The 57,792-nt window shown below is 38.9% G+C and overlaps 1 protein-coding gene across 1 annotated transcript; it reads left to right on the forward strand.

Moving 5' to 3' along the window:
- Positions 1-8,344: 8,344 nt before the first annotated feature.
- Positions 8,345-37,139, forward strand: ptch2.L (patched 2 L homeolog). The gene is made up of 24 exons (NM_001136166.1): positions 8,345-8,555; positions 10,446-10,638; positions 20,476-20,665; positions 21,176-21,245; positions 21,789-21,880; positions 25,689-25,884; positions 26,218-26,339; positions 26,563-26,710; positions 27,742-27,873; positions 28,092-28,247; positions 28,407-28,499; positions 28,607-28,732; positions 29,261-29,379; positions 29,524-29,929; positions 30,024-30,336; positions 30,975-31,117; positions 31,597-31,777; positions 32,028-32,308; positions 32,555-32,692; positions 32,824-32,966; positions 34,538-34,637; positions 34,972-35,238; positions 35,727-36,239; positions 36,950-37,139. Exons 1-23 carry the CDS (start codon positions 8,409-8,411, stop codon positions 36,237-36,239), a joined length of 4,269 nt encoding a protein of 1,422 aa, NP_001129638.1. The 5' UTR covers positions 8,345-8,408; the 3' UTR covers positions 36,950-37,139.
- Positions 37,140-57,792: the final 20,653 nt, after the last annotated feature.

Consider the following 57,792-nt stretch of genomic DNA (forward strand, 5'->3'; position numbering starts at 1 on the left):
GGCAACAAAGTTAATCATATTATCCAAGCTTGACTGGTCAATGATTTAAGCCTCATTATGTACATTACATGTGTAGGCGATGGAAAGATGTTTCTTTTGACCCTTACCTTCATTATCTGTTTCTGTTGTCTTTGCATATTGGAATATTTTATAGGGATCTCTTCTTTTTTAGGTTGTAAGCGCTAAGGAGCAAGGGCTCTTTTTACCTTCTGTACTGTATCTGTCTATATTTGTAAATAATCTGTGGTTTTATATGTACACCATTCTATTGTACAGCACTGTGAAATAAAATAATAATAATATAAAATGAGGCAGAACTACTAGCATCCTCAGAGTTCTGCTGTGTACTTTATTGAGTTAATCACAGCAGACACTGCAGGAATTCTAGCTCCACATACTGAACTGCTTTGAAGATCCTTTACCCAAAACTAGTATATGTGCCCTTTTCTGTACATGGGACAATATTTATCAAACTTGCATTTGTAAGCATAGTTGTGACTTAAAGGAGAACTAAAGCTTAACTAAAGAAGTAGGCTAGAAATGTTGTTCATTATGTTTTGGGTTTCTGTACCAGCCCAAGGCAACCACAGCTCTTTAGCAGTAAAGATATGTACCTCCAAAGATGCCCCAGTAGCTCCTCATCTTCTTTTCTGCTGATACACTGCTCGTGCTCTGTGCTGCTGTCACTTACTGAACTTAGGGATAGACTCAAAATATAAAGTAGACATAGAATATAAATGTCACAACATAAGGCTGATTAGTAATTAATACAGATAATTACTACATGTCAGCAGAGAAACCAGTGCAACTAGCATCATAATTTAATAATCATCTTATATTACAGGCCAACCTCATTTTCTGCTTGATAATTTGCGACAACCCCTAAGCTTAGCTTCTCAACAGCTGCTCAAAGCCCAATGAGCATGTGAGTGTCACAGACACTTTCCAAGATGGTGACCCCCTGTGACAAGTTTGAAGTCCTGGATCATTGCTGCTATTGAGAAGCTGAAACGTTAGGCTGGTGCAATAAGTGCAGTATATATAATATGGCATTTGTAACCATATTCATTTTTAGGGTTTAGTTCTCCTTTAAAGGGTAAACTATTTATAATGTGTTGAAGTTTTTTATCCTGCGGAAGGGTAATTTTATTAAAGTTAAAACTGGTCCTTGCATTCAAGCAAGGGCAATCTGCTTCGATCCACACAACCTTACATTTTTGCCCATAAATTAGCTCTGTTTGAGCACTGAAGGCAAGGAGCCCTGTCTAAAGGTGGACCATCCAACCCAAACCTGTGCTGGTGGTAAATGCTTGTGAGTTTCAGTTTGGACCCACATCCCTATATTTTTCACTATGCTGACCCTATCTGCTGCTCTTTAGTACAGTTCACGTCACTACCCTATCTTCATCAAAACTCTTAGCTTCTTCAGTGAAGTCATATAGATTGGATCATTCTGAAAGCACCGGGCTCTTCTCTTACCTTGGGTTCTTCAGCCTCCACTGTCACTCCCAGCATATACATTAGGTTGAGTTTTACCATTGTTTTAAGTGGGAGGAAGAGACAGACGAAAAAGTTTTATTTGAGGGAACTATTGCTGTCAAAATGCCACGTACGCTATAGCCCTAAAATATATGAAAGGTCAAAAAATATATGAAAGGTCAAAAAAGTATATGTCTTGTCAAGGTTTCACTATAAGGATGGTGCAGGTGACAAGACATCCCTTAAGGTTTAGGTTTTGCCTTCATTATTCTAAGAAGGGTTTCATTTCTGATGGGCAGTTAGGTCATGGAACTCTCTACCGAGAGTGCAGTGGGGTAACAAAAATTCACCACCCCCCTCCACAAAAAATCTTTGGAGGGGCCCGGTGCGCAAATAAACTTCTACCAGGCCCTCCTGCCACTTTTCCCAGTCAGTTTCAGTCAGTATTATCTGTTGCCAGGATAACTCCCACGCATGCAGGTAAGTCCTTAGTCCTTTTATTGTATCAGAACTAAGGGGCACTACAAAAAAAATCCACAAATGAAAAAGCTCACATATTTTTTTTTTTCATTTTATTTATCTTAGAAAAAAGTAGAGGCCATAGAACAAAGCACCCAATACCAGCAGTTAGTTTTACAGTTCGAAAGATATTTCAGTTTTCTAGAGCAAAAACACTAAGGGGTAAATTTATCAAAGAGTGAAGTTCCGCCACTAGAGTGAAATTCCACAGCTCTCCATTAATTTCTATGGGTGGGTGAAAGTGAAATTTCACCCTTTGATAAATACGCCTTTAAAAACCCCATAGAAATGAATGGGATGTGGCGGAATTTCACTGTAGTGGTAGAACTTCACTATTAACTTCACTCTTTGATAAATATACCCGTAAATGCTTCCACAGTTAAAGTATTAGTACAAGTTCCTAAATTTGTCAAGCGTGTGTCCAATATTTTCTTAAAGGTGTTTAAATTTAAATTTGTTTGCATGTGTCCAGCACCTAGCTTTCATATATTCCATATGTTTGTCTAGTCAAACAGAAAAAGTGTACGGCAGCGCTTTGTTCAACCCTAGTGCAACAAATAGGACTTGTTCTTAAAGCACTTTTTGACTTTTGTTTTAGTCATGAGAAATCTAGTTTTCCTTGTTATATCTTGAGCTAAACCAAGCAAACGGGTAAATTGAAGCCACTCAAAGTTTAGTTTTTGTGAAGATAGATAATTGATTGACAGAACACAATTAATGCATAATGGACTTCTATTTAGCTGTAAGGCAAAACAGTCACACCAAAGAGTGACAGGGTGGTTCAGGTACAGAACTTTTTTTGTTAAGCTATCTTATTCTCAACTAATAATGTTAAGATGTGAAAGCACACTACAACTTCAACTCATATGGTTTTCAATACCACCTCTATGCTGACGATACTCAGATCTATTTCTCCTCTCCCAATCTCAACCCAGAGTTCTTAACTTACTGCCTCACTGCTATGTCTCCTTGGCTGTCCCAATGCTACTCGCTAAGACATAATTGTTCTCTTTCCCCCATCCAACACCCATAACATCCCAGAAATATCTATCACTAGTAACAGACCCCGTGCTCTGTGGTTATCTTCAATTCTGCCGTCTCCTTCACTTCTCATCCAACATATGGCCATTTATAACCCAAGATGCAGCCAAACTTCTTATTCACTCTCTCATCATGTCTAGACTCTAAAACTCTATTAATTGGCCTTCCCTGCCAGAGGCTGTCACCTCTCCAACCCATAATGAACACTGCCACCATGATTTAATTTATCATAAATTCAGTGTTCTGCTAAATGCAATACCCTATGTTACATCTTGCCCATTCCCACACCTTGTGTCTCAACGTCTCCTTTAAGATTGTAAGCTCCTTTGTATCTGTTTTTGGTTGCTTTGTATGTAATTCTGTAATGTTCCATTTATTGTCCAGTATTGCAGAATATGTTGGTGCTTTATAAACATTTGATAATAATTCTCAATTCTACTTTTTTATGTTTAAAAATGTGTAAACTGCACCTTTAAATGGCAATTAAAATGGTAATTAGTTTGAAGGGCATGATCATTTTATTTTTTTTTACTTTAATTTTCAATTGGTGCATATGTTTCTAGCAGAGATGTTTTTTTCCTCTGGTTTCCCCATATTGCTATTAAGGTTTATCTGCTCCTTGCCTTTTATTGCAAATGGATATTTAGAGGCATTGCAGAGATCACTCTGGAAGGCTATTATTCTCATAGGAGAACAAGAACAACCTAAAGCCTAACTTCTCAAGTCACTTGCTGAGCACGATCAGAGTTGTTTAGCGACACAAGGAAGCTTGCAGTATGGCCAGCATTAACAAGTAAAAGGTTTGCCAAATAAGAGGAGTGAAAAATATGAAATACTTTACAAGCAGAGGATTTGTTGGCAGACAAGTACAATGATTCAGAGAATCGTTAAATATAGTTTTGGACAGGAAAATGGGATATTTTGTCTTTCTCTGTAATGCCTACAAAAAAACCCATATTTTTTTTATTATTTGAACACAATGAACATGTTACTTTTCATGTTGATCAATCTGACATAAACAGCATTCATAGGGTCTTTAGTTGCCAGCATCTAAGAACATTTTACCTGGGGAACTTTGCCGTTGTGTGGTTATGTAAATATACAGTACAAAAATTACACCATGTCTGACCATACATATTTGTAAATCATTTTAGCCAATATTCATATTTGATCATATGTATGCTTCTCAGTTCAGTTGGTTGGTCCACTTGGCATGATCCAGTTATTCCAGTGAATAATGAGCAAGCTGGTAAAAGTTTCTATATTGACCAGTTTGATCTTGTATCAAAATTATCCAAACTAGCCAATGATCTTGCTGACTGTAAACAACCTGGTTGATTGAGAGCATATACTCTCCATTCTGGCTATGTCAGTGCTGAAAACACTTCTGCTACTACTCATTATCGTCTTTATTTAAAGGAACAGTAATGCTAAAAAATGAATGACAATACAGTGTACTCTTGCCTTCTGCTAGTAAAATTGTTGTGTTTGCTATAGAAATACAACAACAGTTTCTATGTACAAGCTGCTGTGTATCCATGGGGGCAGCCATTCAAGCACAGAATACACAGTAGTTTGCAGATAAGTTCGGAAGAATCCCATTGTATACTACAGAGCTTTATCTGTTATCTGCTGTGTATACTATGCCTATTGTCCCTTTTCAGTTTTGAATGGCTGCCCCCATGGCTACACAGCTGCTTGTTCATATAAACTATAGTAGAGTTTCTGAAGCAAACATACTAATTGTACCAGCTCAGCACAAAAGTACAATATATTTTCATTACTTTAAAACACTTTCATTGTTAGTTGTTACTGTTACTTTAAATTGGGACCTTTCTATGGACAAAAATTTCCAGGTACCTTTGTCAAAATGGGGCTTTTGGTGATAATTTGAGGCAGAGGTAGAAATGATGCAGCCACTGGGCAATGCAGGAATTCTGAGCCCTCAATCTTGAGAAAAATCAATGTGTTATACTTGCCAAACTGCAAACTTCCAGCTGCAGCAGGTCCATGTGCCCAGCATCCATAATCTATATCAAAAATATGTAACAAATGTTATTGCTACTTTTGCAAATCCTTTTCTTCGTGGAGCTCTCCTGATGCTGGGGTACTGGGCAGATTCACTCTCTCCCAGCTGAAGCTATAGTATTAAAAACAGACAAACAGAGGTGCTTTAAAAAAAACAAAAATACACTGCTTTACAGAACAGGTAGGCACATGGAGAAACCTTACAATAAATGCAGTAGGAACAGTTAATGAATTAACAAACAAATAAGGCAATTATATAGAGAAATAAATAAACAAATACATGAAATATGCATATGAATAGGTAGATAGAATGCCTAATTAGTTCTTTTCTGTTGTCAATTTCTATGTTTAGGTGTGTGTGTTTCCTTTTGCGTGATGAATTTAATTTACAAAAAAAAGGAAGCATGAATCATCTGTCCAGGGGGTTATTAGAATCCGCTTCATTCTTTTGTGCATTAAATTGATACACTTTGTCTTGTATTTCATTCAGAGAACCCTGGGGATTTCACAGCAAGCTCTGTAATGGACCCTATAGTTGAGAGCACATGGGCAGAGCTGCTGCAGGGCTCCCTCTGCTGTTTATAACCAGGTACACCTCCTGTCACAATGTCATGGCTGTTCACAAGCAAAAGGTGAACCCACATTTTTCACAACAGATGTTCGCTAGACCGCAGAAAATCCTTATTTATAGTCTAGCTGAGCTAGACAGAAGAACTGCATGAAGAAATAAACCCACCATTAAAAGGTTATTGTAAGAATCCAGCTAATATTTTAAGCTAACAAGAGACAGTAAAAAGAAGGGGCAGATGCAATAAGCTTGCTGCACTGCTAGTAATATAGATGTGTTTAAAGGGGAACTATCTTGAAAATTAAAATTTAAAATAAGCTTCAGCATACTGAAATAAGAGGTTTTCAAAATATAATCAATTAAAAATTCTGTACTGTTTCTGAAATAATCAAGTTTATCTTCACTATTCCTCTCTCAGCATCTGCTTCTCTTCATTCTGTCTTCATGCAGGAGTTGGGTGTCAGATAATCATTGACAGTTAGATCCAATATATCTTATAGGGGGGCTCCTTTTGCCTAGAAGATGTATTAGAGCTCACTCTATTAAAATCACCAGACCTCATGTCTTTCTACATGCAGGATTTGTACAAAAGGCAGTTATTGTTAGATTTTGTTTGTACTGGAATCAGTTATTTGAGTGAGCTCCAAATCATTTGCTAGGAAAGGAAGCCCCCCTATAAGATATATTGGATCTGTCAATGAATATCTGACACCAAACTCCTGCATGAAGACAGAATGAAGAGAAACAGGTGCTGAGAGATGGATAGTGAACATAAACTTGATTATTTCAGAAACAATACAGGATATTTAATAGATTGTATTTAGAAGGTTTCTTATTTCAGTACGATGAAGCTTATATTAAATGTTCATTTTCATGATAGTTCCCCTTTAAATCTGTTTAAACATTCTTTATTCCTTACTGTTCACAACTGGTCACGTGATGCTGATGGTCTATACTACTAATGTTGTTGGCTACAATTTCTAAGGCCTTGGGCCTCACCCCATTAAAACAACAAACATCTTAATGCTTCAGGCCCATTTCTGATTAATACTTATTACTAAAAATGCTACTTAGTTTTACAGAATGTGAATGTAAATATGTGTTTAATAAAAGTGTGTGGTGGACACTCTACATATAAATTATAAACCTATTAATCGAAAGCATGATTACAGTTAGGCTGACAGCACCGACACATTGGTGACCTGCATACACTGAGATGAGGAAACTGTGACAGAGGCTGCCATTTTGAGGCCTGTGACTGTCCCATAGGGGTACCACGTGCACAATAAGCTTTCACATACCATGTTGCTATAATAGTTTTACAACACTGTCCTCCAATATGCCTTCATTCTAAAGGTCATTGCAATGTAAAGAATTAGAAGTGAGGCCTTGTCACAGGATCTTACCATCCAAGCTATACAATGCAATTAAATAAATCAATCATTCCCTCTCTAAATTGCTGCAAGCTGGGGGAAAAATGGAGAAGTTGCAAATTGTACTTTCTGACACATTGTTTGTGCATGAATGTGATGTGTGTGAAATGAAGCATTTAGTGGGTGGGAAAGCAGGGGAGGGCAAGAGGGGCCCAGCTTTTACAGAAATACACACATCCCTAACATAAATAATCCATTTCAACTTTGCAATCGTGTTCTATAAACAGATGTCTGAAAAAAAATCAACCAAAAAAAAAGGGGGTTTAACTCAGTAATGTTCTGGGTTTTTCTAAATTAAAAAGAAAACAACAAAACTTTTCATCCCTAATGATAAACATGTTCAATATGTACTTCTGCATTTGTTTGTATAAAGCCATTTGTTCAGAACAAGAGCCAGTTCCAGGGGATTCTCTCTGTGGTATTGTTGGCCTTTTTAAAATATAGGAAGGAAGCGCTGCTGCTGACCTTGGAATATATATATCTTATATATAAGAAAAGCCCCCTATGGAAATGTGGGGGTGCCCTTATCCCCAATGCTTTGATTTGCCCTGAATGTTCATGTAGGGGTTGTGTGTTTTTGTGGTGCCTTACAAAGGCCTGCTTTGCAGCTGTCTGTGCAGTCTGTCCCATTGCTCTGCTAAATAAGAGGTGAGGGGTATGTGGAAGGATTGGGTGGGGGCTGTTTGGACAGAGCAGGGTGGTAAGAAATTTGTAGCATTTGGAGGTCTGTGGAGCAGAATTCCTGTAAAAGTTGTGCGGCTTCTCTGTTAAGCTCCCCCCTCATTGATTTGAGAGAGAGAGAGAGCGCAGCCTGGGTGGTCTCCCTCTCCCTCCTCACTTTGGTGAGCTGTTGCTTAGCAGCTAATAATAGGAGCTGTTTGCAGAGTAATTTGCCTCTTCCTTAGCCAATGGGAAGCCCAGCACATTTCCATGCAGCCCCCCTCCCTCTCCTTCCCTTTCTCTCTTTTCAGGGGCTGTAAGGAGTCGCCTTTAGTACAGATGCTCACACGGGCCAGAGCTGTCCCATCACTGATCCACTCGGGGATTTGTCGCCTTCTCACTTGGGGACTTGCCTTGTATTTGCAGCGCTGCTTCGCTTCCCATTGATCGTTTGTGGAGAGCATGAAGAGAACGGAAGGATCTAAGGATTTACCGACCTAAATGGAACCCCCCTCACCCATGGCGGCGCTTTCTCTGGTCGGCGGACGCTGCTGATCTGTATGGATTATTATAGCTTGGTGACCCGCCTGCGCCGCTTCTAGTTGTCCCTGAGTTCGGGATCCCTCGGCTTGTGCTGCTGCCCCAGGTGTACCCCCTCTCCTGCCTGCTGTAGGATACCGATGGCCTCTGTTCCCCCCTGTGCGGGGGAGAGGGGCTTTACACATCTCCCCCCGGGTTACAAAAGCAAACAGCCTGCTCCCAGCTCGGATCTACTGAGGAGACCCAGCTATTGCCATGCCGCCTTTGCACTCAAGCAGATCGCTAAGGTGAGTACCTGGGTTTGCACTTGTGGGTCAGGGCAGGTCACCTACAGTCAGCGTGACCTCAAATCATCATCATGTGGGTGTCACTGAGCAAATCTCCCTTTCCACTCCCCAAGCTGGGAGTCTAGCACTGCCCGTGGAAGCAGCTCCAGAGATGTGCACATTTGGTGCATTTCCATTGCATATCAGTCACTACACTCCACTGAACAAGATTATGCTCTGATTTATATCACTGTCTGTAAGTACTGAATATTACAATGTTTCCTTTAAATATGACTCCAGTCCTCCGGCCATTGCAGGGCATCCCAAAGCAGGTGAAGGGAGTTGCACTAAAGAGCAACTTGGAGGGTCGCAGGTCAGACACTGATCCAGGGAGATTAAATGGGAATGGTAGTTGCACATGGTTCACTCAGCGTAGCATTATGTTAACATCATGACACTGTCCTCCGGTCACATTAACTCAATTTTGCTGGAAATTATTGAGAGAGCAATGTGTTGGTTGTTAGATGTCACTTATGGGATCATATATATATATATGTGTCTTCAGGAACCTGTCATAAACGTTCTATGCCTGTGTCATGCTTCCCAATAATATAGATTTTATAATTAGTGTAGTTGAAGCATTACTCCCCTGATTGGTGTTACTGGAATTGTTCTTGTTTTCAGTATGTTTCAGTCAGTTATGCCATTCACCTCACACTTTGTTCTGTGTCCCAATAAAGTGAATTAGCTTGTGTCACTGTCACCCAATTATAGCTACCAAATCTCACTTCACTCTTGGAAATGTGTGACAAACTTTCCTTTGATAGAATATTAGTATTTACACTCATAACACTATATCTTGTATGACTGCAGATTCTTGCTAGAACACTCTCTCTCAAGTGGAGTTTGTTTGTCTGCTTGTCAGTAAGAAGGCCCAGACATCAGTCTTGTTAGTAGCCAGAGGCAGGAAATATTGCGGCAATGGCAGAGACAGGGCCACCTGGGCAGCAGAAATTCTCCCTTTTTTGTTGGATGCCAGCTGCCCCCTTTGGTTCCTTTGTGGCTGGCGCAAGTTCAGTTTTCCAGCCACAGGTGACTGGCAGACTATGTCTCTGGCCACAAATATTTGGGAGAAAACAGCTTCCTTCTCCTTTTCCATATCCTGTTGTGTTTTCGTTTTTACCCATTCTAGTACGTTATTATACATTCCACAATTCCAATAATTTTAATGCCAGTCCCTCATCCTTTCTCTCTTCCTTTCTCTTCTTAAAGAGATAATAACCTCATTTTAATCAATAATTTACCTGACTAAAAACCTGTCAAGGCTGTAGGTTAGGGCAGATTTTGCAGAGAACAAAGTGAATGAGGGTGGGCTATTTAGTCCTTAATAAGTTGCCTGACCTAATATTTGAAGTCTGGGTTTTCACATCATAAGAGGAGACTTTTATGGTCTTGAAAGCTCATGTACAACATCAATAAAGAGCTGTCCCATAAAACCTACAGCAACCTGCAAAGAATTAGTGGTCATCGGATGACACATGGTCTAAAAAGCTCCCGTACAGAAACATCTGTGAGTAATCTCCCCACTGGCACAACCTGCTAGATGGAATCTTAGTCACAATCCTTGGCCAGTTTTCTGCCTCATGGTTGAGTTGAAGGGTAGGCAACTCAGTTTTGTGGGTAAGACTGGATTTTAAAGAATTCCCACCAAGAGCATAGTACATCATTCAAAATTACTGGGATCTGCTTGGGCTCGTGGTGGGACAGGTCTAGAACACGATCTGTTATCATCATAAGAGACTGAAATTGGCCCCCATAGATTTTTCCATTTGTTGTAGATGGACTATTTTCTTGTGAGGTCATGGTAGGTGCATGGCTTTGTGTTTGATAGTATGCTTTATCTGTTTTTAGGGTAAGGCTGTTGGCCAAAAGGCTCCTCTCTGGCTACGAGCTCAGTTCCAAGCCTTGCTCTTCATCCTGGGCTGCTCCATCCAGAGACACTGCGGGAAGGTCTTGTTCATTGGATTGCTGGTGTTTGGGGCTCTTGCTGTGGGCCTTCGTGTGGCTTCCATTGAGACTGATATCGAAAGGTTGTGGGTGGAAGGTAAGTGTTTTGATGTGGTGTCATGTATGTCTAATCAATATTTAAATGCATAAGTTGTCATTTTAATGCTAAGGCTCTTGTTATAACAGCTTTAGAACTGTAACTGAAAAATGAATTAGCTCCACGTTATTTGTGTTAGTCACTTGTATTTTCTCCTCATTAAGAAATTACATCTAAAGCTCCACATGGTGTTTGGCTTATTTATAATAATGTGATATTCAAAAATGAAATTCTGAAATTAGGTTAAGAGGTGATGACAGACATGCAGGGATTTTCCAAATTGTGTCAGTCCAGCTGGCCTCATACTACAGTTCCCAGAATAATCAAAGGATTCTGGGAATTAATGTTCAGCAGTATGTGAAGGCAAACATTTCTTTAATCTCCATGTTATTCTGTGGAGCCTCTTTTTTGACTAAATTATATTTCAGTCAGAAAACGTAGGCCCCATATAAAAATGCAGAGTAGGACAACTTTGCCAGTGTGTAGTATATCTCTCTTCTGGAGTTTTATTTACTGGAAAAAGATGGCCTGTTATGAGGAGATCTCTTTATGACTTTGCGTACGTGATCCATAAAACCATGAAATGTTCCAAACAGGAGTGCTTGTGTTAAGGGTAAGTGCTGTTTAACAGAGAGAGTGTTATAAGCAGCACACAGAGTGTCAGTTGTATGTGCAGCTTTCTGTGTCACACTGTAGTAAATATATGCAGAACCATGTCCAAAATGCAAAGTTCTGTGTACAGATATTTATCCCATGTGTAAAGGAAGAGGGCCTTGGCAAGCAGAATGGATGGTGTTTTCATTAGAATTATTAACTTTATTGGACAGCCTCTGCTTGGCTAGCCTGGATAGCAAATAGAATTTCAGGCTTTAGACATCAGGACATTTGTTGCCTTCACAGTCCTGCTGTAAATACAAGTTTTACTCAAACCCCCAGCATTCCACTTGGTCATACTGACTTGTCAATGCCACACTGTAGTAACATTGATAGAATGCATGTCAACCTCTGGTCATGGTTCGATAGCAGTTCTATGGTGCCAAAGGTGTTAGTGTGAAGTGATTTAAAAATTTGATGCTGTACCATGTTTCTACCAATGACTTGATTTTGCTCAATCCATTGTAAGGCATTTGTTCGGTTTCAAGCAGGATGCCCCTTTCCATTGACTAAAATGACTCTACTTTATTTTCAGCGTATCTTGTTTAATTTATTTTCTCAAAAGGTAGAACTCTAGCTTTCAAAATTTTTTCTAGATCTGTTCTGGAGATAGAGTGTAAGCAATAATAGTTGCTTTTGAGGTCAAACCAGAGGGTACAATTCAGATCAATATGTATTTTATTTCTTTTACTGACATAAAGACATTACAATTTATATATTAGCATTCGCAGAATTTGAAAATACTCTTTCTGTATAATTCTTCAACTACAGAGAACAGTTTAAATACCTAACGTGAAGGGTTCAAGGAGACAGGGTCCGCATAAGAAAGGCATGCTTTTAAGAGGTAGGGAGGTCAGGAAATCAAACATCGCTGAAGAAAACATTCCATATACAGAGACAGAGAAAACAAACCAAGGATTGCTGTATGCGCCTGCTTATAGGTCCCTTTTTGTAAGCAGGAAAAGGAGGAGGAGGGGTGAGGGGGGAGTGCTGGGTTCTTGGGTGGTCACCATAGGTAGTGGGTGGTCTAGGACCTAATAGGAGGGCCACAAAGGGGTTCTTGGTGGAGCTGCAGGGATGGTAAGCAGCTGTGTTCTATAAAAAAAAGGGGGAAGGGAGACTGTTAAACATAGACCGAGATATATATGTGTGTGTATATATGTATATATCACAAATCATTTGTCTACTGATTTTTAATCAAATAAATCTAGAGATAACTAGATATATGGGTATAATGTTGTTTTAATTTTTTAACGTGTACATCAAAGTAACTTTATATATTTAAAAAGATAAAAATTTCTTTATTTTTTATTTTTTTTAAACCACATCTTGTGCTTGATATACCAGAAACTCAGATCTTTGCAGGCTGTATAGCAGTCATAAGTTTAATACAGATTTTGTTTCATTTTTGGAGACAAGCGTGTTAAGATAGCTTTTATTTTCCCACTCGGGTTGACAGGATTAGGAGAGCGTGAATCTAATCCTCCTTGCCTATGTGCACAGATATTTTCAAGTAAATCTAAAATATGCAAGATTTCATTTCTAAGGGAATTATATTTTAATATAGGAACAGATTTGTAGATTAGGGTTGGGCAAAGTTTTTAAACATCTGTCTGGAGCGAAAACATTGAAAAGTATGAGGTGATGGTAACCTGTTTTATTGGCAAGTGATATGAAAGCTTGTTTCCTTCTTCCCCCCGACGCTGTAGTCTCACTGAAAATTTTTATGCAGCAAGAGTTATAGACATGGGGGCCCCTGACAAGAAAGGAAAGTATTAAGGTGATAAAGAGAAAAAATCATGCCACTGTTGTTGTACTATAACAATCCTTCAGCAGTTGAAGAGCAACAAGTTGACATTAGGCTACGAATAGCGATCTGTAGATTCTGGTAAATGCCAGAGGGGCTGATGTACGATGCCATACACAGTCACTATTAATTAGAACTGTGTGGGGCTGCTTGGGTACTTGTCAATCTCAGTCTGGACCTGGTTGACATCTTTGATATAAATACATTAAAGAACAATTGTCACACATTGTCACTTGTGCATTTGGTAGCCCAGGCAAAATTACCTACACTGTACTTGAAAATCAGCCACTCTGAAACACCTTGTTGAGCTCAAAGTTGAAATAAAAATAGTTGCTGGTGTGGGTCAGTTCATAAACTAAAGGCATAGTTATGATTATATACAGTATATTTACTGAGAATGTAGTCATTCTCCTAAGAGAGAGACCAGGCAAGAAGAAAAGCAAGCATGATAGAGCCCTACAATTTAAAAGTGGTTAGGACTGTCGAGATTAGTGGAGTAAGGCTTGAATTAGCAGCAGTGGATAACATTACTAGGTGTACCAATACTTATTGGCACTTCATGGCTTCAGAGCATTTTATGTTGGTGTGTTAGGTATCATTTTAAGTTTAGATGTGTCTGTTTAGGCATTGGTTTTTGTTTTTTATTTTTACTGAATGTGATGTTGCACACCAAAAGCAATCTGGCTACTGTGAAGGTGAAGTTTTAATTAGTAATCACAATGAGCACACAGACTGGCCAGGCAGAGATGATGGATCTCTACTATCAGTTCGTTAAGTGGTATCAAGTCTTCAGGATGACAGAGCTGTCAGTCACTGTAACTCTGCTTCATGATATGGATTATGTTCTGTTTTCCAAGAGGGTCTGCAGTAGATAAAGACTTCACTGAATTGACCTCTGGGGATGCATAAATGGCCTCCTGTGGTTCCCCAAATCTAATATGAGGGAATTAGTACAGCCACTCTTGTCACAGATATTGCCCCATCTGGGTGTGAAAGGAATTCCTCTGTCTTCCCAACAGGATCTTTCACATGCGTTAACATGTAGGAAGGTTGGCAAACTAATTGTTATTTCATTGCCAGCAACTTGGGCCTTGCTATTTAGCCCTCACTTGTCATTCCAGTGTATGCCAATGAGAGGTGCATGAACTTATATTCTAAGATAAAGCCTTTTCACCATGAACACCTATTTAATATTTTTTAATTAAACTGGAGGTATTTCAATTTTTTTATAGATATTTTCTTGCAAGGTCAAATCTCAGTAAGTATAGCTCAATATTCATTTGATTGTTGCTATAGTAATGATTTTAGGCATTCAGCATATTAACTGATGTTTCAAAAGTTATGTTTATTTATATTAATCCGTATATAAAGCAAATCTTACAAAATGTTGTTGGTTTATTTCAGTTTAGAAAAGGTTAATAAAGGGGAATATTGTACAAATGCATTAGGGAGTTAGGAATCAGGAATCTTTTCCCCCTTTCTCTCCATCCCCTTCTGTCCTGTTTGTGCTGGAACAATCTAGCAGGACATTCATGGGTGCAGACAAAAGCCCCAGTCTGAGTGGGTAAAGTCCTTTTGAGGCTTGGGGAGGATTGTGCATCTGCTCTTGGTATTTATGGTTTTTGAGTGCTTGACTGGAACTTGAGTGCTGTTGCAGCATTATATGGGGTGTGGGAAAAAAAGTTGAGTCTGTGGTTAAACTATGGGTCTAGGATAAGTTGTTGCCAATAGTCTGAAGTTCTTAGTCTCCTGAATAGAATTTTAAAGCTCGCTACAGTAGAGTAAACAATGCAGTTATATTTTAGCAGGGGCAACCACTGACTTGTGGCTTCTCAGCTTTTGTTTAAGTACAACTTCCTGGAATGGTTGGCAGAGGATGCTGGGAACTGAAACTTGCCATGTGCTGGCTTGCTGAGCATTATGCTGTTTGTTTGGCAGCATACTACTTTTAATAAGTGATCCATTTGTAGGTGTGCTCACATTAAAGGTATACTTTTTGCTTGAGATTTATAATTGAAGTGGAAAGATTAGTGGCAGATATACTGTGAAAAAGTTAACAAGTTAACTGGTGTGAGCCAAACAGGTTAACTGGTGTGAGCCAAAATTAGATGAGGACTGATCCCTGCTTGACAAAACAGAACCATTCTTATTTAATCATTTGAACACTACACCCTGCTGAGATTTGGCAGGTTTCTCAACTATTTTACTTTCGAAGTATCTAGAACTAAGTATCTAGAACTAAACAATTCTTTGGTTTTTGGTACCTCATGTCTCAGCTTCTACTTTTTGTGAAAATTCCCGGTTTTGTGTTTGGTCATAAATTCTGTCTCCATAGAGATAAAAGGACAACTGGAAATCTGGGATTACATCTCACTTTCATAAAGACACAAACTGTGTCAGTGACATGAACACTTCCTGAAGTCTTGTGGTGTCTTTTATTGTACTGATTTTACTTGGCCTTCCGCCTACTTATCCTGGAGCACTTGCTAACTGTATATTATGATTAGATTTTGTCTCTGAGTTATGTGAAATGTCTCTTTGAAAGCCAATTCAAACCTAGAAATTGCTGTAGAAAAATAAATTTCGGTTGGCATTAGTCTGTTTTGCTAAATCTGCATAAAGTGAGAGATGAGTTATTTAATTTATTGCCAAACAAAGTAATCCTTGGTAAAAAAAAATAAAAAAAATATTCCCCCTAAATAATTGGATATAAAGTCCTCGGCCTTCTGTTGTTCTGGGACACAAAACTGAGCCGATAACTGGCTGACAGTGCTGGAAGTTTGTATTGCAGCTCAAAGGCATGTGCTTTGACATCAATGCATTTGAAAAGCCATCTAAAATTGTACCAACTGAGTAAATACAAGTTTCAATATCATACAAACCAGTGTGGTTTGGAACCTTGTGTTCTTTCTGACTGGACTCTTCCTACTTTACCAGTGCATCTCCGGCTCTGTTTCATCTGAAACCTACTGTAATACAACAGTGTATCAGCATGCAGAGTTCTGCCTCGGCACTCATACCGTGGGTGGGCGGCAATTGGTTCACTGCCGATAGATTTGGAATCTAAATAAGACCCAAACTTCTCCTGGACTGCAGAACAGATGGACAACCATTTTCCACGTTGCTATCAGAGCCACTTCCCATAGACATTTTTTTTTTGTTTTGTTTTTTTCTGTCAGGCCTGACAGATCTAATCAGGTATTCTGATGATTTAAACAGTAATTTCATGTTATTATATGATAGATGTGTTGGAGACAGGGTGGATTCATTAACATGGTAGATTGTATTGTTAATGAATTTGGCAATTCAAACTGGAACTCCATGAACATGTCTCCAGAATGTTTGTTTTTGCTTCTAAGAAAACTGTACACTAGGCAAATGTGTTCTTCTAATCATTTTACGATGTGCTGTTGTTGACCTGTAACACCCCTTAAGGCATATAATTACAGGCTTTTCTGTTGAGCGCTAGATAATCAGGAATGGAAGGTTACAACCTCCCAGACTGACTATAATACATATCAAAATATGTGTTATAAACCAACTTTGTGCAAACAAACCAAAGTTTGAAAGTATTATAGTGCTTTTTTAGGCCTAAGCATCACTCGCACTGTCGCACACATTGCATGTAAATGCACATGAACACATGAAAGGATTGATAATCCAGCAGCTATATTCACATTTCAAACTAGATCTTCTATTTTGATTATTGTGGTGTGCAAAACCTCACAATATAAAACAATTTAGTGGTTTAGATTGAAAAAATACAAAAAGTATTTATGTAAAAGCTTTTAATCAGATATATGGGTGTAGTTTTCTTTCAAAGTGACAACTTTATGACGTTTGAGAGAATTGTCTTGCTTTACACTAGCCTTATACCAGGAGGCAAGAAGAGCAACTTCATATTCTGCTGAACAGGAACTCATTTGTTAAAAAAGAACGACAGTGCCCTGTCATAACTAACAATACAACTTTAAACACCCTAAAGATTAATTTTGCCACCAAATCCTTGTTTATGGACTGCATTTATAATTTTAATCCACTTTTTAACCAGATGGGCCTTGGCAAAATATGCTGTGAAGTTCAGTTTGTCAGTTTGATCTTCCTGCTGCTAGTTTTTGTGGACAGTTACTACTTTATGGGTTACCCTAATTGGTATAGTACTTTGGATTTATTTAACAGCTCGATGCACTAATAAAATAAGCATGTTAAACTTAATGGTATGCGCAGAATTAACTTTATCAAAGGTAATATACCATATTACTGGGTTGCATGTATTATATATAGGGTGATATAGTGCTCTGGCACCTAATTGCCTTAATAGTTACTACTGGGGAAATGCAACACTAGTAGCCTTTTTCTTAGCAATAATGTTGAGAAGGAAAAATTCCTAGTACTGCAAGTAAATGGAGTTAATAAAATCAAGCATCAATAATGTGGTTCAGTCACTGGGCATAACAGTGGTTGTGTACAATATAAATATTGAATATTTTATTAGATACTACGGATCAAACCTCAGCCCAAGCTCCATCTCCCCATGACTTCCATTGTTTGTGTGTAACTATATGTGTGGTTGAATGTTACAGAACAAAGGGTGGGTCATTGCATTGTGGCTTTGTGTTTGGATGGGAGCCCTGGGACAGATTGCTACTCTGATTGGTATGCTACTTTTTTATTTTGAACATGCTGCCAAGAAGGTGTGTATGCTCTGGCAGCAGCTTTAAGGCCTGTGGAAAGTGTATGTGTGTGGGGGGTTACTGTTAAGTACTTGTTATCACATCTGCTGCTGAAGGAAAAGTTAACCATAGGGTGGGAATATTTCCTGTTTAAACATGACTGGGTGCAAGAAGACTAGCAAAATGCTTTAACCCATTATTACTTCTCCCCCCTTAAGAAACGCACAGACAGAGGAATGTGTCTGTTTGTTTTTCGGCAGAGCTGGGATTGACAGATTTAATGCAGCAGTGAGTTCTAGTCTAAGCAGAGGTGCAGGGGGATACTTAGAGACACACTATTCTGTTATGCACGGCAGCCCTGTGGTGATGCCCCATGTTACTTTTAAACCGATTATTATTTAAAAAAATGCTTTTGGCCTGTGAATGGATACAATATTAAGCAGCCTCCTAGTAAAATTTCCAAACACACGTGTGCTGTTTGTGTGGGGGCCTAATTCCTGGCTCAGGAAATGACAGCAATTCCAAGGCTTCACTCAACCAGGTTGAGCTACACAGAGGTTACGCCTGATTCACACAGTGGCTGCTTAGAAAGAGTCCTGAAACAACTGTGCAGCTGCACTCCCCAAAATAGGTAATGCATTGTTTTATTGCTTCACCCCAGTGTCAGCGTTTAAAGCAGCAAATCACAACTCAAGTGCTAGTTATGTCATTTAAGAGTTAGTATTTGCATTTGCTTATTTAAATAAGCTTTAGCAGTCCCCAAAAGTAGGTGGTCTGTGGTCTTATACCTTTTACAGATTAATAGATTACTGAGAAATGTGCGGCTTTTCTAGTACCCAACATAAATAAAGAGATGTCACGTAATGAAATGAAATCTCCCGACAACTGGGTAACGTTATGTGGGCAGCAAACCACATTTTTCTGCTAAGCTTAGATGTTCTGGTCTTCTAATCCCAACTTGTTCTTTCTTTTAAATGTAGCCCTGGATATAAAATAAAAAGGCAATGTAGAAAAATATAAAGCTTTTAGAAGCATATAATTTATCAAAATCACTGCAAAATACTGTAAGTGAGCCTCTTTATGAAGAAACAGCTTCATTAACTGGCAATTTGAGTTTGCAAACTGTTTATCGTAAAAAGAGTTGTGTTGTTTATATATTTATTTTATGTGGGTAGAGTCTCATGTGATGCTCTTCAAGTGCTAAAAGGGCAATTTGCCTTGAGAGTAATGTATAGGGTTAAAAACATATTTTCCTTTGTGCACTCTGACCTGCGAGGATGGCAGAGAAATTAGAATGAAAAGCACTGATATCTGTTTGGCTTTGTAAAAGCATTCAGTATTCTCTGTCCAAACAAGAAATAAGGTTAAATGTTATTCCAGCGGTTTTATTGGACATTCCTCTGGGTATTGACTTTACAGACCTTTTAGGTCTGCAGATTTGGACAATTAAAACTCTTCCAACTCCCAGTGTGCATCGTGCTCCATTCGCTTGGAAGGGCTTGCGTGGGAGTTTGTGTCTGCTGCTAGTGAATGAGTATAACACCAGGCTGGATCACATGCTGGCCAGATGAGAGATGAGCCACCAGTTTGGGTGGTCCAGATGGGTGAAAAAAGGCAAGCAGAGGAAGATATATAGCCTGGGCCTCTTACAATTAGGGAACTCTTCTACTCCATGCAATTGCTCTCTTTCTCTTAGAACCTCCATAGAAGAGCTGCAAAGGATAACACAATATTGGCAGCATCTTTCCAGAACAGAGCATTTCTATGATGCTTGAAATGTAACTCCTTCTTTCTCTCTCTCACAATGCACAAACACACACACACCATCACAGCTTCTTCTAATGGTCCTTCCTACACAGCAGCTGTCAGCAAAACCTTCACACTCATTAAGTTAGCCTGATATTACCAGGCTTGGAAATCATCTGCATGGTCATGCAGCCACTGCAGAGCTATGCAGGTTCAACTGGCTTAACAGGTGTTTTTCAGAACAAATTGGTTTTAGTGCCAATTTTGACCATGGCCTTGTTTTGGAGGAGTTTTCACCTCTCGTTCCCATTCCTCCTCCTCCTCTCTCTCTCTCTCCCCCAGCTTTACAGCAGCTTCCCATTTGAAGTTTGTCTTTTCAGTCTTGCTGCCTCCTCTTTTCATGTCTGTTCCCTGGGTTAATTAGGGAGTTGAAATTCCTCAGCCTCTCTCAATGGGCTTTGAAGCCCAGATGGACCCGCGATGCTTCAAATTAGCGCTAATGACGAGAAACTTTCTTTCTTCCTCTCAGAGTTCGCAAGCGGCGTGGTGAATACCTTGGGAACGCCATTCCCATAGACTAAAACCTCGTTATGACATGTATTTTTAGCCTACTTTTCATAAAGAAGGTTTTTTTTTTTAATATCCACCAGCTTTAAGAAAGGGGGGGAATTAGCATCAAAGTCAAGATCAACTTTTTTCGTATACAGCATACATTTCTGGACGATTCATATGAAAAGGTTATGGCACATTGAATGTCTGACAATGATTTCTTATGTCCAGTAACTACAATTATAAGATTTTATTATTGTCAAAAAGTAGTCCATGATGGCTGATCATACAATGTATTATCATTAACTGTGTAGACAAGGGAGAGTAACATTGCCAGCACTAATTGTCAGGTGGAGACTTTTCTTAATGAAGTATACCTCAATTGACCAGCATGTTTTCCACCTACAGCTGGAAGCAGAGTGAGCCATGAGCTTCGCTACACTAAGGAGAAATTGGGAGAAGAATCTGTATATACCTCACAAATGCTGATCCAGACACCTAAAAGGGAAGGAGGAAATATACTGACCAATGAAGCCTTGCTTCTTCATCTGAGAGCAGCTCTTGCTGCAAGTAAAGTTCAAGTGTCTATGTATGGAAAGTAAGTGCAGACAATCATACTACACTATTGCACTCTAATGGCAAAGCTTTGTAGATACATATGCCCCTAAAATAAGGAATGATGTCCAAAGGAATAAAATGGACCTTGGAAAAACATGTCTGTTCATATAATGTCCATTTTTCATTTTAAGAGATTTGTAAAAACAACAATGGGCTTTCCAATCAGCTGGGAATTGTAGTTCCACTAGAGCGTAGTAGCTTTGTACCTCTCAAGGTCTCATGTAAGAGAAGAAACTCCCATTTCATTCAAATATGACAAGACCTCTTAGTTTTCTTACTTAATCTCATCAGATAGGAGGTTTGTTAAGTAAGTTATTCCCTTGTTCTTCCTGGGATTTTCATCCTCATATTATTTTACTCTTGGCATGAATTTTGACTCTGCAAATGTGTCCCTACTTTATTTTTTGCACAGACGTGAATGATGTATAATGTGCTCAACTTCCTGCATGGTGCCGTTGATGTTTTATCAACAACCTTAATTCTCTTACAGATCTTGGGACCTGAATAAAATCTGTTATAAATCTGGAGTTCCAATTATTGAAAATGGCATGATTGAGAGGGTGAGTTTTATTGTATTGTGCTGACACATTACACAATCACATTACAGCGAATTGATGCCCTTTGCAGTTAATTATATTAACTGACAATTGAAAAATTGTTGCTCAGAATAAAGTATAGAAGAATAAAGTACAACTGGCACATTGCCAAAGTATGTAATTGTAGACCATAGTTGGCAAGTGAAAAAAATGAAATAAAAAGTGACCGTGAATGATTTTCAAGTATTGCCAACAATGGTTGTCTAGTGTGACTATGAAGATTTTCTTTCATCCAGGTCATGGTATATCTAGTATAGTGGTATCTTGTGTAGCTGCTAGGGTTGCCACCTTTTCTGGAAAAATATACCGGCCTTCCTATATATTTATCTTTTTTCCCTATTAATAACATTGGGATCAACCATCATTTTTACCAGCCAGGTGGCAACCTAGTAGCTGCTGCTGAACTTTCAGAATCGGGAAATGCATGGCCAGTTGACCAAAGTCTTTGAAAATGTAATATCTAAATTAGGCTTTACCAGATGCTTATTAATTTTTTCTACCTTACAGATGATTGAGAAACTTTTCCCTTGTGTAATAATTACACCTCTGGACTGTTTTTGGGAAGGATCCCAGCTTCAAGGTGGCTCTGCATATCTACCGTAAGTAGACTTTCGTGAAAAAAATCTGCTAAATAAAATGAACGGTCAGGGATATCATTGTTTCTTTCACTATTTGTGTATGTAAAAAAGTAAATGTTACGTGGTAGGACTTGCTCTCGACTCAGCATCCTTTTGAACAGATGGAGCAGGCTTAGTAGACTTAGCTGGTCAGGGAATGTATTTGGGGATATTTTATGTTTGTTTCTGTATATCTTTGAGCAAAAATACTTTTCCACTTAAATGAAGAGCCTAGTAAGAGCTAAAGAGCAATGAGTACTGGAAATATACAACCACACCCCCTGTCTTCTGGTGGGAGTTGTAGTTGCAAACAAATGAGGGTAAAGCACTCACGTATTCTTTCTTTTAGTTTCCTTTCACCAAAAAGAAAAAAATCCCGCCCTCTAAGTCTTAAAACTTCAGTTTGTGGTAACCTTGAATTAGCCAATGTCACTGTGGCCATTCTGGACTTCTTCATATACCTTCCCAACTCACCCTCCCTCTCTGCCTGCCTCATGCAATTATGTTTCTATTAAGGCCAAGGGAGTGGGGATTGTGCTCGGAAGGGGAAAGCAGTGAAGGGTTTTTGGGAGGGGAGGGCAAGAGTGGGGAGTTGGGGGTGGAGAGGGAATAGAGGATGGAAACACAGACAATAGTGCCCATTCTTTCTGTTTACAAGTGTGTTTATCTATATGGGGCCCAAGCTGAGTTCCTGCTTTGTCAGCAAATGGTAACAGAGCACATTCTCATGCTAATGATCCTGTAAATGGCATGAGTTGCTAAACAAATTGAAATGCTGGCATTATTCAGACCGCTGGTGGAATAAAGAACTATAAAACAGAGAGGGGGGTAGGTTGGAAAGGGAGAATCAGAATTAAAAAAAAGTGAAGCGAGAAAGCAAGCAACTTAGAGCAAAGGCTTCATGTAGCACCATTGGTATTTTTTTTGGTAAATGCTTTAAATTGTCTCAGTTGTTGTAAATCCTTCAGTTTTGCATTCCAATATATTTATATATTTTTTAGAAATAATTTGTTTCAATCTTTTATAGGATAATTTTGTTGGATAATTAAACCAGTTAAATAAAATAAATTATGAATGGAACGAGATTTAAACCTGCAACTTGATGGTGTGCAGAAACCAAAGCATTGTTAAAGAAATAGGCAAATATTTTTTCAAGTATGAATGTCAGAATTTTTTTTCTAAAATTAGCTGTATTAATGCAGTTGGTTGCCCCTGCTGGAGATGGATTCCTTATCAGTAATATGGTGCTGGCCCGTAGGTATAATACTGTGAGTTGAGTCTTACAGGCTATTCCCCCTTCAGCTTTGGGGATCTCTCCCTTTTTTAACGCAAAGAGAGGCAGAGGGAGACGCTGTACAACAAAGGGGCAGCAATGTGTGGAAAAAACAAAAGCCTTGAGTTGGCTCAGTGAAGCAAGAAAAGGCAGATAAAGAGACTTCACTGTGGAAGCAACTGCCAGCCGCTTGGTATGTGGGAATCTGGAAGAATCAGCCTCCTTTCTAGCCAGATTTAATGAATTATTGCACTGCCCCTATGTAAGCCTAGTCCCCCCCTCACCGGCGAAACAGTTTTTGCATGTGTGTGTCCCTTTTATCTATTTGTCCCTTCAAACTTTGTTGAGAGGGGATTGTGGAAATTGTATCTTTTTGTTGAGGTAAAAATCTAATTGAGTCTCCTTCTACTTGGGTTAATGAGTAGTGTCGCCATTTTTTGCAAGGTTCTGTTCCCCCCTCAGAAGTCCTCTGCTTGGGGCTGTTTTGGATGATGGGTATGCAGTAAAAAGAGCCCCCTCCAGCTCTCACCTCTTTTTCCTTTCTTTTCTACCTCCTCCCATCCTCTCTCTCCTCCCCAATAGCTCCCCCCTCTTTCACCTTCCTTTATCAGGGAGCTTGAGAAAACACAGAACTTGTTATATGGGGTCATCACATCCTTTGCAGGACTAGAAATGTGAGTTTCCCAGCTACTCAAAGGGGAAGCAGGGACCCCTACCTCTATAAACTGTTTTTGGGGCCCATACATAAGAATGGTTGGAACTCTTAAGGAAAGAATTTCCTTTGAGCTGATGAATAACACTTGCTGCTAAAACAGATTTGTCTCATCAATCTAGAACCTAAATTTCCAATATTGTTGGTCATTCTGATGTGGTTGTTTTGCATTTGCCAGGTAGCCATTAAAGCAGATAATTTACTGACAATTAGAGATCCCTGCCAGGCTTCCTCTCAGTAGTTGACACCTTTTATTGGCATCTCCTTCACTATTAATTGCTGAAAGAAGTAGTATATTCATATCTCACTTGGCTGGGACTCTGGATGGAACTATATCTCTCTAAGCTGTATATAAATAGAATTATGCCATAGTCCTGTAACATTTTCTGCTTCTTTGTCTGCTCAGAACTTCTGATGGCAATTTTGACTCTTGGCCCTTCTTAATGTTACTTGAGTGGCCCACACAAAGTAACTCTCCCATTAAACCCCCTTTCATTTCACATGAAGTTGAACTCCTTATGTTATGGCCACTGCTTATATTATGTTTTCTAAAAGTACATATTTCCAAGCATTGTCTATAGCCTACTACTACTATTTTGTACTAAGTTCTCCCTGTCCATAACTAAAATATTTTTTTGTATTCTTTAAATGTATGTAGTATATTTGCTATGTGCTCTAGAAGTTGTTATTCGTGTGAAGTCATTTCATTGCCATTAAGCAAAGTAACCTAATGGTGTCTTCTCATGTGGCATTTCCATGTTTGAGGATGTTATGTTTTCCACTTGATGTTCTTTCTCATTTTCTGTAATCCATGTTAATGTGTTAGTGCCCAGCAGCAAAATACTTTTTTTCCCCTTCTTTTTATCTTGGGCAAAAAGAAAGATGTCTTATCTATGTTGTAACTACAGATATAGAAAAGTTCTTTGAAGTGAAACGATCTTAATTAGGACAAAGTAAATAAAAAATCAGGGTTTCAAAACAAATAAATAAATAAATAAACCAAGTGCTAAAGAGCTTTTCCCATTGTTAAGCTTTGATCCTTTGCTAACTTGCAGCCCTTAGCCCAATCCCCTGCCTTCCTTGCACAACTCCCTGGTCTATCAAGATGTTACTGAGTTGCTGTTAATTGCCCTGACTTGCGCTGCGCACTGAAGAAATGGGAGCAGACGGCTTTGTTCCCCTGTGTAACAGGATAATACATGCTCTTTTTCTCAGCATCTGGCACGCCTCACTAGTAAAGGGGGGATGCAGCCCCCAGGAACAACATAGATCTTGGGAGGTAAAGAGAAAAATTGTGACAGTCAGAAATAAAACCACAATGCCATTAACTGTCTCTCCTTCCTGGCAGCCATTTGGTTATAAAGAAACAACTAGATGATTTCACGTGGATTTTTACATTTTAAATACAGTAGAACCCCCATTTTACATTTTTTCAGGGGACCAGAAAAAATAGTGTAAAATCCAAGAAAATGTAAAATCAGGGAAATGTATTATGCATAATATATAGGTGGGATCACAAAACATAAAGACAACAATGTAAATTGAGGAAAACCTTAATATCAGGGGATATAAAATTGAGGTTCCACTGTATCTGATTTGTCAAATAAACAATTCTTTTTTTCTATGAGAATGAATGTGATTGGTTTCAAAACATCAAATTCTGTTCTAGTTCACATAATTCATCATAGACGTAATTATTTTGTGCATTAGTGAATTGGCAATGTATTTGTAAATATCAATTTATGGAGGCAACTTTATGCCAAATACAACCTCTTTAGATAACATGAACTCCTTTACTTTTACAGAGGAAGAGCTGACATTCAATGGACCAACCTAGATCCCATCAAGTTAATGGAAGAGCTTGGTCAGTTCACCAGTCTTGATGGCTTCAAGGAAATGCTGGACAAGGCTGAAGTAGGACAGGGATATATGGAACGACCTTGTCTGGACCCTACAGACAGTGATTGCCCGGAAAGTTCTCCTAACAAGAAGACAAAGAAGGTAAAGATTACAAAAGTTATACAAACAGATCTCTATCAGGCTAGCAGTGTGAGAATTAGATATTTTTTGTCTCTGAGGGTTCAGTGATTATTTTGCATTTTATTATAAAGAAACAGCCACAAGTATTCTCTAGTAAGCTGCTCTGCCACATTAAATAGTTATATATTCATATTATGAAATAGTTTTCAGTGATCATTAGGATTTCTGGTAGTAGAGTAGTATATTTGTTTGATGGACCATGGCAACTTTAATTGTTCATCTTAAAATTTTAGAGCAAAAAAAAGATTCAATGGACATTATTTCTTACATTCCTCATTGTTTAATTCTCTACAGAAGCCTGATATTGTTTCCACACTTCGAGGTGGCTGCTATGGATTTTCCAAGAAATTTATGTATTGGCAGAAAGAACTGATCTTGGGGGGGATGCTAAAAGGGCCAGACGGTGAACTCAAAAGGTAACGGAAATATGTAATTGTTACAAGTAGTGTTTTAGCATGTAGATTATATTTCTCGTACTATACTCTTGCTCAGTACATTTGTAACTGTTTAATCCATGATCATCTGGGATCTAAATGGTTATTTGGATCTGAACAGCATAAAGAACTTGTCTGTAATTGTTTTAATTTGAAAACCTCACATTATTAAGGATTCTTCTGATGATAAAATGTTTTTCTCCAGTGCTGAAGCTCTGCAGACAATGTACCTCTTAATGAGCCCAGGACAGCTGTATGAGCACTTCAAAGATGACTATGAGATTCATGACATTAACTGGAATGAAGAGAAAGCAGCAGCCATCTTGGAATCCTGGCAAAGAAAATTTGTAGAGGTAAAAAAAAAGTTAAAATCCCACTGGCATAATTTAACTGTTCTATGTCACTGAGCTGCTTATCAGTAGTTTTTGAGATATATTAAAAGTCTTTGATTAACTTACTTTGGCTAAATCATATTGTGTGATGTAGGTACATGATTTATCCTTAAAGAGAGGTATAGTGAATCTGTTATGGTGCCATGTGATTCCTTGATTTTGGAAATTACCATTTCATTTAGAATTAATTTGCTTGCCTGGGGAAAGCCCTAGCATATTGTTGACAGTGAAGCTTGTAGAATTAACATCTAGAATAGTGAGACCACCACAGAGTGGACAGCAGGCAGGGCAATTTGAGACATGGCTGTATTAGTGTGCAAAGAATTTAATCATAGAGGGTGGGGGCTGGGTCATTTACTGACCCTGTTATAGAGATGGACCTTCTCCAGAGACCAGGCGACCTTATTCAACCTTTGCCCCTTATGAGCTACAGCATCTGCATTCATCATTCTTTGCTGTCATGAAGGGGTGATTTTGTGAGGAAAATAAGGAGGAGGGAAGGAAAAACATTAAATCTAGAATGCCACCCCCAAAAATCATCCATTGCATTTTCTGATAAAGACCAAATCTTCGTGTTTTTCCCCTAAAATTTAGTGGTAGGCTTAAAAGTGTATTATTAACCAGCAGACATACGCAACATTCTTCTATATTCCATAGCAATTGTAATTTTATTAATGCATAAAGGCTTCATGCTGCCATTAAAAAAGGTCATTAAGTACACAGGCAAATTTCCCACAGGTATTAATTTATTGTTCTGCATAATTATGACTTACATTTTGCTACACAGTAGACAAGATTCTTATATTGCCTTCCTATTTTCCAATCACTGTAGAATCACCTTGAATGTGCACAGCATCCTGTAAGTGTTCAAGGCGTGTTCAAACACACGTGTTGAATGAATGACATAGCCACTAAAATGCATTTGTGTGTCCACACTAATACTGCAATTGCGTTCAATGTTTTAAATGTTCTATTTTATTTTTACTACACAGCAAGCACAACAGTCCATCCCACAGAACTCATCCCAGGACATCCATGCCTTTTCCACCACCACACTTAATGACATCATGAAATCCTTCTCTGACGTCAGTGCCATCCGCGTGGCTGGGGGATACCTGCTTATGGTATGATTTGATACCTTGTTCTCAGACCATATGTGCTTGTGGGATCGATATCATACATTTTTTCTGCATATTCAAATAGCAACAGTTAATGAAATCAGGATGTATTAAAAGAAGTGTTAGTCCATAACTATATATTTGTGTCTATGTAAGGCGGATGTATCCTTTTCTAAATGCAGGTTCAGCTCTTCCTTACAGTAATTTCAATCATTTCTCTGCAGCTAGCTTATGCCTGTGCCACTATGCTGCGCTGGGACTGTTCCAAATCCCAAGGAGCGGTGGGCTTAGCTGGAGTACTTCTTGTGGCTCTATCTGTAGCCTCGGGTCTTGGACTCTGCTCTCTCCTGGGCATCTCCTTCAATGCTGCTACTACACAGGTACTAAGATACTTGGATCCAGATATCATTCATTATGTGAAAATAAATAGATTTCTGTTGTGTGATTTGTGATTTTAAATGGAATAATAGGTACAGTGCACTTGTTGTTGTACTTACCATCTTTGCATTCTTTAAATAACTTCTTTCTGTTTCTTACAGGTCCTTCCATTTTTGGCGTTGGGCATTGGAGTAGATGACATGTTCCTCCTGGCACATGCATTCACAGAGACCAGTCTGAGTACCCCCTTCAAGGTAAGATGCAGCCCCTTCAGGTTTTATGTAGAAAGTGTGCATATGCATGCCATGATATTGTTACAAAGAAATTAGAGACATCTAAATTTTTTATGCATTTGTTGTAGGAGCGTACAGGTGAATGCTTGAGACGTACGGGTACTAGTGTGGCCCTAACATCGATCAACAACATGATTGCATTCTTCATGGCCGCACTTGTGCCTATTCCTGCCTTACGGGCATTCTCTCTGCAGGTAAGCCAGTGATTTCTTTCTGTCAGATTATGGTGGCCTGACCTTGAAAAACCCAACTGTATACATTACTTGTGTTATTCTGTATGTATATCATATTTTTTAATAGAGAATGGAAAATGCACAGTACCTGAACACACACATTTTAGAGGCAGACTTTTTTTTTGCCTCTTCCTCTTTCAGTGACCCTGGAGGGTAGTGAAAGGTAAAACCCATATACAGGGCTTTAATGGAAAGAGGCTAAACTCAGGTGAAAGGTGAAGGTAGAACAAAGGCCCAAACATCTTTTCAGATGTCACCTAGAGGGGGGTGTATAAGTTGAGGGGGCAGGATAGATCCACTCTTCTGGTGTGCATTTGTTCTGGAAATAACTTTGAAGAGCACTGCCGAAGCATATAATGTGCAGCCCATGTAATAACAGATAAAATAAACTTTAAAACATTTCCTTGCTAAATCCTAGTTGCATTCTGTGAACATTACAATTGTGGTTGTTCTGGCAGGTGTTCTTACCATTGGTCTTTCCCTTTACAGGCAGCAGTGGTAGTTGTTTTCAACTTTGCAATGGTCCTATTAATATTTCCTGCCATTCTGAGCCTGGACCTTCACAGGAGGGAGGACCAGAGGTTGGACATCCTCTGTTGCTTTTACAGGTGAATAAAATGAGAACAATTTACTGCAGTTGCTAAATAGAAAATAATTTGCTTAAAAAAAATTGACTATTTGGATAAATGTCAAGCTATTCCATAGATTGTCAGCTTTTATATCTAATTAAATATTGTTTTTTTACTTTGCAGCCCTTGCTCTTCCAGAGTGATTCAGATCCAACCCCAGGAGTTTTCTGATGCAAATGACAATCATACTTACCATCCTTCCTCATATGGAAACCCAACCATCACCACCAGCACTCAGATCACTACCACAGTGCAAGCCTTTACACAGTGTGACCCATCTGGACATCATATTGTCACCATTTTACCCCCTACTTCACAGATTTCCACGTCACCCTCAGTCATTGTGCCTACTATGGACCCTCTTGGGTCCCAAGTTTTCAGCCCATCTAGCTCAACCCGGGATTTGTTGGCCCAACTAGATGAAAGCAAAGAAAAGAGGGAGTGTGTTCCTCTGCCATTCCTAAAATGGAGCCTCTCTGATTTTGCCCGGGAAAAATATGCCCCTGTGCTGCTAAAAGCAGAAACCAAGGTATTTGATTTTAAACCATATGCACTCCTGAGCTACTGTAGAGCTTGTATTCATTTTTTCACAAAACTAATCCAATTTTATTTTATTCCTGCAGGGAATTGTTGTGGCTCTATTTATGGCTCTTCTGGGTCTTGGGCTGTATGGGACCACCATGGTCCATGATGGCTTGTACTTAACAGACATTATCCCACGTGAGACCAAGGAATACAACTTCATCTCTGCCCAGTTCAAGTATTTCTCCTTCTATAACATGTTTATAGTAACCAAGGATGGATTTAATTACCCCAAAGCCCAGGAATCTCTTTATGATCTTCATGAAGCTTTTGGCTCTGTCAGATATGTAGTGCGTGAAGAAGGAAGAGACCTGCCCAAAATGTGGCTCCATTACTTTCAGGACTGGCTCAGAGGTAAGCATAAGTAAAAAAAAATACATTTTTTTTTTTTAAGTTCAAAACAGTTTGGAAAGATTTGGGACTTAACTATACTAAAGAACTGTGTTGTATCTTGTTATACATACCTCCAGTTAGAAGCTTTGCCAAGGTCCCACAGTTGTTGGGGAAGCATCACTTACAACCACATAAAATAATTAAGCCACTTGGCTTGTAAAACTGTTGATTACAAAACATCTTACAGGGCATGTAACTTACAAGAGTTCTGCCAAACATTATTATCATGTGGGACACATGAACTATTACGATTCTATTAGAGTTTGCGGATAGCAGATGAGAACAGGTGGTGTTCATTTTCAGCCCTCAAGAATGACAAGAAAGAATTTGGATTTGGCAGATTTGACTTGCCAGTTGGGTATTAAATTAAATTACTTGATTAATTAGGGCACTGATGCTAAGTAAAAGGATACTTTCCAACCTTCACAGAAATGTTTCCTAACTGGAATGTAGTGCTCACCTGTGATAATAGAAAACTTAATAGGACACTCAAACTGCTTCCCAATCAACCTATCTAAAAAAAATTATATAAAATCTAAGAGCAAATGAAGGAGGAGATGTTCCTTACTTTTGCTTAATCAATTTTCCTATCTGTTTAGGCCTTCAGACTGCCTTTGACAAGGATTGGGAATCAGGACGTATGACACAGGACAATTACAGAAATGGAACTGAAGATGGTGTTCTGGCCTATAAGCTCCTCATTCAAACTGGAAATAAGAAGGAACCCTTCAACTTCAATCAGGTAGGGAATGTGCTGTGTATGTGAAAAAAAAAAAAAAAAAAGAATTCTTAATAGCATAATAACTTGCTGTAATTGTTCACATAATCCATACAATATGCATTATGCCCTCCTCAGTGGTTGTTTAATACGAACCTAAAAGTGACTGAAGTTAATAGTGTTTGAGCTCTACAAGATGCTTAATCATCACTTACATTAATACCTAATGACAGTTACAATTTGGGGGACTTTGTCAGATAATAGGTAGGCTATTTCTGTAGCAGTCGACAAATAAACTGTAGAAGTGCTAATGACCTGATGACAATTACTAATCAGATCCACTTAATTGGTATTGAAACTTTCTAGTGAGTGTGTTGTGATAGAATATGCAATGTCCATCTCTTTTACATTAGAATGAAAAGATTTCTACTCCAGTATACTAATCCCATTCAAACATGAGGGGGTCTCCTAACTGACAAATCACTTTTTTTCTCCATGAATAGTTGACAAGCCGACGCTTGGTGGATGAGAAGGGGCTGATACCACAGGATGCTTTCTATATCTACCTAACTGTTTGGGTCAGCAATGATCCACTGGGGTATGCAGCTTCACAGGCCAACTTCTACCCACAGCCTCCAGAGTGGATACATGACCGATATGACACCACTGGGGAGAATCTGAGAAGTAAGTTCTTCAGCTATAAGCTCCAAGCCAATCCAAACCAATCTCTTAGCTCTTATGCAGCTTATTTATTAAACTTTGTGCCTTGTATTAATTAGTACAATGAACTTTATACTAGTCGCATAATAGTTGAGGAGATTAAAATATGTTACCTCGAACACTAACCTTTTAATATATTAATTTGAAGAGCTTTTCTCCTTATGTAACAAGATCTCTCCCTGAACCTCTGTTAACAATTCTCTTCTTCCCACAGTCCCAGCTGCTGAGCCCATTGAATTTGCTCAGTTCCCATTCTACCTGAATGGCCTTCGGCAAACATCAGATTTTATTGAGGCCATTGAGAGTGTGCGCTCTATATGTGAGGAGTTTGTCAAGCAGGGTGTTCACAGCTACCCCAGTGGTTATCCCTTCCTCTTCTGGGAGCAATATATCGGTCTCCGCCACTGGTTCCTTCTGGCTATCAGCATTGTCTTGGCATGCACCTTTCTGGTGTGTGCCATTCTCCTTCTGAATCCCTGGACTGCAGGCATCATTGTAAGTTCTTAAAATTGTCTCAGTGTTCTCACTTAATAATGTTCAGGAATAAGTACTTTAGAAACATATGTTAATAATAATAATAATAATCATACTAATACTATGGCTGCTGCAGAGTAACAACACTTATTTGTTTGCAGTAGCTGCAGATCTAAAGGCTTACTTATTTTTATTTGATATGTCAGATTGAATCTTCATGCTGTGTGTAATATTGTCACAGAGTTAACCTGCTTGTTGTTCTGCTAGGTTTTCATTTTGGCCATGATGACAGTCGAGCTTTTTGGAATCATGGGATTGATCGGTATTAAACTGAGTGCCATTCCAGTGGTGATTCTCATTGCTTCAGTTGGGATAGGCGTGGAATTCACTGTGCACGTGGCCCTGGTATGTGTTGCTCACTTTTTGCAAACTGTTTCAAAAGTTTTTGTCTTGTAACATCACCATAACCGTAACATCAGATGCCGTAACATCAGATGCTGCTTCCAAAGAGTAATCACCTTTAATTCTTTCCCTAGGGCTTCCTCACTGCCATTGGAGACCGAAACCAACGTTCAGTACTAGCTCTGGAACATATGTTTGCTCCAGTCCTGGATGGGGCCATTTCCACTCTTTTAGGAGTGCTTATGCTTGCAGGATCTGAATTCGATTTTATTCTGAGGTAAGGATATATGCATATGTCTTAATTTCATGCAATGTGGCATATATCATTGATTCTTATGTGGCAGTATAGGTGAGCAACATGTCAGTGCTTAGGACCAGGAACTCTTAACTGGTAGTTCTGTTGAGAATGATGCTGTTTAACAAATGCATATTTGGCAGCTACTACTTGGTATAATGTTGGTAACCAAGGTGTTTTGTACCCTGAATGTAAACTTATTTCAATAAAGTTAGATTTAAATTCCATTTAAAATCTTCTCATAGCGCTCAACGTTTGGTTTGGTGCCAGTAGTGTTTTTTGGGCAGTGAAACAGTTAAAACAAATATTTAAAACGTAAAAAATCCAGTTTGGTTTGACGTAGTTTGTGCTATGAGTGATTCCTGGGTCTATGCTGTGCTGGCGAGGGATGATAGCCTATGTGCTGTTTAAAAGACACAGTTGCTGAATCTTATCCAAACCCATTCCTTTCAACCTGGGAGGTCTTGTTTAGAGGAGGAGGGAGGAGGGAGCGAGGCAAGCCCTGGCCGATCAGGAAATAGCAGAACTATCCCTCATGTAAACAGACTTTCTGTGCAGAATTTGGTATAAACAGCTGAACAAGTTCAGAGATCTGACACCGGTCCCCCACCCCCTAGGCCTGAGCATGTGCCCCCTCCTAAACTAAACACTCAATGGGAGAGATTACAGGACACAGCATAAACATCAAATCCCACTTCTAAGCATGATACTGATTCACAGCTTGGCACTGGGACCAGTTAACCCTTCCATAAGTTAAGGCGCACCCTCAGTCTTAGGTTGGGCATGTGGGACTAAAAGTGCTGCCAGCATGCAGAATCTTGGCCACAGCCCAGGGAAATGCCAGAAGTAACCCATATTTCAGCTCAAATAGTTCAACTTTTTAGGAAGTTTCTGGCCAGACTACTTACTTGGCATTGGAGCAAGTGACCCAGTTTTGCTCACGTCAAGTCTTTAGTGTTTAAACTTTGCCAAGGACGCTCTCTCCCTTCATCCTTTATCCACTGCTTTCTCTCAGCCTCCATAGTCACTCCCTTCCCCCTCCTTTTGGTTAGAATGCAGGTTCTAATGGATGAGAAGGGGGAGGGAAGGGAAAGTGCAGGAAGCAGGGGCACTAGCACTGACAGACAGAAAGTCCCCAAGGGAGCGACTCCTAAACTCCAACCTGAAGCCATTCTAATCATGAAACAACACAAGGGGAGTGCTCCTTTAACCCTACTTAACCCTTTCACTGTTATTCACCTCAGTGTCCCATATTTCTGGCCACCAAGTGCTGTGGACTAATTGGTTCATTTCTAAAAGAAGCCACAGAACCAGTTTGTTGCTTGGTTTCCAGAACTGCTCAAAGAGCTTGTAAAAATTACATTGCAAGGACAGTGAGTTAAATTGTCCTTTAATAGATTTTAAGTTAAGACACTGATATATGATCCACTTTAAGTATATATATATATATATATATATATATATATATATATATATATATATATATATATATATGTGCCAAAATACTCACCTACCCAATTTCCATTCTAACACCAATATGATGTTCTATCCAGGTACTTCTTTGCTGTGCTGACAATTCTGACCATTTTGGGCCTTCTCAATGGACTTGTTCTCCTTCCTGTGCTGCTTTCATTAATTGGACCCCCTGCTGAAGTAAGTTCAATAACCCAATCTAAAAACACTCAAAAGACGCATAATGCTTAGAAATATTATATACAATATTATATATTTTAGAGTTGGTCAGAGATGGGTGTACATTTCACTTGTGACTTGTAATAATATGCTGCCTTCTACAGTAGTACTTCTCTCATGTAGACTTGCAGCTATTAAGATTCTCTATGCCTACAATAGCCTTTATTTTTCTGTATTGCAGCTATTAAGATTATCTTTGCCCACAATAGCCTTTATTTTTTGGGTATAGTGTTTTATGTCTCAACTTACAATGAATATGTTTAATGTATAAATATGCTTCTGTTCTTTCCTGTAGGTTACCCCAGCTGATAATGGTAGCCGACTGCCTACTCCCACACCTGAACCTCTTCCTCCACCTCTAAGCCACCATGCCTTCTATATGAACCATAAAGGATTCAGTGATCCTGAAGATTCTTCAGAATACTACTCCGAGACCACAACCACATCAGGTTTGGAGGAAGATGACCCCCGGCTATATGAACGCAGCGCTTACATCATACCCCCCAAACCACCACACATCATCTTGGAAGCCAGCAAGGATCCAAATTATCCCAAAATAACGGTAAGGCCTCAGGGTCATGCCACCACATAAAATAATTGCATTGGTTTGTTACTGTAAGAAAAAGATGTATAAATTATTCTCATACATCTAGTAGGTAATATGGAGATGCAAAAAATATTTCTTAAAGTAGGAGTGTTCCTCCTGTGGCTCTTTAGCTGCTGAACTGCTACCTATAGTGCATCCAACTTTTAGTGGATTGTTTATAATTCCATAGCCATTGGCTAGACAGTGAGAGCTGTATGCTGTTTGCTACTGTTGCTTCTCCATATTACATTTTGTTATAGGACAGGATTAGAGACACATGGTCTAAACCCATACACAAAATTAATAATTTTAGCAACAGTATCTTTAAATATTGCCGCTAGTCAGGATATGTGGCAGATAATAAAGCATGAAATTTGCTGTATTTGTCAATTTATGTATAGTAACCTTGTTTGAAAACCATATGGAACAATACTGATTATGATTATGTTTTCTCCTGATTACAGTTGGTGAAGCCTTGCAAGGGCAACCAGGATGTTCCAGGCAATAAAGACTCTCAGGATATCAATAACAGTGAGGCACTTCCTGGTAAAGACATATCACATAGAACCTGCCAAGAGCAGAAGGACACTAAGGAGCCCAGTGGCTCAAGGATGAGACAACAGTTGCCCACACCATCTGGGCCAACAAGGACTAACCAGCCCCAAAATTCATGGGCTCAGCACAATACAAGGCCTCAAGGCCACAGGACTGCACCTCCAGCATACTGTGCAAAAATGTCAGGACCCAATGGTTCCATTACTACAGTAACAGCTACAGCTTCGGTAACTGTTGCTGTACACCCAAGCTTGCCTGGAACTGTACGTGGCTACAATCATGAGGGCTTTGAGGACAGTGATATAGACTGCATGGCAATCAGGCCAGAGTGGGCAAAACGGAGAGTCAAGCACCCAGAAGTCTTCGAATTGGAAGATCTGGAACAGGATAGAAGACAGGACGACTTGTCTGTTCAACACTAGGTCAGTAGCCAATGTATTTTTAAAATCCCTTATCTGTGTATATGCACTGCCATGTATTTAGAAAAATACACACATAGTAATTTTAAGTATAAAGAGACGTGCATCCCATTCCTACTGAGAAGAGTATTTTGTAACCTTTCAGTAAATCCACAGAACCCTTAATATTTAGAAGTGAATTCTCAGTGTGTGAGGAGAAACAATCTTTTAGAAGAAGCAAATTTCCCTTGTACGCTTATCACTTCGTGTTCATCAGAACAGGAAGCTGATCCTGCCCTCCTATTGTGCCACTATTGTAAAACCCAGCAGGGAATTTAACGTTACCCTTGCTAAAGATGACTGTTCCCATGAAGACAGTTAAAAGCAGCCCCCATCGTGTACATTTGAAATATCTTGTGTTTCACAAAGGCTCGATGTTTATGAAGGTTACAAAAGGCTCCCTTACGTAGGGGCCGCTTCTATTTGTTTAAGCTATGATTTTCCATTTCCAGTGAAATCTGTTTAACCACCTAATTTCCAAAGGTGGGAGAAAAGAGGCTAGTATGGGAGGCAGGCTTTCCATCCAAATGTAAATACCCCTTTAATCCCTTTTCTGCTAGAAGAGCAGACTTCCCAGTAGCAAAGGGATTATCAGTCCATGAAAGTTATGTGGAAAATAAAACCAGCCCAACGATGTAACTAACGTTTTTTCTCTGCGTTCTTTTCTCTTTTAGTGTCAATCTCTAGAGCCAGCTGTGGAACAGAAAGAGTTAAACCTAACTTCAAAGAAAACCGTCTAAAAGAAGAAGAAAAAATATATTACTAATTGTAATAATGTTTATAATGCAAAGCAAATCTATGTATTAGAGACTTTCTGTATGACTATATTTTGTTATGAAAATTCACACAAAAACAAAAAAAAAATCCTATTTAATAAGCTGATGATCTTGTACTGTAAGGAGACCCCCTGGGCTGCACAATGTTGTGTAAGCACATGGCCCCGTCTATTGTCTAGTTTCCCAGCATACCATACTTACCAGTGTTGCTGCTATCAGGAAATGAAATCCCATACTATCATATCTTAGGGTATTTTGTATCATTCTGAAACATGCAAATATATATTTTTATATAAAATAACAGAAAGTACAAATTTCAAGCTGCATTTGCTGTTTCTTTTGAGAAACAGTACTTTTTGGTAACTGCTTCATCCTCGCATCATGATGCTGCACCTGGTGTCCTCTTGTAACAGAAAAAAAAGTAAAAGAAAGCATGTGTAAAGACACAAAATCTGTGAAATATAGAATGGTACAAAATACTGTTTCATATTGGAACAATCCATATTTTAGGTATAAAATAGAGCTGAAAAAAATCTTTCTATTTAACTTGGAAAAATGCTATGTGTCTCTATGATGGGGCAACATGGCATCACCTACCTGAGAAAATAGTACCATTACCCAAAATAAATTGGAGTACAATCAAATATATAAGTGGAGAGGAAGTTTTACATTTATTGCACACTTCAATTTTACACCTTTTTTGAACTATAACTCTCATCATCCATGACAACATAGGCCTCATTAAATATATGCAGAATGCTGTAATTAAGATGAATGTCCTCCATTATGGTTCACTGCATTTTACTGCATCTATGCAAATCATACATCATCTTTCTGGTTCTGTATTATATATATATATATATATATATATATATATATATATATATATATATATATATATATATATATATATATATATATATATATATATTATATATATAATAGTGACGTAACTAGATGTTAATGGGCCCCACAGCAACTTAATTTTAGAGCCCCAAACATATGCAGAGGTTTTACCAATATATGTTGAAATTGCTCATTAATTCAGGCATCATTGGGCCCCCTGCAGCCGCAGGGTCTGCAGTTACGCCCCTGTATATTATATAGAACTGTATTATGTAACCATATTTGAATGTAAATGTTCCCTGGATTTGTCTTTGGTTTAGACTGCTGAGGTATCAAATCCAACGTTCTACAACTTACTTATTTTCTTGTATGTAAATCACATACTCAGCACAGACATATCTGATCCTGGATTAGATCCTATTTACTTCTAAGTCTTGTAGCACTATCATCCAGGTATATGCACAACCTCTAGGACTCCAAATTTCCAATACCCTTCAGTGGTTGCCTGTACCTGCTGTACACCATGTATTGATTTATACTAAAGCTAGTTAACCCTTCCAGTGCTGTCACTGCCAGAATCCCTTCCAAGCACTGAAAAGGTTAATGTTCCCCACTCATCCCCCTATTAGCTGTGAAATGTTAACCTTTGGTATATTGTGTCCAAGTAGGACATTTATATTATTGTCCCTATGCAGGGACACACATTATTTGCCAACTTGTATTTTATTAATATTATATAATAATTATTATTATTAGTGTGTTGTATATTATTTCTCTGTTGGAAATGGCAGCTTATCTAACATGTTAAATATATATTAATTAACTTCTCGGCTGCTGCCAGGGGCCTGCAGGAATATTGCTGTGCCTCTTCGTGTTTGCTCAGCAACTCCCTGCCAGCCCTCCTGCCACTGAGTGGGTCTGTTTATGTGTCTGTGTCTATTTCGTGGACTGATGCTTGGTACATTGTGTCACTGTGCTATAAATTATTTATATGAAAAGAGCAAAGTTTTATTTTTGTAGTTTGTACAGGAGTTAGCCATTCAACTGAAGTTTTATTTTTAAAGAGTAAAATATATATATATATAAATATATATATAAAATATATATTATATATAAACATAAGCACCAGATGTTGTTTCTTTTTTCCATGTTTGACGTGTGTTATGACTGATGTGTTTGTTGCTGTGTCTCAGTTTGCTTGTACAGTATGTAGCGTGACTGCTCTATCCCTTGCTTAGCTGGAGGGTAAAGGAGCAGTTAGATGTACGAATGCCTAGATTTACGTGCATTTAAAAAAAAAAATAGGGGTATTTACACATGCACCAAAAATACTTTGTGTACAGTTATATGGAGAAAACACTGGTATTTCAAGCATAATAAACTCTCTGAGCCAGTGAAATCCCTGAGTCTGGGTATTGTTGTTTACTATCAAGTGGAAGACCGCTATTTGAACATGCTTACTGTGATACAACATTCCCTCCCATTACTGTCAGCCAAGGAGAAATTTTTACATAAATGAGATTAACATTTTATATTTCTTAATTCTCAAAGCCTGATTCAGTCTCTACAGAGGTCCTTTTTATCTAATGTTTACTGGATTCTAGTACAGGTATGGGATCTGTTTTCTGGAAATATGTTATACAGAAAGCTCAGAATGTTATCCAAATAATCCAAATTTTTAAAAATGGTTTCCCTTTTCTCTGTGATAATAAAACTCCCAAGACTTAGATATAATTAATCCTTATTGGAAGCAAAACCAGCCTATTGGGTTTATTTAATGTTCACATGATTTTCTAGTAGACTTCTAGTAGTAATGAAGATCCAAATTATGGAAAGATCCATTATCTGAAAAACCCTAGTTCCCAAGCATTCAGGGTAACAGGTCCCATTCTCTTACTATGACACCAACGTCAGTTAGAGGCATAAATGAAACTACACGGGCCTACGGCTCAGGTTGTCACCTTGCCGGTAATTACATGACTGGTAAAAATGCTTGTTCTCAATTTTAATGGAAAATAAGTCAAAACGATAGGGGAAGGTAGCGACCGTATTTTTTAGGGCCTCCAACCTGGGTATTTAAATTACAGCATATAGGAGGCTCTGTTAAGCATTACACCTGGTTTTTACACTTACACTTACACTTGCCTCTAAACCAGGAATTCAAAAATAAGCACCTGTTTTGAGACCACTGGGAGCAACATTCCAGGGGTCGGTGAGCAATAAGTTGCTCACAAGCAACTGATTGGGGATCACTGGTTTAGGATATTGTTATTTTCATCTGTCATGCAAAGATTGTTGATCATTCATATCTGTCTCTCCCCTAGCAGAGCTTACAGTCTAACTTCCAGTATCATATACACACAATGGCAAATGACAATAGCACTGACTTTATTTATTCAATAGTCTGTCTTATGGGCAAGAATATAAATATATGATACACTTAGTAGGATCTCCATTTTAGTGTCGGCTGGATGGCTTCCCTAGTCCCCCTGTAAATAAGTTAAATCTATAGTTATATTAAATACGTTATATCTATAACTCTATGACCTCTTTTAAGGCTCCTGCTCTAGGCCTGGCTCTCTTTAGCCTATTTTGCTTATATACCAGTGATATTCATTAATGAAACGGTGCATCAGTCAATAATGCGAATTTGCCCTCTGTAATGTTGGGGCCTGTGTATTTATTGCTAAATATCTTCTTTTCAGGCATCTGGGCTGTGGACTTGTGACTGGAGCAAACTTTCATGGTAAAATGTAGAGTGTAAATCACATCAGGAAACTAAAGTAGGTCTTCCCTTGTAAACAGTTAAAGAGCTGACAAAAAGAAGTTAACAGGAAGTTCTCCTTGTGATTTACACACCACATTTTACAGTGAAATTTGCCACGTTTATCACAGTTACAAGTCTTTGCTGATGGTACATTCTATTAGCTTTGGGCTACACAGTCAACCACTAGTGCTTGGGGGGGGGGGCAACATAGCATATGTATCTTCGGAGGTATTAAAGATTGTTAACAGTGTAAAAGGGTAATCCAGTGTTTGGGAAATGCTTTGGTTAAATCAGTGGCTGTCGACTTATTTGGTTCATGCATTTGGACAGGGCACCCCTGTTCATATTTAAGGTACAAAACATATTAAAACATTACTAAATCAGTCATAGTCCCAAGAGAAAATCCCCAGACCTGGCTAGAATTGAACTCCAAGATGGGCATATAGGATAAGTATGTAGAAGAGCAAAAAATGCATTCTCCACAAATATGCCCCTAACTGGACTTTACGAGAAGCTTCACTGGCACACAGGATTTGAAGCAGCAGGGCGAGCCCTTGCAATTTTATTAATGCAGTGCAAAGTGCAAAGTGCTTTGCAATTGCAAGGGGTCGCCCTGCTGCTTCAAATCCTGTGTGCCAGTGAAGTTTCTGGTACCTGGTTGTGAGGTTGCCGATCCCTCTTTCACTGGGCACCAGGAGGATATTATCGCTCGGGTGGTGTGGGGTGTGCGGCTTCTCCAAAACTGCTTGGACCTAACTGGACTTTATTCTGTCCAGCCCCAGAGTTTGAGAAGCACTAGTTTAAATGTTAAATGTTTCTGAAAAGCTTTCATGTTAATGTGACCACAGAAGAGCAATCATGGCTACTCCCATTGCAGGGAATGTAAACTCTTGCTCAGCCACACATTTTTTTACAGCATACTCCAATATTAAAAGTTAAAGCATTGCTGGAAACTGCAGTCAACAATGGATAGAGCTTGTATTGAACATACTTTTTCTGTATTGTTTAATGTTGAAAAATCGGTGTTTTTATTTCTTCAGTTAAACGGGGCAAACTGGGAAGTGGTATATTTATCAAAGAGTGAAGTTAGAGATCGTCACAGTCCGCTAGAGTGAAATTCCGCCAATCTCCATTAATTTCTATGGCATTTTGAAAGGCGTATTTATCAAAGGGTGAACTTTCACTTTCACCCATTGATAAATACTCTTTTAAAAATTCCTTAAAAATAAATGGAGAGTGGCGGAATTTAACTCTAGCGGACTGTGACAATCTCTAACTTCACTATATGATAAATATACCCCTATGTTTGATGTTTAGTCCTTGCGAGGTACCTAATTAGATTACCAGTGCATAGATAATCCCTGGTTCCATGTTTGCCCTGTTTAGTTTAAAAAAAAAAAAAAAAAAGTATGTCCAGCACAAGCCCTATTCATTGAACTTGTGTTAAACAAGAGGGTATATATTTTATAGCAACATATAGAAATAATTTTATACTGTATAACTTTTCTATAACTCTCCAGGGCAAGCAGCCATGAGAGAGGATCCTCCAACTGGAATTACACCTGAGCTAAGGATCCTAAATCCTTCATGAAAGATTTGATGAATCCAGAACTGAATCCAAGGGGTTCAAGAGAACAGTGCACAGTCCAAAAAAAAATTTTAATTCCTTGTTTGTGTGGTTATGTGATTTTAAGGATTTGGTTCAGTCAGGCACTTGGATTGGGTCAAATCCAAATACTGCTGGAAAAGACTGAATCCTGGCTGAATCCCAAATCTAATCCTGGATTTGGTGCATCCCTAATCAAAAGTACCACTGTGTAAGCCAGCGTCCCACATTATTATGGGGTGTAATGTTGCCTTCTGTACCAACAGTGTAGGTTTATGCATATCCGCTTCTGCGCAGGTGTCCCAATAAAAGTGACTGAGCAAATGACTGCAACACTTTACACAGGGAGAATATCCAGAACCCTCACTGTCTGACTCCTCTGGAATGTGTTTTGTTACTGTGGCCTTACACGAATGCCAGTGGCCAAAAGGATTTTACTGACAATTTTAGCCAATAGGTGTGAGGTATATGTCTCATCTCCCAGCAGATGGATGTTCCTTACTACAAGAGGAATTTAGAGAGGGGAGGGCATCTTGTCTTTTAACCCTTTATATGCCGCCAGTAGGGTTGCCAACTGATCCGTTTACTACCAATATTATTAATAGGGCAGACAGATACAAAAAACATAGGTCAGCAAGTATTTTCTTTTCCAAGAAAGGTAACAAACAAAAGAGAGCCGCCATAGAATCTAGAGTGCCATCATGAAAATACATGCAGGTACTTTCCTAGGTTACACTTTGATCCACACTACATTGCAATCCACAACTGCACGCTCAACACTACAAATGTGAACCCCTCCTTGCTCCTGTAGGAGAGCAAAAAACTGTAGACGCAGGGGGTAAGGTGACAGAAATCTCAAGGCCTCCAGATGGCAGAACCACTTCTGCCCAAGTTCTCTATGTATTACCCTAAGCACTGGATTATCTGTGCAGTGGTAAACAAGCCCTTATCCCTTTGCCTATGTTTTCCCTGTAGGAGTCCGACTGACAACTGGGACCCAGGGCAAAACCCCTCCTTGGTATACAACAAAGCAGGTTCTGATGATGAACAGATATGTGTGTATGTGCATGTGTGTCTATATTTCTAAAAACACTGGCAATTAAGCCAAACCTATGCTTATTTAAAAGGATATTGTACTTTATATTTAACTGCTGTATATAAATGATAGAAAATAATAAATATTAACCCACCTCTATCTAAGCTGTTAGCAAACACAACAGCTAGTTATTCCCATGGCACATAGTTTCCCAGCCCTGGCACTTCTGGCCACAAATAGCCCCTAACAGACCCAGTAAACAGTTACTGTCTATGGCATCTTACAACAGCCGTTCTGGCATTTAACACAATCAACAGATTGCCAGTCTGAGCCTGATGCGCATTTCCAAGGTGAAATCTGCCTGTCACTGCTAATGTAAAATCACTTTTGCAGGGAGTGCTGTAGTGTTAAAGTTACATTTTTGTTGTATTGTGACAGTTTTATCAATACAGCCAGATGTGATAAATACAGTTTATGTGTGCATTGAGGTAAACATTGAACTTCTACACGAGAGTGCTGGTATCTCCCACATGAATATATATATACACTTGAGAAAGGTCCTAGCAGGGACCGAAACGTTGGATACTGATGCAGCAGAAATAAATGAGAATTTTTTCATATATGGGAGTGCTGGTTCTCTTGAATATCATGTTATATATATCCTAAACCTTGCACCCTGGCTATAAAAGCCATAATAGTGTGCCTTGGAGTGCGGATACTCACTGGACTGTGATATATATAGTGAATAAAGTACCCCCTCTTGTAAAATATAAAGATATTATAAGTTACCGAGGAGTTTCATGACCATATAAAAACACGAGGCCGAAGGCCGAGTGTTTTTATACAGGTCATGGAACTCAGAGGTAACTTCTAATATCCTCATATTTTACAACTGGGGGTACTTTATTTATTATAATACACAAATTTCAGTGAGTCATGTGACAGAAATGACATCAGAACTCACCGTTTATAACTGATGACATCAGAACTCACCGTTTATAAGGATATAATTTACAGGATATTCATGGCTTTTGTGTATTATATATATATATATATATACTGTGTGTGTATATATATATATATATATATATATATATATATATATATATATATATATATATATATATATATATATATATATATATATGTTCAACCTTTGGAACAATCAATACATTTTAATTGAATAGTTTGAATGCATAAACTTTATTTTATATACAGGAGCATTTCACTGGTACTGTAGTCACCTCCCACTCCCTACCCAATACCACTGACATTGTCCAACTAGTCCCTTTCCTAATAGGGATGATACTGTTTTTTTTTCACCTGAAAGAATAATTTGTCAGTCCTAATTGAAGCCATTCTTTTGTACCTGACATCATTTTTTTTCCCTCCCACAGGGCTTCTGTCAGGGGGTATGCGGGGTATGGCAGACAGGGACCGCACCCCTTTAAAGCCTTTGCAATTACATGACAGCACTTACAGGGATAGTATATAATGTAAACTAATTTTCTTTCACTTATGTTGTGTTCAAAAAGTACACCAGACATTTTAAATATTTTATTAATTACTATTTTTGTATTTTAAAACTAATTTGCTTCATTTGCTCTCCCAGTAGCAGCTCAGCAAACCAGGTTGTCAAATGTAAACTGTTATAGTTTGCTGTATGTTACAAACAGTTTGATACATTTTTCAGTAGCATCAGAGCAATGTCAGCAACTAATGTTTTAGTGAAGCTCATGTGGCATTCTCAGTAGGGACTAAATGTACCAACTAATGTATCGTATTTTAGTGGTTAAGAGAGTCAACAAACTAAACTGCTCCTGAGAAATACGAGAGGTGTAAAATGTATTTTCTCAACCAAAGCCTGCACTCCAGTTAGGTGTAACAATGCCCCTGCTGGATTCGATCATAATGTGCATGCCTGTGCCCCAACATGATTGCTCAGACTGGGAGTTCCCTTGTGGGTGTCCTAGCAGTGGCTGGAGGCAAATGAAAAAAAATATATACTTTTACCCTCAACTGGAGGGCAGGCTCTATTAGCCCACACCTTTGGTTGGGGAAAATATTTTTTGCCCAACAGGTCCCCTGTTTTCTACTGAAAATGTATAATTCATGTTACATACAAGAAGTAGCAATGAAATATTTTGTCACAGATGCAAAAAATCTCTGTATCTTGTATTTATTGTATAAAGTTCCAATCTGTGCAGAACAGTTGCATACTTTAAACAAACAAGTCATATACTGTACAAATATTGACTGATACAGGAGCTTACAATCTAAAAGGATGTGTATATATTAGATAAAATATGTCTCTTGCCCATGGATCCACCATCTCTCATAATGTTTCTGAGATCAGGATTCCAGATGTCTTATTACTTAAGCTGGCCATAGATGTTGAGATTTTTAAAAGATCAGATCCTGATCGTGAGACCACGATCTTCTCAGAACGATCGTACGATCGTACGAATTTACCATCAACTAAAAAGACCAATTTACCAGGAAAACAAAGGGGAGCTGCCTGCTTGGCCCTGTAAACATAGAGAGATTGCACTGGGGCCGACAAAGATTTTTTGACCTGGCCGATCAATTTCCCGACAGATGTCGGCCGAAAAATCGTAAGATGTACGATCGTTCGAATACCACTAACCACACGATAATTGGTCGGGCTTCCCTAAAATCGGTCGTTCGGCAAGAAGAATCGTCGCGTCTATGGGGAGCTTTAGTCTCATCATCTTCATTAACAGCACCACCAAAGTCACCACTGTCTCATTCCTAGCCCTGCAAGCAAGACTATTAACGGTTCTGTAACTATTATAGGTTCAGCAACATCCCACAAGTCATTTCCAACTGTTGAATTAGTACAGAGACTGGAGTAAGACTTTTCTCTGTTGGCTGGAGATCTTACTCCACGATTTGCAAGTTCCAAAGCTTCCAGCTTTCCATGTTATCTCTAAACAGGTAATAAACTGTTCTTTACTGACTGTTTTTTCTTGCACTCTGAACTTTATTTTCAGTCTCTACTCATTTTGTGACGCTAATTTCTTAAGTATATTTTTCCACATCTATTTCTTCTACTTAGAAGCTTTATTAAGAAACTCTGCTTGGTCTCCCGTGCACTCCAGCCATGTAACAGGGCAGATACAGGCTGTTTTAGCAGCAGATACAAGATCATGAATGTGGTGCACAAAATATCACTGTTTCATCTATGTTACCCAGCTTCCTCTGTAAGACATTCCTTTATCCAGGGCAGATATAAACCACAGATACATTCTGGGTTATCTTATACATTCAAAATACAGCAGTGATAGGCATTATGCACACACGGCAGCATTAGATGATCTGTATAGATTAGAATCAGGGATGCACCAAATCCACTGTTTTGGATTCGGCTGAACCCCCGAATCCTTCACAAGAGATTCGGCCGAATACCGAACCGAATCATAATTCGCATATGCAAATTAGGGGTGGGAAGAGGAAAGCATTTTTGAATTCCTTGTTTTGTGACAAAAAGTCATCTGATTTCCCTCCCAACCCCTAATTTGCATATGAAAATTAGGATTCGGATTCGGCTGTATCCTGCAGAAAAAGGCCGAATCCTGGTCGAATCCCGAATCCAATCCTGGATTTGGTAAATCCCTAGTATAGATATCCAGCCGGCAGATGGAGTAGTCAAGCTTGTCTCTCAGATCTGATGCAGAGGCCACAGATAAACTCGAGAGGGAATAAATTACAATAAAACATCTCCTTTTGCTCAGAACACTAGAAATCTGATTTTCATATGCCCAGGGTAAAGAATATTAGTCAACGGAATTAAGTCTCTTCACTATTGTTCCTTTAGATCTCTGGTTACTTATAATTTCCTCTCACCAGTCACCTCCCATTAGGGGAGTAAATAAAAACAGAAATATTCAGAGCTGAATTAAGATAAAATGGAGCACTTGGATGATGGGCAATGATCTGGGTCCAATCCCTTCAGCAGCAAACATCTTTTAGGACTGGTACACACTAATCAAATCATCCCTTTTCCTCAAAGCAGATCCACAGACACCAGCTCCTTCATGTAGCCTCACTGACAGGCACTGCATTGTTGTGTGTGAAGATGCACTGAGCAGCAAGAAGTTTGCACTTTTACACCAAAATCTGCTCAGTGTAGCTCCACAATGGTCGGTGCCATGCCTGTTAATGAGGAATTCACTGAGGAAGGGCCATGTGGTTCCGAAACGTTGAATCTTTGTAAAGTGTCTACAGCACCATGGAATACATTTTGGGAAAACCCCGTTTGCAGCAAAATAAGGTATTGGCTCTCTTTTTGCTTGTTAATGGGGGCAACATGAAGGAGCAGATGACAGCGGATCCGCTTTCGTCCTCCTGAGTGCAAAACGCAGGCTGAGGAAAGCAGATGAGCACTGAGTGTGCCCCTGCTTTGAGACACAGATAGTTTGCACCGAAAGTATTGCTGCAAAAAAGTTTGCTCCATGCTGCTTTGTATGATGTCACCTCACCTAGCTTCTGTGGGTCCTGAGGCATTAAAGGGCAATTGGTCTTTATTCATTAATTTTCAATTGTTTGCATTTTTTGCGAGACTTTCCAGTCTACCGTTTAACTATTGCTTTGAAATCTTTTAGTGGGTGCTAAATTCAGGAATAAAAAGAAAAATAATACAAAAGTAATAACAACATTTATTAATTTCTGTATTAAAAGGAGGGAGCGTCCCTTTGTGTGCTCTTTTTGTTTTTTAATATACAAGTATACTATTTTAGATCTTAAGATCAATGCTATGAGCAGTGGTGTAACTATGGGAGGGTGGGTCACACAGGCGATAACTTGAAATCACTGCTATTGCTCTAAGGATGGTTAACAAATATATGACAAGATATACAGGTGACCCTTTGATCTCAGATAGAATGTTGGTGGAAGTTCTTGTGACGTGTACTCCAGCCAAATCTAAGAACAATTTTATAACAAACCCCAACTCGCTCCTCACACGCATGAGAGCACAAATGTATTATTATTATCAGATGTATTTATAAAGCGCCAGTATTTTCTACAGTGTTGTACATAGGGGTACATTATTTACAAACATCTAAAACACTGTTAGTTTACTGGGCCATGGTAATATTCCCACATTGTTGGGCTGGGGTCCATCAACAGCGATAGGCACAGCCATAAGTTATGACAGATACATTGAAGAACAACTAGGTATTCTAGTTGGTGCTCCCACCACCTCTCTAGTAGTGTTGTGCTTGTATTGTTATGTACAGTAACCAGTGCCATATAGGCTGGGAATTGCTGATCAAGCAGAATAATAAATACTAAAAAATATGTATCTAGATGTTTACGGAGAAAGTAAATGATGTGATATAATGTTTAATCAGATGTTTATATTATGGCTTCCAAGCACAGGAATCCCAAACATACTGCAATAATTTTTACATAACATCATAAAATATTGCATTCACTTAAACTGCATCTATCAGGCATTTCCAGTAACCGTATATTGAACTAATGCAGCTGTTTTCAAAAAGCACGACTCAAGTAGAACATGTTCATATTTTTATCTTCTGCCACGAGCTTGTGCTCTAAGAAGGTTATGGTAATTCTAGGGGAGGATTTGGGGTTCTTTTCATATACTATTACATTAGCAGAGGTCCTCAAATTGTAGGGCTGCCCCCCAGAGGAGCCCAAAACAGTAAAACAATTCTTTTGGCCTGTCCTGAAGGTCAACATACAACATAGGGGTGAATGTATTTTTGACATCTTGGCTTTTCCTAGAAGAATAGGTTGATGCCTTTCTTTAATTTAGGATGAGACTATATTTTGTATAGAAAATAGGGGACTTGAACAAAAATGTCTGAAAGCCTCTGCAAACGAAAAAGTATTACATGTGGTCGGATAACGTAAATGCATCAAATATGCCATTTAATGCTCATTTTTATTGACACTTGCTAGCTCGTACATGCAGTAGAGTTAAAAGCTGGACTTTAAGAAATAATCCATCTTTTTTGTTCTACTGTGCATGCATTGCAACAGTGCCCTGGACTGGTGCAGTTTTCTGCTAACAGGAGGACCAGCCTGGGGTATCAGGTAAGTCATTACAAGCCTTCTGGGGTGCTCTAATTTTTGGCACCCCTTGGATTGGAGCTTTCCTTCTCCTTTAAACTACTTTATCTGCAAATGATAATCTTCTGGCTAGGCTGTAGTAAATATGTTGTCAGCAATCGCATGGTCTGCTTCCTCTATTATTACCCCCCCCCCAGGCAGCAGTGTTTCTTAAGGTGATGTAGCAGAGGCCATTTTCTTTACCCGTGTATTTTATCTGGCAGACAAGCATCCAAAACCACCCCTGGCCTGGCAGCACTAGTACTAGTGCTTTTTAACCTCTACAGCAATGTGGCTGAGTTACTTCTGCATCAATATTCTTCCATATCTGTAGCAGTTATGATTCAAGGGGGCAATAATGTCCAAGAGAAACTGGAACAGAAAGAACTGCTCTAAAGCATCTCCAGGCTGAAAAGCACCATTAATGGTACTGCCAGGCTTATTCAAGTGAATAGCAGGGGTACTTTGAATCTTCAGCATGTTCTATTGAGACATATGCTGGTCACATTGGGAATATGCCTCCAGGAGAGATTAAGGGATCATGGGAAATTGCTGGAAATAGACAAGTGCTAGAATTGTTTTTTTGATGTTTAGGCATTTATAATGTTTTAAGAAAATCTTAAACCCAAGAGAGTCACATTAAATTAGGGACAGCTGTATGGTTCGGATGGGAATGAGAGGCACATTATAGCCCCTATTTCCTAAAACTAACCTCGGAGATATAGTAACAAATCTAGCTGATCTACATAATTGTTCTAACTTTACAAGGGATGCTAACAGGAAGCACAAGACATATTTTCCCAGGAGTAATACAAAAAAAATGACCTGCATACTGATTATTTGCTGCATTGCCTGTGTTGGGCCTGGCTACTAATTTACTCCTTTCTAATTCATATCCACAGGTGTGTGCAAAACTTGGCCATTTCATCCCACATTTGGCAAAAACTCACACACTAATCTCCTTCCCTGCCAGGAGTGATGTCACCAGTGCGTTACGAAGGTAATTAGTACTTTGGGGTGGATATCAAGTTCCTGGCAAATCTGATAGTTCAGTGCATTTAAACAGACAGGGTACTATGTTCAAAAATGTACACTGAATAAAAGATTCACAAGATATCAGACATTTTATTAAATGACCCATATCAGTACTGTCATACAAAAAAAGGCCCCACAGAAATCTGCAGGATTACTAGACATTACGTCAAAAGGTTGATGATTCGCATGATCGTTTTGGCACATAACTTGCCATATTGTCTTTCACTAAACATAGATGTGCTCAGTAGATATACAGGTATGGGACCTGTCATCCAAAATGCTCAAACCCTGGGGTTTTCCGGATAGGGGATCTTTCGATAACTTGGACCTCCAGACCTTAATTCTACTAAAAATAATTTAAATATCAATTAAACCCCAAAGGATTGTTTTGCATTCAGTATAACGGATCCTATAACTGTACTTATTATAAAGCAAGTTTATACATAGTCAAAAGTAGGTGCATAGGTGCAGGGTGTCATATAAAAAAGGTGGTGACCGGACAGATAGTTTTTTTATTTTATCATATTGAATATCAGACTCAAACACATTGAAAGAGCAGTTCTGGTGCATAACAACAGACAGTTGTTGGTACTACTTCTGCAAATCTACTGTTGGTAGATTTGCAGAAGGGACGAAAATTTCCATTTCAAGTTGTACTGGCACCTGGACAGTGTTCAGTAGAGCTGGGCTACAATCTCTGGGATTTAAGGGCTAAATGCCCTTGAAGACTAGACCCATTGGCTGCTTGCAGGTTCTGCAGTATAAGGGGGTCCTGAATGAGGGAAACATATAATCGTCTTTAAAGTCTGGAATAGAGAGTCATACTTGTTTTTGCTGTAATCCCTTTTACTTCTGATTATATCATGGCCAGTTCTAAAGTAAACTTTTGGAATCGCATAAACAATTTTTACCCAACTAATAACCAGACTACCACCACAAGGAGTCTGTCCATCATGAAAGCAGTGCTAGAGAGAAGTGATTATATGGACCAGAGTATGTACATCATATGCCAGGGTAATACACTAGGGGCTGATTCACTAAGGGTCGAATATCGAGGGTTAATTAACCCTCGATATTTGACTGGGAATTGAAATCCTTCGATATCGAAGTCGAAGGATTTAGCGCAAATAGTGCGATCGTACGATCGAAGGATTATTCCTTCGATCGAATGATTAAATCCTTCGAATCGAAAGATTCGAAGGATTTAAATCCAACGATCGAAGGAATATCCTGCGATCAAAAAAAGTTAGCCAAGCCTATGGGGACCTTCCCCATAGGCTAACATTGACTTCGGTAGCTTTTAGATGGCGAACTAGGGGGTCGAAGTTTTTTTTAAAGAGACAGTACTTCGACTATCGAATGGTCGAATAGTCGAACGATTTTTACTTCGAATCCTTCGATTCGAAGTCGTAGTCGAAGTAGCCCATTCGATGGTCAAAGTAGCCCAAAAAAAACTTCGAAGTTTTTTACCTTCGAATCCTTCACTCGAAGTTAGTGAATCGGCCCCTTATTATATGGTACCAGATAAATCAATTTCATGACCTACATAAGCAGTTATTACAGGGAGGCTTTTTGGCAGAGATCCCAGAATACTCAGCACCTGCACTTAGATACATTTGTAAATTTTTAAGATAAGCAAAAATTCAATTGTAAGTATTTAAGATTAGTAGGTCTCTTGGGAGAACTGATACTTTCAGCTGTAACAACACAGTAAAATTCTGCAAGTGGATGAATCCCTGTCCTATATACACCCTGGCAACATCTTATCCCATGAGCAAAGAAGACTGCTCACTCAGTAAAAGCCCATACAGAACACATTAACTTAGTAACTAAGTAAACTGCTGGGCCTGTCCTTCCTATCTTTGTGCATTGGCTAGTTCCAAACAATAAGGCTTCATCCACTAATGTAATATTTCAGCATTTCTGGAGTAAATGTATCTCTCGGTTCATATAATATTTTATAATAGATTGACATGTAAAAGCTAATATCAGGTTCTATACTCTGTTTAATAAAATGAGAATCAAAAGACCTCAGACCTAGGTCTCACTACTGTTTTTTGTTCTTTGTATTACAGACATGCTTTTGCACTTAGCGCCACCCAGTGGCTCTTCATTGAATTAATCAATGAATCTAAAAAAATGCAAAATCTGCTACAATTCTGTGTATGGGGGAATACAAGTTTCAGGCATCTGAACTACACTTTTTATGATTTAACAACAGTTAAAGGTTACCAACAACTATCCCAGGCCTCTTTATTATTGACAAGAATATAGATAAATGGAGGGCACACTAATCAATAAAAATATTTGGCAATATGTGTTTAGAGGTGTAGAAAACCTAAAGTTACCCCTACATAGAGTAACCAAATGCTCACTGTATCATTTATCAGGTTTGCAAACTTTTGTTGGAGGTGGTATGACAAAAAATCTTTTTACTGTTTAAAAGAATCAATTTGGCAATTACAACAATGTTTACAAAACAGTCCTGCATATATAACAGTGATATACATACCACCCAATGTACAAGTCAGAAAGAAAGCAACAAGGAGCGAATACACCTTCCAAAAATGAGAATGACCCCAACGTTTCAGCACAACTGCCATTGTCAAGGGGATTTTGTTGTGCAAGGAGATCGCCTATTCAATTATGCGTCAATTCTTTCTTTCCGCACGCTGCCCGAACTTCCAGGTCTGTGACATCACATGCGCCAATGTCACTTCCGCGGATGACTCATCCAGCGTAATAACTTTCTATTTTCTATGTGTGACCATTCTAATATTGAAGTGTAAATCTAATTTCTCACATTTCTAAAGCAGCTCTAAGAGGGGGGTCTGTAAACTGTACTAAATTGATACAGTTAGATGATACATTTCTTATCTTTGTCCCTACTGAGCAGAATCGCTGAGTTTCATTAAAGGCAGCTGTTAGAATTGATACAATAGTTGCTAATGCTCCAGAGATGCTGCAGTGAAATATATCAACTAAATATTGTAAAAAAAAACAGTTCAGAATATGCGCCTGAATTACTGAGCTGCCAGACTGAAAAACGAGAGACATAAACATTCAACTTTAAAATTGGATTTTGGTAAAACGATAATTTTTTTTTTAAAAAAGTCTTTATTATCTGAAAACAACTCAACTGAAAAAGTGTTTGGAAGATGAACAACCCCTTTAAGTTTGAGTTATGCTGCATTTACTGATGCAGGTCAGGAGCTACTGCCAATAAGGATTGTAACTTGGTTGCAACTGTGTTTTCCCTAGTAAATGAGTCGTAGGACTCCAAAGAGAAGACTTGCTCCATATGGTGGGCTTTCTCTCATAAACACTACCAGGCTATGTAATAAAAGGCACAAACATCTTTCATCTTTTAGTTTCTATATGTTTCACTCCTTTAGTTAAGATAGATCTGTAACTAAGTTTACTTGTTACATTGTTACAAAAGTCACACCCACAGAGAACTGCAAGGGACAGACAGATGTTGGGCAAACATTTTATTTATAAGGAGAACGAAACCCTAAACATGTGGCCAAAAATCCCTGATTTTATACACTGCATTTATTGCACCAGCCTAAAGTTTCAGCTTCTCAATAGCAGCAATGATCCAGGACTTCAAACTTGTCACAGGGGGTCACCATCTTGGAAAGTATCTGCAACACTCACATGCTCATTGGGATCTGAGCAGCTGTTGAGAAGCTAAGCTTAGGGGTCGTCACAAATTATCAAGCAGAAAATAAGGTTGGCCTGTACAATAAACTGATGCTACAAGGCTGATAATTAAATTCTGATTTTAGTTGCACTGGTTTCTGTTGCTGCCATGTAGTAATTATCTGTATTAATTACTAATCAGCCTTATATTGTGGCATTTATGTTCTATGTGTACTGTATGTTGTGAGTGGGTCCCTAAGCTCAGTAAGTGACAGCAGCACAGAGCATGTGCAGTGAATCAACAGAAAAGAAGATGGAGAGCTACTGGGGCATCTTCAGAGACACAGTTCTTCCTGCTAAAGAGCTGTATTTGGCTAGTATAGAAGCTCAAAACATAATGTACAAAATTTCTAGCCTACTTCTTTATTTAAGCTTTAGTTCTCCTTTAATAAATATGATGGTCAGTCCTTGTCACTTTTAAGTACTTTTTAAAAAGGACATGAAAGGGCGTATTTATTATGTATGTAAAAAAAGGCGTCAAAAATGGCGTAAATTCTTTTATGCACTTTTTTTGAGCAACTTCTGCTGAAGCAGTGTAAAATAATGGCAGAAAATCTGGCATTCGCATGGCGTAAAATAAAACACCGCTTGATAAATTCACCATTTATTCTACACAGCTTTTTACACAATGTTATCATCTAATTTTGTTTTACACAGCATTATAAATAGGCCCAGAACTGTACACATGCAGTCTATCCTGGATAAGCCAGTGTTCTAAACAATTTGTCAGTGATCATGTTCCAGGCCTTTGTCACACTATCCGGTCTTAACTAGACATGGGCACCTACTTATAAAACAGGTGTTCAAACTATGTGCTATGGCATACCAATCACATAAGATTCTTGTCTATGAATTTTTAAGCTAAAATAGAACGTCCAATTGAACTAAATTATTAAAAGTCTGCATGTGAGTTTTCATAAGAAGCAATCTGGCTGCTCAACTTCAGCACAGAGAGCCAACTGATGGCACCGACTTTTCTGCAACAGCATTGGCTGCACTTCCTCAGCAGTCTTTCGTGTCTCCAAATAGTAAGACATCCAGTTTTACTATGTAAAGTAGCAAATCCAACAGGAATTCCTATTGCCCCCTGTCTTTTCAAATGACAGATGTTTAGCGGTATATGCTGATTTCACCTCTCTTCTGATTTTAGTAAAGTAATGCTCAGGGTTAAGGATGGACCAGTGCTGCCTTTCCTACATTTACAGTTCTCAAGTTTTGGAATGTGTTGTAGTGAAATGTTATTAATTATTAATTTAAAAGCTAACAGCCATTTGCTAAACAGTCATTGTTTGTGCTAGGTATTTAATATTGTAACTGCTTGAGGATAATGGCACATGGAGAGTTTTTACCACCGCATTCCTTTAAGGAAGAATAACAGGTGTCAGAATGCCTTTTGCTTCTTGCCATTCATATGGATGGCCAGGACCGCCATTAGAAATCGCAGGGCCCCATACGACAAAATGTCCTGGGCCCCCTGGGCTGCACCCACTGCAAGCCCCGCCTACAGGTCCGCCCCCCCCCACCACACAGTAAAAAAACCAAAAAAATATTGGTGGCTAGGGTTCCCACATGTTAATAAAAAATAAAAAGATATTGGGGGTCAGGGCCCCCCATAAAAAAACATTTGTGTGCCAGGGCACCCCCATTAAAAAATATTGGTGGCTAGGACCCCACATGTGAAAAAAACATTGGTGGCCAGGGCCCCCTCCCCCACATTATGAGAAAATTGGTGGCCAGGGCCCCTTAAACGTCCATGCCTTCCCGAAGTCAGCAGCTCTCAGAAAGATGGAGGGCCTGGCTAATCAAGTAAGTGTAAGGCCGGGCCCCCCTTACCCTCTGGGCCGCCTACAACTCTCCCCCCTGTCCCCCCCTGATGGCTGCCCTGTGGATGGATAACAAACTGCCAGGAGGGATCATTTTGGGAACACCAACACTATTGTCTGTCATAGGAGATGATGCCTTCTGCTTCCTGAATGCATGTGCCTCTGATGGACTGAACCTATGTACAACCAATTTTCATGCAAAAATACATATTTTAGTTTTTTTGTGCTAAAATCTGCTGTATATGTGAACTGACAGGCTGATCCTGTGCCTGTCAATGCACAAACATTCAGGATCAGTGGATCAGCTTTGTCAGTTTTAAAGTAGTTGTTCCCTGATCTTCACTGTGTGCAATAGACTATGCATTTCCCAGTGGCCAGGAATCCACTTTCCAACAGTAATGGATGGCTACAGCTTTGCCTACAGAAGGCTGTGGTGATCAAAACACATAATTTGTATGGGACAGTAACTCTCCTAGATATATACAGTACTAATAGTAATAAATAACCATTCCTGAATGATGCAAATCCTGTTACGCCACACTCATTTCCTTGGCATCATATAATACCATGAGCACCCTCTTGTCATGCAGCATGTATAGATCATATATCTCATTTATGCTACCATGGCTCAATCCTGCAAATACTTGTAGCAGAAATTGTCTCAGTTTTCACTTGTTTTATGCAAGGCCTTTGTGGCCAAGCCATCTGCCCTATGGCATCAAATTAAATACATTTACTTGTTTATAATGAAGTTCTCATGCTGTGAGCAATTTAAATGTTGTTTTAGGTAAGAGAGACACAAATGATGCAAGATCACTCTTCTCTGCCTATTGTGTTTCTCTTACCAGATAATGCAATGTATACAAAGCAGCAAGATATTTGCTACAGACTGATCTGTTGACGACAGGTTCAGAAAACAGGCATTTGGGCCTAGCTCTTACAGTCCCCATCATCTGATAGTCAGTAAACACTCAGAGCCAGGCCACCCAGAAAGATACCTCAGCATAAACCGAAAAGAGTTCTACAGCTCCCTGGTGGTGATAGAGCGAGCTTGTAATAATCCACAGGGTGGGGAGAAAAGTTCTTTTTGCACAACAATGTCCCGCAGCCCACCCAGGCAGCCTGAAGAGAGACAGACTCATCATGTCACCAGCCTTTGTCTGAACAGAAAACCATTAACCCTTCACCTCTAGGGAGACACCGGAGCAATGCAAATGGCCTGTTATTTGCCACTAAATACAAATTCTGTCGGGATGCCCACAATGCGATCCATTCATTATTATTATTCTTTTATACATAAAGTTACAGACACAACCAGCTGCACTGTGCAACTGACTAAAAAGACAACACAGACATTTGCTGCATTGCAAAAAGCTTGCTAACAACAAAGTGACAAACATATACAGTATACATTCAAGTGATATACATGCTTAATGGAAAGATTAAACAAAACTGAAATGATACTTTGGATTAAGAAATGATGTGTGTGTGCATAATTAATTCATAAACACCAGGAAAGTGTAGCCAGTGTATTCATGCCTTGGTTCAGCACTTAATTTACTTTTAGAAGCAGAAACATTAGCTTATATCATTTTCTGAGTGATACAATGACCTATTTCCAGCATTACCAAACCATATGCCCATTCAATAAATGGTAAAGACTTGTGAAATCCCAGACCAGACTATTATCTCCTTTATGAATGGAACATATTAGCTAGGTCTGATTAAAATAACACACAATGGCATATTCACACAATCCAGCAAATGTTCCAGTGACAAAAAAGTGGGTATTCACTAATAAGACTGGAAGGGGTTTCTGGGATT

The sequence above is a fragment of the Xenopus laevis genome, chromosome 4L (genome assembly GCF_017654675.1).
Source record: "Xenopus laevis strain J_2021 chromosome 4L, Xenopus_laevis_v10.1, whole genome shotgun sequence".
NCBI classification, from domain to species: domain Eukaryota; kingdom Metazoa; phylum Chordata; class Amphibia; order Anura; family Pipidae; genus Xenopus; species Xenopus laevis.

Excerpts from the sequence above, each read along its gene's own strand:
- ptch2.L (NM_001136166.1), top strand. The coding sequence starts at position 8,409 with ATGGCCTCTGTTCCCCCCTGTGCGGGGGAGAGGGGCTTTACACATCTC. Across the intron at positions 10,639-20,475 it reads CGAAAGGTTGTGGGTGGAAG|CTGGAAGCAGAGTGAGCCAT; the intron begins GTAAGTGTTTTG and ends TTCCACCTACAG. Across the intron at positions 28,733-29,260 it reads TACGGGCATTCTCTCTGCAG|GCAGCAGTGGTAGTTGTTTT; the intron begins GTAAGCCAGTGA and ends TTCCCTTTACAG.